This window comes from Poromitra crassiceps (genome assembly GCF_964638095.1).
Source record: "Poromitra crassiceps genome assembly, chromosome: 9".
Classification (NCBI taxonomy): domain Eukaryota; kingdom Metazoa; phylum Chordata; class Actinopteri; order Beryciformes; family Melamphaidae; genus Poromitra; species Poromitra crassiceps.
In genome coordinates, this window is record NC_139630.1 from 28125833 (window position 1) to 28197921 (window position 72089).

The 72089-nt window shown below is 44.9% G+C and overlaps 2 protein-coding genes across 5 annotated transcripts; one reads left to right on the forward strand and one right to left on the reverse strand.

Annotated features, from left to right (window-relative positions):
* The first annotated feature begins 16516 nt into the window (after positions 1 to 16516).
* On the forward strand, positions 16517 to 19801 carry LOC310782602 (trypsin-like). The gene is made up of 5 exons (XM_083643281.1): positions 16517 to 16659; positions 16841 to 17003; positions 17257 to 17537; positions 18573 to 18727; positions 19127 to 19801. The coding sequence occupies exons 1-5, from the start codon at positions 16617 to 16619 to the stop codon at positions 19271 to 19273; spliced, it is 789 nt and encodes a 262-aa protein (XP_083499407.1). The 5' UTR covers positions 16517 to 16616; the 3' UTR covers positions 19274 to 19801.
* A 4874-nt stretch (positions 19802 to 24675) lies between these two features.
* On the reverse strand, positions 24676 to 41202 carry trdn (triadin). 4 transcript variants are annotated; one of them, XM_083643284.1, is made up of 6 exons: positions 40851 to 41202; positions 32462 to 32663; positions 30836 to 30877; positions 26816 to 26863; positions 26088 to 26240; positions 24676 to 24901 (listed from the first exon to the last, which is right to left on the reverse strand). In XM_083643284.1, the coding sequence occupies exons 2-6, from the start codon at positions 32649 to 32651 to the stop codon at positions 24879 to 24881; spliced, it is 456 nt and encodes a 151-aa protein (XP_083499410.1). In that variant the 5' UTR covers positions 32652 to 32663; positions 40851 to 41202; the 3' UTR covers positions 24676 to 24878. The 4 variants fall into 4 exon arrangements, with proteins under 4 accessions (XP_083499410.1, XP_083499408.1, XP_083499409.1 ...); XM_083643282.1 differs by having other exon boundaries at positions 26058 to 26240; XM_083643283.1 differs by lacking the exon at positions 30836 to 30877 and adding an exon at positions 32213 to 32227 and having other exon boundaries at positions 26058 to 26240.
* Between the last annotated feature and the right edge of the window lie 30887 nt (positions 41203 to 72089).

Consider the following 72089-nt stretch of genomic DNA (forward strand, 5'->3'; position numbering starts at 1 on the left):
CCCTTTCAGAGTGACAGACAACGACAATGGGTTGTTTTTCTCCGCTGTGACTGCTGTCTTCTTTGCATTGCTGCTGGGGGCGAGATAGCTGCTGGTATAGCTCTGCCTAGTCTCATTCATGTACAGTGTTTGGAAAATAGCTTTGTGTGGATCTCATCGTGCAACATAGTGGTTTTCTGTTTAATAGGCCCATGGGGCAGCTCATCTGCTTTTGATATTACACTCAGGCTCAGAGCTCACACCTCTGACCCCACTTCTTGTATTGTGCTTAACTCTTTTATGTATATTGTTCGCATTATTATTCTTTATTAAAACTGTCTACTTAATATTTGTAACGTGTTCAGCACGTTGGTCAACCATGGTTGTGAATGTGCTAGATTAACTTTTTGGAGCTTCTTTGAGAAAGATAAGGCAAAAAATATACAATCAATCAATCAATCAATCAATCAATCAGTTTAATACATGTCCCAGAAGGGCACTTTGGTTCACATCAGACAGTAGTGGATAATTACAACATCATTACTAGTTTGAGATTAGTAATAAAGGCACACTTCAGAATTGAGATACATTATTACTAGTTTTAAAGTAATAAAGGCACAATTCAATATTATACAATACGTAAACATTTGTTGCATTATGTACAGATTCCAAAGGACCATCTGCTGCCCTCAGCCGGGTCGCCGCGTGCGCAGCGCCACCGTACTGTATATTAATACAAAATAAATAAAGCTCCATTTAGAGCGTGTCCACCTGAAATGTTTTATACACGTACCTCCATTACAAAAGGATCTATGCAATGGATCTATCCATTAGTTGTCACGTCTTTCAATGTAAATGTAAGTTCGTTTGTGGAATTTGTGCGGGGCCACAGTGTTGGGGGCAACACACGACGCAAGCTGCGTAGGCAGGGACCGGCTCTGATCATTCTCTGCTGGTGCAATGAGCTTTATTTTTAAATGCAATGGCAAACTTTGGCCAGGAGAGGGTAATCAGGTATCAGAAATCCAACTGTTTGATTCAAAGTTAATGCAGGGATCACAATACACAACTTTAAGGGCTGATTTGACCATCCCAGCTAATAATAATAATAACAATCATAATCATAATCACAATCATAATAATAATAATAAGTATTATTATTATTATTATTATTATTATTATTATAAACAATCAGCACACACAGTCTTGTCGGTTGGGAGACTTAAGGACTCAGACTCCTGTCAGCTGAACTCATTCAAGACCACTGAGAACATCCCAAACATCTGTTTGATTTTCAAGCCCTACATCTGGTCAAATCTGGCTCCAAGACTCCTGAGAGGAGCAGCAGCATACTTCAGAGAGTCCAGATCTGGCATGCCGATGAGAGCATGTACTGATGAATCCGCCTTCCTTTGAGACCACTGGCTACTGTCCAATGTAATGTATATCCCTCTATAGCCTCCTGCATCGTCTTATGTCGTTTTACTCTGTTGGTTTGGATGCTCAGACACAAGCAAGTTGGCTTTGGCAGGAGTGTCTGGTGATTGGTTTTTGATCAGAGATATCTCAGGAGTGTCTGGTGATGGGATTTTGATCAGAGATATCTCAAGATTACTAGCAGCATAATATCCACCCTTGTGTGATTGGCTATTAGTGAGGCCTCACTCACAGAGTTGGCATGCAGCCTCTCCTCCCTCTCCACAGAGGGTTTTCACAGTTCACTTGCCTGGTTGATTCCATCTCTGCTCAGGTGTGCCCCCCACTCGGGTATCAGTATAGCTAACGAATGGAGCTGTCCATGGTGCTGAACCTGTGTTGTCTCATTTTGGCCACCAATTAATTACCAATTTCTGCCCATTTAGTCGTCTCTAATTAACGAATTAAAAAAAAAATCTGTCTCCGTCAGGTCATATACAGGGGTGCTCTTTACGCTTCTTGAAAGAGTCAATGCGATCGCACGTAAAATGGCATAGGTGTTGGCCGAACCCAATTTCTGCTCACTCACTCACTCACTCACTCACTCATTCACTCACTCTCACACACACACACACACACACACACACACACAACAGAGGCTGTCCTATAAAGTTCTGGTAAAAACCATCCTGATCATGTGATCTCACATTCTTCACTCTACTTATGACAGAATGTGAGTTCATGTGATCAGGATGCTTTACCACTCATGTACATATTGTATATATTTACTTGATTTGATTTGATTTGATTTGATTGCACTTGCAACTTTGTGATTGTCTTTAGTTATCTTCCTAATTCTTATCTCTGTATATTGATGTGACCGCTACGCTGCATACAGACACTAAGACAAATTCCTCATATGTAACTTGCATACTGTGGCAATAAAAGTGATTCTGATTCTGATACTGTAATAAAGTTACTATCACAGGTATTTCAGATGTGCAGTTCAACAAGTACAGGCACTCAGCCTGCAGTATGTTGCTGGGAACGTCCCATCATGTGGTTGGACAATGATTTAAAAAAAAATCTGAATATACGCATGAATCAAAATACAGACTAGAATCACTATTAGGTTTGATCATTTATGAAGAATACATTTGGTCAGCTTGTGTTGTGTCCATTTGTATCTAAGCAGATGTTGCGTGTGGTATGGATTTGGTTCCAGACTTCCATCGTTCTGCAGACTGATTAATATAGATATAGGGAATAAAATGTGGAATGAGGAATGAGGGCCCGAAACTCATCAATCAACTATTGAAGAAAGCGGTATTCCTTCTGGGAGATGGAGTTAAGCTGCACTAAGTTGTGAGCATTTATCGCTTTAAAAAAATAATGAGGGTGGGGGGGGGGGGGGGGGGGGGGGGGTGAAAAAACATTGCAATTTTACTATAACAGACTAATAAAAGCAAAAACCATCAAAATTGTGTGCTATGCCAATTGCAATTTCCAAGTAAAGCTGTCAGAAAGTCAAGCATTTTGTGTAAAATGTTTCCACAACAGAAAAACAAAATCAGCCTCCCCTCCTGTATGTGTAAACTGCCCAGAGCAGATGTTGACCTTTGCTTGACCTCACCACAGGCATGGGGGGAGAGATTGTATGATCTCGCGAGGTTATCCATCTTGCAAGCAAGGTTAGCGATTGGTATGAAGACAAGGAAAGCAGAGACGCTGCTAAAACAGGAAATCAATGATGCAATTCATCCTCCTTCACAACAGGAGTATGATATTTTCATCTTAGCACACACAATTATCACCAGTGTTGGGCAAGTTACTTTCAAAATGTAATATACTACATATTACTAGTTACTTTCATTTGAAAGTTACTTTACAATATTACTGTCTGTGTACACACACACACACACACAGACAGACACACACACAAACTTACACACATATATGCATTTGCACATAGTCACAGACATTGCCCTCAGTTATTATGCATTCATAAATCAAAAGGTTGTGACGGGAATTAATCTAAAACGATGGTGAGTGTAAGTCACCGGATGCAAATATGACAGCTTTATTAGAAAACTAGATTGCTTGAATTTGTCTGAATTAATGTGACACTTTTTGATTAAATAGGAGCCCCCCCCCCCCCCCCCCCCCCCCCCCCCCCCCCCCCCCCTTCTCCCTTCGCTATGATGAGGAGTTGGGGGGGGGGGGGGGGGGTGAATAAGGGAACAACAGAGGGGACATAATACAGGCTACAAGTGATTTGAACTTCCTCTTTCTCCGTTTTGATTCAGGCTTTCCAGTCAAGCGCATGTATAAGGTAATACAATATTTAATATTTTTTAACCCTATTTCTCAATTGGATCAATGCACATTTCAGAGTAAAGTGGACCAAAAGAGTAAATTGTTTTCCAAATCACATTTTGCACATAAAGTAAAATCAGAATATGAGTAATTGATTTTCTGGAAACACGACACCTTAACTCAAATGTATGACACACCCTTAATGTCTCAAAAAGAGTTGCATACAGTAACAGTAGATGGAACATTTGTGAATACTGATTCAATTCTTACGTCAGCTTCATGAAGTGTAGAAAACTGGCAATTTATTAACTGGAAATTTCAAAATAAACGTTCAGCTGACAGAAAATAGGTGTAACGAAAATGTTTTTCACAACTTCTTGCTATAATATGGACTGCTGCTTGGTCAGTAAATCAGAAAGTGTAAAACAGTCTTATCTGCAGTACCTTTTCATCTCATTCCTTGGCTCAAACTCACAGTGCGCTCAACCTTTTCCACTGCTCTCTCTCTCTCTCTCTCTCTCTCTCTCCCTCTCTCTCTCGCTCTCTCTCGCTCTCTGACTTTATTTGCCTCATTATCTCTCTTGCTCTCTCACTCTCTCCCTCTCTGCTTTCTCTCACTCTCTATACTTCCCTCTCACCTTTTGCATTCTCTCTCTTTCTCTCACTGGTTTATAAATTGAGAGAAACACTCCATTTTCCCTTGAGTAGGCTTTAGTCGCCACCAGGAAAGAGAGGTAGAGTAGAATTTCAAGATGATCACTTGAATGGATTCAGTCTTTCTTGCCACTGCAGTTTTCTCTCATTAGCTCGCGCCCAAAAACCAAATGACACACAAGCCTCACACCATCTGTAAAATATCACCAAAATATGATTTCTTTTTTTAAAGCAGTGCACCCGCTCTAGAGTGACTTTGTGTGTTCCTGCCGAGATGTGTGTGGGGGAGATCTGTGTGTGTGGTGAGATCTGGCGAGATGTCTGTGGGGGAATATGTGTGTGTGTCGAGAACTGGCGAGATTTGGGGGAGACTGGCTCGAGGTGACATGGAAGGGGGTGTGGCCCCACCACCCCCAGCTCCCCAGTCTGCCCAGACAGGCAGCTGGCACAGGCATAGTAGAGAGAGAGAGAGAGAGGGAGAGAGAGTAATGTCTCGTCTCGAGGATGATAGCGTTTCCAAGTCGGTAATGCACACACGCACATGCACACACGCACGACAACACATTCACGCACACATGTGCCCCACAGCACGCACAGTTGAAGATGGGTCTGGAAATGAATGCCCAATTCATTTCCTCACTGGCGACACTTTGGCACGCTATGGAGAGAGCGGCTCGAAACACGCACAAGCCGGTAATGCACGCACGCACGCACACATAGCACGAATGGGCGCGCGCACAGGTCAGACATGCACAAAACTGCAGCGCTTACTCCAAACACCTGGGTGTGATTTATTTGTATTATTGTCCTATTGTTGCTGCTGTGATTGTGTTTGCTGTGATTTTGCACCTATTTAAAACTGCACCTTGTCTGTAATTAATTAATTGATTGGATTTATATAGCGCCTTTCTAGACACTCAAAGCGCCACATATCAGGGGAGGGAACTCAACTCATCCACCACCGATGTGTAGCACCCACCTGGGTGATGCACGGCAGCCAGTTTGCGCCAGAACGCTCACCACACATCAGCTAGTGGAGAGTTGAGGACTGAATGTGCCAATTACGAGGGATGATTAGGTGGCCATGATTGAAGGAAGGCCTGTGTGGGAATTTAGTCAGGGTACCGGGGTTACACCCCTACTCTTATGAAGAGTGCCGATGGGATCTTTAATGACCACAGAGAGTCAGGACCTCAGTTTAACGTCTCATCCGAAGGACGGTGCTCACTCACAGGACAGAGTCCCTGTCTCTGCCCTTGGCATTGGGGAGATTATTAATCAGATCAGATTATTCATCAGACCATTCGGACCAGAGCACCTCCTACTGGTCCTCCAACACCACTTCCAGCACCAGTCTCCCATCCAAGGAGTATCCTAGGCCAGACCTGCTTAGCTTCCCAAGGAAAGCCAGTAATGTAATGCAGGAGCCACTGGTGCTGACTGTAACGGAGCCTACAGCATAAGAATTTCACACGTGCGTACTTGTACTACGGAGTGACTACAAAAATCTTGAATCTTGAATCTTGAAAATCTTGAATCTTGACGCTCACGGTTGCGTCCTCTCTTACCTTCAAAACTCGCTATAACTTGACTATCCTCTACGAATTCCTGTGTGAATTAGTGCAGACAAAAACAAGAATTTTATGTATCAAAATGCCAATGAGTTTTACACACATCCACCCCGTTTAAATCCAAGAGGAAGGTTTTTGGTGCAGTACTGCTTCAGGAGACATTTGCTAGTATAAAGCGTTTGAAATTGCACACAGACACACACACACAGACCACTGACAACAATGATCTTGTCTTGATAGAAAATCAAAGTAGAGGGCATAATAGCATCTGGAGGAAGTAAACTTTTCTGCCATTTTGCAAGCTACTGCGGTGTGTGCCTCTGGCTGGCTGTATGGATGGGGTTAGTTTTTGGATAATTCATCTTACATTTTTGAAGAGAACAAAATTTGTTTTTTTTTATTGCTGAAATTGAAATAGTACATTTTGACACTACTGGGGGAAAGTAATACATTATGCATTAGTACAAAAAAATGGGTAAGCTATTTTTTTTTTGGGAAATATACTTCTTGAATAATTCATCGCCTGGATTCTGCTCAGCTCCCAAACAAAGTGTAAGTGGTGTTTGCCATTATTGACCATTATTGACTTTAGGTGTGTATCGGAGAGCATGACGTGACTTTGATCAATCAAAGGAACTGCCTTTGAACATCATGAACATCTTCCAAAAAATATTAATAAGTAAACTGCTGTCGGTATGCGCTTTTATTTTTGAATGAGTTACCAAGCTTACCAAGCTCAATTAGAATATTTCCCACGTTATCTCACTGATCTGACAGATGACTGTGATAGGATCCATTTTTCTTGAAATCAGTTCTTGAAATCAGCAGAATTATCTGCCGGCTAAGATAGTTTCAAATCAAATGTATTAAAATGACCGCAGTAAGTCTGAGAGAACACTTGTTTTGCTTGTGTTTTGCAGCGCCAACTCTGGACCATTCTGTCCTGAACCAATGACCTGGACCCAAAACCCACTTAGCAGACACACAGAGTCAAAGCACAGTTCAAGGGTGTTTACTGAGAATTCAAATAGAAGATACCGGGGCACAGAGGCCAGAATTTGCAACAGACTGAGAGCAGGTGCTGGAGTTGTAGCTTGGCTGTAGAGCCCCCCACCCCCACGGGTAGGGTGGGGGGCACCGGCTAGAGGAGCCAGGTTCGAGGCTGAGGTTCGGCAAGCGGGCTGGAGGTGTGGCAGCTGTCAGGCTCAGCACACAGAGCTAAGCCTGGGGAGCCCAGAGCATAAGAATTTCATTGTATTTATATGACAATAAAGTTGAACTTGAACTTCTTGAAGTTATAGCTGGCAGAACTTGACAGAGACTTGACTATAAATTAGCTCTTCGAATAATGCAATACGAAAGTACTGAGGCTTTCTGGACTGAGGCTTGAGGGGACTCAGAATCAGAATATAGCTTTATTGATCCCCGAGGGGAAATATTGAGTCATGCCACAGTTGCTCACACTCGGGTAGGGGAAAATATAAACATCAAAGCATTATGAGGCATATGGAAATGTAGACCATAACGACAGTAAAATAGAAGTTACATAGCCTATAAAGTGTCACAAATGTGTGCCTTCTCCTTCAATCCTTATCAAGTACCATTTCAATAATGAGAGACTATAGAAAGTTTAACGAGCTTTAATGATACAACAAATTAATTTTGGCGTATGACTCCATGATATGATAACGCTCTCCTGAGATGATGAGAGGGCGTCGTCAGTGAAGAATAGGATAGGAAATCCCCCATAGGGAATTCTTCAGGAGTCATGAGGATGGTGGTGGTCAGGGGAGGAGGTGGGGTGAAAACAACTACTTCAGCGATGATGATCAGCAACTGAGAATGACACATGGCACATGGATTCAGCTTTCAGCCATGTTAGGTAGCCCACAGCAGAGCCATGGATATAGAAGACATCTCCATTCACTCCAATGGACCAGTTTTTTTACTCTCAAGAGTTCCAGGAAGTAAGGTTCTGGATTAAGCAGCACTGTTCAGTTTCAGCAAAATGGACAGTTTGTGTTGTGCTTTGAAAGTTTATTATTTATTTTTTTTATTTATTTTTTAATCAAATTGTACATTATCAGCTTTAGCATGAGACCCCTTCCTGGCTGTTCATTGGCTAATAAGTCATGAATTTTGGTCCTCCGCTGATGCCACTCTCTCTCTAAATTGCTCTGGCCCACAGATAGACAGACACGCCTCCAGCTCCACCTCTAAATTAGAGACAGGTTTAGAGGGGGGGGGGGGTAGGTGGACAAGCAACACAGCATCCACAAACATGATCATGACACATTCAGGTTTTCTGCTTCACTGAAATATTGACTACTAGAATATGGTGATTAAATTCACTACTTAGAGCTGCAATTGTTATGATTTCGTTATAATTTCATTATGATTTCATTCTAATTTCATGCATTGCACGACACTGATTGCAAGATGACTCATGTGCTTTTGTTTTGTTCTGTTTCATTTTGTACCAATTATACAAATGTTGCCATTTGAGGCTGTGGACAAGAATGAAGATTGTCACAAATGACGGGGAGACAGAGAAGGCTAAGTGGGGATGATGTTCAAACTCAGTAAACTGTCTTTTGATCATACAAACGCAAAGCTGAACCAAGGCGAAGAATGCAGGAAAAGGTAGTGCATTAGTAATGAATATGGTATTTAATAAAATGCCGCTGGGGAAAACTATAAATATTAATATTTCTGAACTGCAGTAATATTAGTAAGAAGTCAGTCATCAAAGGGGAAAACATGTTTAATGAGGAGAGTGTCAAAGCAGTTTACAAAATGTGTGAAAAAGGCAATCACACGTTAGTTATTAGTCCAATCATTTGACAGTTGGTGGCAGGCGAACAGGTTGTAAAAAAAGTGTATTCGCAAAAACACCAGAAAAACAGAAAAGAAGATGAAGACATTCTCTACTCACACTTCTTTTGGGTTGCCACTTGGTTAAGATCTTAACCCCCCACAAATGCTGAGAAGATCAGAAAACAGCTGTTGAGGGTTTGGCTGGGTTGCCAGGCTCCAAGCTGCTGGCATATGGCTGGGCTGGGATCTGGTACGGGTTGCCAATTCGAAGGGATGGGTAGAATCAGTTTAATGTATGAAAAAAGGAATACATTTGTGTGTGTGTGTGTGTGTGTGTGTGTGTGTGTGTGTGTGTGTGTGTGTGTGTGTGTGTGTGTGTGTGTGCGTGTGCGTGTGCGTGTGCGTGTGCGTGTGCGTGTGCGTGTGCGTGTGCGCGTGTGTGTGTGTGTGTGTGTGTGTGTGTGTCATCTGATGTGTGAACTCTCCACTCCAAATACCACAGCTGTCAAGTAAAGTACAGCACATTCAGCACTGGCCCTGAAAATGTACACTCACTGGTCACTTTAATAGAAGCACCATGTTCCAGTACTTATAGGCTACTGGGTGGGTATCAGGTATAGCAAAGTGCCATCCGCCTCCAGGATGGACGTGTTGCATTCTGGGAGGCTTTTCTGCTCACCACAGTTTTAAAGAGTCCTGTAGAGGTTTACCTGAGTTACTGTCGCCTTTTCTGTCGGCTCCAACCAGTCTGGCCATTCTCCACTGACCTCTCTCAACAACAAGGCTTTCCATCCAACTACCGCTCCATACAAGTTATTTTTTTCTGCACTATTCTCTGTAAACTCCAGAGAATGCTGTGTGTCAAAATCCCAGGAGATCGGCAGTTTGAGAAATATTCAAAGCAGCCTGTCTGGCACCAACAGCCATGCTGCGGTCAAAATCACATGAGATCACATACCCCCCCCCCCCCCCCCCTCCCAAATCTGATGTTTGATGTGAACACGAACTGAAGCTGCTGACCAGTGTCTGCACGATCTTATGCATTGCACCGCTGCTGCCGCATGATTGGCTGACTGGATAATTGCATGAATAAGCAGGTGTAACAGGTGTTCCTAATAAATAAAGTATTCATCTATTTCTAGTGTTTCTATTTCTAATCTATTTACATAAAATACACCCAGTGTAAACTCTGACTGTCTACAAAGCCAGGCTCTGGTTACACATTCCATTCCATCTTAATATAAAATCAAAAAAGATTTCTAAATCCACAGTTACACAAACTTATAATCACTCAAACCATGATCTGTTTCATAGTGCCAAAAGACATGACCAAATACAGCCGAGGCCAGCACAGAGTGTGTTTACATGCACACAATGTTCTGGATGCGAGTGCATGTCCCATTGAGTTATTACTCTGGATAAGCCGTTTGTGTACATCTAACATATCGCATCACAAAATAGAATATTACAAAATGTTCCATGGAAGTCAAGCACTAATCACAAACACCATCATTCATTTGACAAGATGTGTACTGTATTCTGGACAGGCTACCCCCAGCAACCCTGTTTGGGTTTCACATAATCAAGATATGAGCTTGCAGGTTATTGTCAATGAAATATGGCATTTTTAGTGTCTAACCTGTAAACAGAATTCTTGAAATCCTACAGTACAATTGAGTTAAAGTGCATGTAAACACACTCTGTTTAGCAATGTATTAGCAGTTTAATAGCATGAATGAAGTTGAGACATTTCAATGACAGTACCTTTAATTACCCTAATTGCAATGTAACCAGACTGTGTGTAGTCCAAAGTTATGAGTGGTATAATGTTTGTACTCCATTAGTAATATTTTATCTTTCTTCAAGGTGTGACCACACCCCACATCTGATCAATCTGTCGAGGCAGATGGCACTTTTATCAGTTATGCGCAAGTCCTCATAAAGCCAATGCAGAAGCCGTCCAATTAGCTTTCACACCAACGGAAGCTGTTGGCATATGCAATATATCAAACATGACAATCACTGTCATACTACCTCCCATTTCAGGTGAGCTTATCCAATTAAGAAGCTTCCACACACCAGAATATAGGCTACTGTACTGGATCCATACAGTATGTGACATTGATGATTGTGGTCCGCTGGCTTTTCTCTGTTCCCTCCATCTCATGTTTACTTGATTTATGTGTATTACAACAATAAAAACACATCTCCTATACAAACTGAAATGTCTCACACCAAAACGGCAATTTGCCGCACGCACATATCACTTCGTCTCTATTTTTGACACGTACGTCCCTATGTCAGCTGGTTAGATTGGTTTGTGGAATGGAGACACTTTCTGGGGGCCCAAAGCCGGAGGGGGACATAACAGAATACAAGCACAGGAGAGTAGCACAGCAAACATTGTGTACATGCACAGAAGAAAAGCAAAATAAAGCAGTACTTAAAACATTTTCTCCAGATCCACATTTTTCCAAAGGATTTCAGGGTCAAAACTGCTTTTGTGAGCTACTGTGAAACACACAGAAGAAATAGTGTCTATTGGGTTTTGTGAGGTATTTTTAGTGTGCACACGGTGCAATACATGCATTTCGCAGATGTGTCTGTGTATCGATGGAGGGATGGAGGGAGGGAGGGAGGGAGAGATAGACTTACACAGCGAGTGAGAGGAAGAAAGTGAAAGACAGAGGAAGACGCGACCAGGAAAGACAGGCGGAGAAACCCCAGACATAGAGAGGAACACACCACGAAGGGAAGATAGGGTGGCAAAGGAAGAAGGAGAAGAGGGAGGGAGGTACACAAACACACACACACACACACACACACACACATGCATGTGTGCACACATGCGCGCAGACATACACACACACACACACACACACACACACACACAGAGGCTTAGGCAGAGTGAGAGACTGAAAACATACATTCAAAACAAAATTCAAAAGCAGGCACATACGGTATAGGTTGAGGCGATGTCTCGTCATAGACGCTGGCTTAGCTGGCTCAGCGTGCCTGGGGGCGTGGTCAGGGTGGGGTAAATCCCTCGTTCTATCCATTCAGCAAAGGTAGAATTTAGCTGCTAGCCCGGCCCAGGCAGACACGATCGGGGATTTAAACCACCGCAGTAAACGCACATCTGAACAGACAGTGATCTGCTCTAGAATCCCCAAACCTGTAGTTTAGAGCCGCAGCACCGACCTTTGGTGAGTCAGCCCATTCAGATATATCGGCGGTTTTACCCCACTCGCGCGCCAGCCATGTAACATTTTGTGGGCGTTCCCACACATGCCGACTGTCTCTATGCAAACCTCCATATTCCCTATTTGTCTTTCTGTGACACATGCACACACGCCCCTTCTACACAGCCTATGGAAGCCGCGATCGTTGCGGCGTCATTACACCTCGCTTCCTCTAAAAGTCACAAGGAAGGAATGGCGTGTCATTTTATTAGGCATTTCGTTTCCCGCCAGTGGGGGCAGTATCAGCCCCGAATCAACGTCTGTTTTGAAACCACCTCCAATAAGTTACCCAAAGCATAGGCTCGACATCATCAGTGACATCATTACTAGTCTCTTAGAACAGACGAGTTGGCTTCCGCAATTTTCAAATGCTTCCCCCATACCGTCTGTACTTCGTGGGGGAGAATCATGCACCAACCGGAATGGGAAGCAGAAAGGCGGGTCTTCCGCTCATTAGTCCAATCAGAATTTTTTTAAGGCGGGTCTTCCGCTCATTAGTCCAATCAGAATGTTTTTTTTTCGTGGACACACGTGCCGTGATTGGTCGGATTTTGTCGAACTTCCTTCCAGTCTTAAGGTTTTTTTTCCCAACTTCCTTGTGCATGTTCTGGGGGTGTAACGTACAGACTGTGTGTAGCTGCATTCGCCGGATGTAGATGAGACAGTCTGTTTTAAGAGACTACATCATTACTGACCAAAATCATCACAAATCCCACGATGTGGGAACAAAAACGTAACCAAAATCGGGGACAGACAGAAAGACGCCACTTTGGCAATTTTATGTATGATGATGATATGATGATGATGAGGATGATGATTACACTACTCATTACTGGCGATAAGTAATATACAGTATTATGTAATATATCACTTTAGCAATACATTACTGCCCAAACACGGATCAGGAGTACATGTATAGGCTACCTGGGACCTGGAATGCTGATGCAGAGAAATAGCGCTTCTCTGTCATTTTTCCTGCATGCATAACGCGGTCTGCATAGTTCAGCTTGGGTCAAGTCTGCAGCCTATCTCCCCACACGCAACCTGCTGCACAATTTGCTCAGAATATCTAATCAATTTCATAGAGATGCTATCTAATAGTTTCCTGTTTTGTTGACTGAAAAGGTCACGTGAGTCACGTCCTGTAAGAAAAGCAGGGGAGCAGATATCAGTACTTTCTCCTGCTTCAGGGACGGAGAGACCCTAACCCTAACCCCCAACAATCTCATTTGTCCTGCTAAATTTGATTCAGCAAAAAGGACAAAAGAAACAACACATATACAGATCGACATATGTTACAAAAAAGATAGTCAACAAAGTATAATTAAATACAATATTGAATTGTGAACGATGAAAGACGCAGATATGTAAAGGTTGATCAGATGATGCAAGGCTGTTTGTGCAACAGTCAGAGGATAAGATAAAGAGAGGGTTACAAACACAGATGTGTAAGAGTAGATAAGGGGCCCCGGACGGACGTCAAAACCTACCCTATATGCTATCCTATTATGTTTGACTTTTCCATGACTGATCAGTACTGTAGGGCGAAACATGGAGGGATAGTTGTTAAGCCCCCCCAGTTTCTTGCTAGCTAATCCTGCTATAACCTTTTGTTGGACAGACAGACACTGGCTACCCAACTCCGGGGTCCTTCAGGGAGTTGATGAAGTGTTACATTTCACCATCACTTCAATTACAAGAATGTACAATTAGAAAATGAAACGACTTGGCAATAGTGTCACTGTTCTCTCTACCTACCATGATAGTGACAGCCTCGGGTCTGCGCCGATACGCTAGTTGTCTAAAATGGCATATGAAGTGGGGTCTTATAGTCCGATGCACAGGCAGAGGTGTGCACACTGAGTGTTAAAGGAACATCTCACCCTAAAATCCAAAATACATGTATTCTCTCTCACTTGTAGTGCTATTTCTCCATCTATATCGTTTTGTGTTAGTTGCCTGAGTTTTGGAGATATCGGCCGCAGAGATGTCTGCCTTCTCTCCAATACAATGGAACTGGATGGCACTCGGCTTGTGGTGCTCAAAGTGCCAAAGAAATACATTTGATGAACTCAACAGCAATGTCTCTTTTTAGAAATCATGACCCCGTTACTCAAGATAATCCACAGACCTTGTTATTTTTCATTCTCAAATACACTGCTACCGCATGCGCTAGGACGTGTCATCAGTGATGTTATCTGGGGTCGTAAGGTGTTTCGGGTCTGTCAACATCATACACCCTCCATACACAATCCTTCGTCTCACCAGACCCCCCTCATGACAAAGGCAATCCAGAGGCTGAAGGGATGCCTCAAGGACGCCTCAAGAGGGCCTGTGCGCTGCACGTCATTTACCTGCGTCGAGCACCTCGCTCTAGCCTGGAGGACCCCAGGCCGCGCCGATCTTGCGCAGATTTTCAGAAGGCTAATCCGTAGCGTTTGTGGATTTCTCCCTCACGAGAGAGCCAAGATGGGGTGCTAATCCCATCCCGTACCGGGTTGCCGTCTCTCCGGCCGTCAACTGTCTCTCCAGCTCGTCACCAAACTATACTTGGTTGTCACCTAGTCTTTCCTAAGTGTCACTGGCCAGAGGCAAGCCAGGATTCTACATTCTCAAATACACTGCTACCGCATGCGCTAGGACGTGTCATCAGTGATGTTATCTGGGGTCGTAAGGTGTTTCGGGTCTGTCAACATCATACACCCTCGCCCAGTAGACCCAGCCGAGGCCAATTAAGACCCCGACTCACGTCCCAGAAGCCGCTACGGATCAGCCTTACTACTCTATCTGCAACGTTGCCCGCGGGAGGGGTAAAAGAGAACCCAATCCGCTGCAATAGAGCTAGTGCTACGCCGCAGTATTGGCCCTTCGGTGCATGGAGGATCTAGGCTCTGTGGGTTTCTCCCGGCCGTGCTCCTCCTTCGTCTCACCAGACCCCCCTCATGACAAAGGCAATCCAGAGGCTGAAGGGATGCCTCAAGGACGCCTCAAGAGGGCCTGTGCGCTGCACGTCATTTACCTGCGTCGAGCACCTCGCTCTAGCCTGGAGGACCCCAGGCCGCGCCGATCTTGCGCAGATTTTCAGAAGGCTAATCCGTAGCGTTTGTGGATTTCTCCCTCACGAGAGAGCCAAGATGGGGTGCTAATCCCATCCCGTACCGGGTTGCCGTCTCTCCGGCCGTCAACTGTCTCTCCAGCTCGTCACCAAACTATACTTGGTTGTCACCTAGTCTTTCCTAAGTGTCACTGGCCAGAGGCAAGCCAGGATTCTACATTCTCAAATACACTGCTACCGCATGCGCTAGGACGTGTCATCAGTGATGTTATCTGGGGTCGTAAGGTGTTTCGGGTCTGTCAACATCATACACCCTCGCCCAGTAGACCCAGCCGAGGCCAATTAAGACCCCGACTCACGTCCCAGAAGCCGCTACGGATCAGCCTTACTACTCTATCTGCAACGTTGCCCGCGGGAGGGGTAAAAGAGAACCCAATCCGCTGCAATAGAGCTAGTGCTACGCCGCAGTATTGGCCCTTCGGTGCATGGAGGATCTAGGCTCTGTGGGTTTCTCCCGGCCGTGCTCCTCCTTCGTCTCACCAGACCCCCCTCATATGAGCAGTTTCATGGAGGACTATTTTCTTTTGACCGAACTACACCCGCTAGCTGCTAGCTACGCAGCCTCCTCGCCCTCTCTGCTCCTTGATGACATACTTCAGGGATGCTGGATCACCTGTCCTGGAGCTGGCAACATACAGCTGTCCATGGCTGAAGACGGGGGTCTGAAGTCAGACTCCCACTTCTTTCAGTGTCTGCCCCTGGGACTTGATGTTACTCTTATGACATCACTAAAGACATGGTCAGTGGGACTGTTATGACATCACTGATGATGTCACCACTGCTTTTATGACATCACTGATGATGATGTCACAATGCCTCTGACATCACTGATAATGTCACAATTTATGACATCGCTGATGACAACATCACGGGGAGATACCTGTTATCAAATTATACACCTTAGTTATTCTTTCTTAATGGTTTTGTGGCTAACTCCATGGTAGCTTATGTTTTGTGAAGCACATTGTGTTACATAGATAAAGTTTTGCTTGCTTGCAACAGTTTTTCCGATTAAATAGATGGGTATAAGGGACATGCAACAATATAATCAAATGTATATTAGCATGTCAATAAACTATGTATGTCCGGCCCTTCATGTGATTCTCATTTCCCAATGTTGTGGCCCTTGGTGAAGGTTGACTGACAACTGCCTTAGGTCTTCAAGTTTGATATGATCCCAGCATCTTCAATCTATAGCTTTAAAAATACGCCCCTTACAGCCTTTGAAAGACAGTAATGTCAGCCGCTGCTGTACTCAACCAGACAGCCCTGTAGGCTCCGCCCACTGGCCATCAGCAAAAGGAAACCAGCGGCCAATGGGAGCGCAGCCAGCAGAGAAGGCTGGGTCATCACAGTCTTATTAAAGCCAGTGACAGGCTCCAAGGTGTCATTCTTTGATGTGTACATCTGAAGACCTTGAGACAGAACAGATCAGAGCACGAAATACATTGACAATAGAGGCTGAGGACACACTATACTATAGTCCTAACCAGACAGACAGAAGGCATGAAGCATCTCCTCCTTCTTCTGGCACTCTTTGGATGGGCAGGTATGCTACACAAATTTATATCGGCATTAATTAAGTCTGATGATGCAAGAGTTGAAACAGGGCATCTAATGGTGTCCACAGGTCTCACATGTAGCTATGTCTAACTGGATGTCAACGATACAGGAATGACGTGTCAACTTCTGTGTCTGTTATGTGTTCACTTTTCATTACAATAATACAGTTGCCCTGGAGGACGAGGACAAGATTGTTGGAGGTCATGAGTGCCCAAAGCACTCAAAGCCCTGGCAAGCAGTTCTCTTCAAGGGGCCATTAATGACCCTTTACTGTGGAGGGACTCTTCTGTCCAGTGAGTGGGTGCTGTCTGCTGCACACTGCGAACAAGAGTAAGGATATTTTGTCACTAACCACTGCTAACAGATTGTTTGAAACAGTTTAACTGGTGTTTAAAACTGTTTTTTTTTTGTTTTTTTTACTGCATTCGAAAACATATATATTTGACTGTAATTCATGACTGGTTGCGAGTTCCTTGAAACTATAGTCATTTAGGGTGGGAAGTGCGAAGGAAACTTCTCCGATCACTTCTCAGTTCTCAGATGAACATCGTGGTCTCTATAATGCGTTGTTTAATTCTTCCAGGTCATTTCTAGTCGGGCTGGGAATGCACAGCCTACGGCATCTTGAGGGCCCCGAACAGCTCATTGAGTCCAGCCAGGTTATCCCCCACCCAGACTACAACCCAGACTATGCCGAAAACAACACCGAGTGCCCATTGGACAACGACATCATGCTGATCAAGCTGAGCCGGCCGGCCATTCTGAGCGACGATGTGAGCCCTGCCACGCTCCCCACAAACTGCGCCGCTGAGGGGGTGTCGTGCAGTGTCTCTGGATGGGGGAACACGTACCCAGGGCTTGACGGTAAAGTCCTTTTGTATTGTTTCAAAAAGCCAACAGTTGTACTTGTCCTACAACAGGGGTGGGCAATTATTTTTCATGGGGGGCCACATGAGAAACCCAGATTGTTGCCGGGGGCCGAACAAATATTGTCATGCCGTAACCCATGGATGGGTAACTTTGATGATAGAGAGGGCCACAAAAAATGTCCTCGCTACCAGGTTTTGCTGAGGGCCGAACGGCGCCAGCGTGAAAAATTTGGTGCATTTGAAGCCACGTTTAGAGGAATAACTCATTTTAAATGAACAGTTGTGATGTCATTATTCAGTCTTAACCACCAATATTTCATCCTTTTCTCACTCACTCCTATGTCACCACCTGCTCTCAGGGCTTGAAATTAACTTTTTTGACCACCTGCCAATATGGCTGCTAGATTTTAAAGTTACCAGCCAATTAGAATTTCCACTAGCCAAAATGTTTTTCTTGAAATAAATCAGAATATGAGTGGGTTAATTTAAGCATAAGTATCAGTAAGTGGCCCGGGATGATCAAAGCCTGTGTTGCGGGTCACACGAACAAAAATGCAGTCTTGAAGCTAAATAAATCCAAAACCAATGAGTTAATTATTTAAATTTCTAATTCAATGTAGCCTTTTAGTCATAAAGATTATTGAAAGATATTCCATATTCCAGACTGAAATGCAGAAGTGGAGTATTGGCCAGAATGACATGAACATTTGGACACTTATTCAGCGGGTATCTTGCATGTTGCGTTCAGGTGCACTGTGTAAAAAAAAAAAAAAAAAAAAAAATTGCAATTCCATCGCGGGCCACACAGGTGGCGCCCGCGCGGGCCGTAGTTTGCCCATGTATGTCCTACAAGGTATATTAGAGAGGCAAAGTCATGCCCCTCTACGGGTTAGGCTACGAATGAAGGGCTTTTTCTCCTGTGATCTAACCATCACAGTGTGAACTGCTGACTATTAGCATGCTGTACTTAATGGCATCAAATGGATCAAAACAATTCCTTTATGTGTGCTTATTGTCTGTATTCCGGCAGGTCGAGTAGGTCCCTTCCCTGATGAGTTGCAGTGCGTGCGTGTCCCCATCCTGAGTGACGAGGAATGCATCGAGGCCTATAATGACGATCGTCCCAGGTTCAGTACGAACATGGTCTGTGCTGGCTTCATAGAGGGAGGAAAAGACTCCTGTCAGGTGACTTCAAGCTCACAGCCACAACACACGCACGCACGCGCGCACGCACGCACGCGCAAACACACACACACACACACACACACACACACACACACACACACACACACACACACACACACACACACACACACACAGCTACTTCTTCAAAGATGTGTGTGTATATATATATATATATATATATATATATATATATATATATATATATATATATATATATATATATATATATATATTAACCTGTTTATACAGGGGGAGTCTCCCTGAGAGCAATGCTCTCTTTTTCAGGAGCGCCCTGTTCACATTCATACCTGGAAGCTGACACAACCAGAGTCTGATCTGCTGGCCTACCCACCAAATAACCTCTCTCTCTCCCTCTCTCTCTCTCTCTCTCTCCTTCAGGGTGACTCTGGTGGTCCCATGGTCTGTGACAATAAGATCCAGGGTGTGGTGTCTTGGGGGTTTGGCTGTGCTCAGGAAGGCAAGCCGGGGGTCTACACAAAAGTGTGCAATTACATCGACTGGATCAAGAACATCACATGTGGCTGACGAGCAGCGCTGACTTAGGAAGTTATATTAGCATACATCAAATCTGCGTTTAACTGTGTGATTTGCTGTGTGCAGTGTGACTCTCTCACTGCGTCATTAAAGCATTAGCACTCATTCATTTGAAAATCCACTTTCCTTCAGTGCCATAATTCACAGCTCCCTGTATTCACCTTATTCAGAAGAGACCGTCTGGCTTGAGAGACTAACAGGAAGTGTAAATACAATCGGAGGTTCCGATTGTGTTTACACTTCCTGTGACTCATAAACCTATTCTGACTCATAATGTGAGTCAAACTATGGTTTGACCAGGTGAGTCAGACTAGTTTGAGCAGGTAAAACAGCCGGGGTTTTGAACAGGAAGTCGCGATACAATGGGTCAAGTGGCCGGGGCTGCATAAGGTGAATAAAGAAGGTGAAAACTGAAAGTCTATATCCTGTGTGAAAAGAATAGCTCTTATCTTTCTTTATGTAAAGTTGAATTGCCTCTGTGTATGAAATCTATACAAATAAACGTTGCTTTGCCTTGCCTTTAGCTCCCTCTCCTGATTTAATAGTGATTGCTTAGAATCTATCTATATATAAAGGGGCTTACAGTGTGTCCCTGCATCACTCCTATATACAGTACGTATGCGCATCAAAGACGCAGACTTATTGTTCCTATTAAAGTAGGGGGTGACTGAGCAAAATAAAGAGCCAAAATGAATGAAAGAATGAGCGTCTGCACATCAGAAAAACACATTTGATTGATATTTTATTATAAAAAAAATAATATTTCTTCTATATTAAAGGTGACATAAAGAAGGCCCTATACTGAATCATTTTAAGAAATGTCTGTTCTGGGTGACTAGCATAACATAAACTAAGCTGAAAATAAGGTAAGGTAATAAGATCCAGGTTGTAAAAAAAAATAATAATAATAATAATCCTTTAACCTTGTGGTGTTCCATTTTGTTCGGTGCCGTTTTACAGCATAACCAGCATTTTAATGCAAAATTATAATTTGACAGCCAGAAATCCATCAACCGTATCAATAATTTGGGAATCCATTTTAATCTTCTCACAACTGAATTTGTGGTTTAGGCGCTGCCTGTTTAAAAGCATAGCCCCGGAGCACAGCGGTGAATTTAATCTCTTCAAGAAATGAGCTAACGAGATGTAGGCTATATTGTTCCATTATGACAATTGCTTTTACAAACAAATGCAATTGCACTTTGCCACATAACTTGCTGTGCGTGTGTGTTTTGCTGGTGAAACGAGAAGGATATTAAATTTGCCGGTGAGCTTTGTCAACCTGAAAATGCCTTTCTGTCACTGCGGCACTGAAAGGTAATCTGTTTCTCCATGCTGCTGTAGAGATCAAAGGGATCACACTGCCTTGCCGAACACACACACAACACAACACACACACACACACACACACACACACCACAACAACAACAACAACAACCCACACAGACCCATGCAAAGACATAGGCGCACATGTGAACTGATCTATGCACCCGCACATAATTAGCAAAATATGTACTTTATATGTACACTAACAGACACACATACACAGTATGCACTCCCATAGACTTACAGGAGCACAAGCTGTGACTTACACACACACACACATACACACACACACACACACACACACACACACACACACACACACACACACACACACACACACACACACAGTGGATCTCAGTGCTGCTGTGTGTTTTCTGTAAGAAGCTTGGCTCCTGCTGTGAAGCTGACTGTGGGGGAATGGAGTCACATGGAAACAGCTCTAACATGGTGCTGTTCCTCCTGTGCCGAGTGAGTGTTGTGGCTACCATGTTGTTTCAAAACGTGTGCAGTTTGCCAGTCTGAAATATTCTGAATTCCGGACAACGCTGGCTTTTTAAAGATGTAAGGATTCCACAGTATATGCCAAGGCATTTGAGTGTTTTGAAGGTCATCGCTAACCCCAAAATGTTGCTACAGAAAGACACAATAAGAGAAGTATACAGGAGGAATTGAAGTCCTATACTGGCTGGACTGCAACAGCGTGACTGAGTGATGCAGTTACACCGATTGGTCGGCCGTACGTGGCACGCGGTGGCACACCCATACACGGTGTGACTGGCGCGCTGTAAGCGCTGCTAGTATGACAGTTTCACAGCACGAAAAATACAGGTGAGGTAACAGCCGGATAAACACACCACCTGTCTCCTGTCTCCTCTATTTTCAATGGGCTTAGGGGGCGTGTCCACCAATCAACCTGTTGAGCACTTGAAGCGCTGGTGGTACTGAGCACTTTTTTGGCTGCATCAGGTGAGCGCTGGGGCGGGGGGGACCTCTGAGAATGGTGTTGTTGCTATGCTAAACATTAGCCTAGCTGACGCTAGCTATTAAACAGGATGCCGGCTCTTGGTCCCGCCCCCTGCTTCATCCTCGTTGGGTGCGCTCGCGGTGCGCTTCAGAAAAGTTAAAATTCTTTCAACTCGAGAACAGGTTCAGCGCTCTCAGCTGAAAACGCTACTAGGCTATTCTATTCGGGGACACCTCGGCATTCCGAAATGTCGGCACTCCGAAATACCGGCATTCCGACAAAATTCTAACCCTAACCTCGCCATTGCGAAAGAACCCTCCCCCAGACCCTAACCCTAAACCTAACCTCTCCCACCCCCCACGCCGAAGCCTAACCTAACCTCTCGGCGAAACATTTTTTGGAGATAAAAAAGGGCCGCCTCTCCGAAAGCATAGAAGTCAATGATCGGAATGCCGACACTTCGGAATGGCGAGGTGTCCCCATTCTATTCAGTGGAATGAATGACAGAACAGCGCCAGTGCTTTTGTTACAGGTCTTTGGTGGACTTAGTGTTCGTAGCCTGAGCACATCACATGGTCCGGGGCATAACAGTGTAGGTTTTGACGTGTAATTGTTTCTTCTTTTCTGTTCCAAGATCGTTGTTTAAGATAGACCACGTTTATTGTTCATCTGTGGCTGCTGCAGGTTTGCAGTCTACACACCTCTCTCCTTTCATGCTTTATAGTCGTCCTGTCTGGACAGCTGCAACTCCCTCCTGGCCGGACTCCCAAAGCACTCTCTCCTAGCCTCACACCACCAGGTCCTCCAGGCCATGCTCCGGCCCCCGCACACCAGCCAGCATACTGTATGCATTCTGCCATTACAGCTCTCTCCCTTCCCCCGCTGTGAGTCTGTTATCGCTCAATCCATCCTGGACTCTTCTCTCTCCTGGCTCCCCATTGGTGGAATGACTTTGCCACTTCACTCGGGGACAGCTGAGTCACTCCCCATTTTCCATCATGAGCTGAAAACTCATCTGTTCGATAAATACAATCACGTCCCGCCTGACTCACATCTCTCTCTTCTATATATTATCTGCCCTCCTCTGATGCTTTCTGACTCTCTCCTTAGAGAACGTACGTATGCAGTGGCATAGTGGAAGCGACGTGTATATAGTTAACTAGTAAGGCAGTTGTGGCAACACTAAAATACGAAGGGTAATAAATAGGTAGTAAAGGTATTAAATATTAAATAGAATGAGATGGAATGTATATTAAAAAAACGTGTCCAGGTGTGCAGGGAGGTGTGCAAATGTCAATAATCCAGGTTTATTTATTGAGGAGTCTGGTGGCCTGTGGAAATGAACTGTCCTGCAAGCGGCTTGTGCGTGCTTTCGGGACCTTGTATCTTCTCCCTGAGGGCAACAGGGAGAACTGGGCTGTTGTGCGGGTGGTTCGTGTCCTTGATGATCTTCCGGGACCTCCTGAGGCACCGCTGATTGTACAGTTCCTGCAGTTTTGGCAGCTCACATTCTGTCACATTTGCAGGTGAAACAACAGGTCAGGCATGGCTAATATTCCAATAACAGGCATCGTTAATGACTGCATACAATCCCCTCCTGTCCATACTACCTCTCATACTCACGATGCAGTGCTAGCTGCATGGTTGCATGCTGAAGTGCTATAAGATCATAATATGAGGTGTCCCTGTATCTTGTATAGCTGCTGCTCTCATGCTCAGGCTTACAGCCCATTCTTCTTATCTTCACACACCTCAACATTTTCTTTCAATTGTGGGTTCTACCGTCCTCCTTATCTCCAGAAGAATGATGAACTCGCAGTTTGGTGCCTCTCTCTGCCTGCCACCAGCATACTTCAAAATGGTGTAGCAAGTAAACTTGGTGTGTGTCCTTTGCCCTGGAATCTGGACATCCGAGTGAAAATCTTCGAGTTTGTCACTTTAAGGTTTTTCTCATCCCGACCTGTCTGAATAAAGAAACCACAGACGGCTGTTGAGCCGCTCATTCATTTTCACCCACAAGTGTGAGACTCATTTCCCCCCTTCAACGCTCAGGCTCTCTGTCGGTGTCGTCCAGAGACTCCAGGGACACGCTGCAGGCAGGTCCTCCGTGTCGTGTCTGCTAGCTCCCTCCTCCTCCTCCTCCTCCTCCTCCTCCTCACACAGGTGTTCTCCCAGTCCCACCTGAGACCAGTGGATCATTACTGTCATCTCGTATAACTCAGGTGATGCCGACTGCGGGGGCTTCTTTTAGTCATTGGTCACCTCCAACTCACACCACCTGCAGTGGAGATTAATAGATGGATAGATAGATAGAGAAAGAGAGAGATGGAGAGAGAGAGAGAGAGAGGGAAGAGAAGTGGAACATGACCTGTTCCCCTTCAAGTGAGTAATGTATTATTTGATTCAGTAGCCCACATTGGCACTGTGTGTAAGCTCTCCATCCCATGAAAGGCACATGAGTGGACGGGGGTGCTTGAATATAATTTGGGTCAAATCATGCATGAGGGAGAGAAAGAGAGAGAGATGGAGGGAGAGAGAGAGAGCGAGCGAGCGAGAGAATGAGTTTGTGTGTTTTTTTATGATTGGTGGGTCAAGTGGAGTATAGAAATTCTGTTCAATACAACACAACCCTAGAATCTAGGTCCTAGATAACTGTTATTGTACCATGAGGTATGTGAGAAATGACACATAGTTTTGTCTGAAAACTGCATTTTGAATAGTACCTTTCCTAAGTTCTATATACTGTACTGTATTGTAGTATGCAGCTTGTGAGAAATATAAAGACGCTACAATTCAGACAGTTTCGACATGCTGCTTTCAAACCATGTTGAAGCCCAAACACTGACATGTGTTGTTGTCACATTGTGTTGCATTACAAGACTGACTGTAAAACTACTGGGGCCATTTCTACTCTATTCATATTTTAGTATGCTGCTGCTGCATCATCGTTAGCATCCCCCCCCCCCTCCCCCATAATTTACTCAATCAAATTCAGACATTACAAAATGATCCTGCCATTAAACCCTTTATTTCACTCAGATTGTAGTTATGTCTCTGTTACACACAGAAAAGACACAGAGGCGACGGATTCATATAGGCACTTTTTATTTGTCAAAATCCAGGAACAGACGGACAGAAAGAAACAGCAGTGAGATTGACATCCTCCCCCTTCTCTCTCTCTGTCTCCTCTCCTCTTCCACTTTAGTCAGACACCTTCCTCTCCTCTCCTCCTCTTCCTCGCTCCACCTCTCTCTTCCTCCATATATAGCATTACGTTCCAATTCTCTCTCTCTCCTCTCCTCCTTTTCAGAGCTCCTCAGAGTGGAAGGCTGAAAGACACAAGAGAAAATGATTCTTTTCATACCAGAGAAATACTGTCGATCCTTTTGTTTTTACAGCTCCCATCTTGTGCCATTTTGTGACAGCAATTTGGAGTTTCTCCCAAAAAAAAAACTTATTGTTCTAATTTCCTAGAATTCCCACAATGACATGCCTCTTTATTTGTGGGGGAAAAAGGAACTGCTTGGCTCACATTTCCACTCCGAGCACGTCTTAATTATTAGACTACCTGTTTTGTTGATGCTCAGTTGAATACGGTTAGAGCAATGCTTTTTGCTCACTCTTCTGTCTAGCTGCTGTTGTTTTGGCCATTCACTCTGTATTGTATACTGGCTGCTTGTTATATTCATGATACATGAACTTTGACTTGTACTGTACATCTTACTGCCACACTTATTGTATTCTTATTTTACACAACAATCAGCATCTGCTAAGGGCCTTGGAAGTACGGTAAAGTTCACGTTTTGATCCTAGTTAATTGACAACATTTCCAATGGATGATTGATTCTGACTGAGAAAAGGGAGTGATTTTTTTCTTTCTTTCATTTAATTCAACCGCTAACAAGAGGACTGCATTTCAGAATTTGTGCTAACAAGAGGGGTCTCAATAAACAACTTGACTGTATTGGAACTCCCTCTGCTGCTGATTTTAATCTCTTTATTTTGATGTTTTTGCTTGGATTTTGATTACTTGATTTGATCATCATCATTATCATCAGCACCATCATCTTCATCATCACACAGTCAATGTTAATGGTGAATAGGGTTTGCCATGGAATGAAGGTTCAGTGTCAGCACAACATATCATCATCATCATCCACACCATCTTCATCATAACAGTTATTCAGTGAATATGATTTTGTTCTTACAATTCTTCATCATTAGTGTTATTTTCCTCCTCACTGTCCGCGTTATTATGATGATCATTGGCAAAACACATGAGTCTAATTTTCAGCACAAACATGAGTAGAGTTTGGCACAACACACATCTTGATTTACTTGTATCATTGCTAATACAATGTTGTCCCAAACTCAAGAGATCTTTTGAAAATGACGTCACCTTCATCATGGCCACCCTCATTATCACTCTCTTAATTGGTGTGAGGTGAGGTCATGTTTAATTAGCGTGAGCTCATGTTTTCTTACATGTGAAGGTTTCAGTTAGCTGGTGAATACCTTCCTCCTCATCATCAGGAGCTACCAAACCGGCCGCAAACGTCCACAACATCTCCAACCAATCGGCGCTCTCCTGGGCTGTTACTGCACTGGGGGCTGCAGCAGGGCTTGATTTGATTGGGCGAATACCACCTGGGGAAGTTTTGGAATAGACTGGATGAGAAGCAGAGAGGGAGAGGTGAGTTCCTGTCTCTGTCACTCACTGAATCTGTTTTTTTCTCGTGGTGCGATTGCAGATATGTGTGTAATCATCAGTACAGCATACTGTGCATGGTATACAGTATTTTATATTAGAGTGGAGTTGAATATAATAAATTGAATAGAATACATTAAAGTGGAAAAAATAAAATTGAATAGAAAGAAATAAAGTAGAATAGAATATAACAGAATAGAAAAATAGAATCAAGAACAATAAGGTAGTACAGTACAGTCAATCAGAATAGAATAGAATAGAATAGAATAGAAGGTTATATATTTACGGCTTATAATATTTGCAAGGCTAGATTATTATGTACTATTTTGAGTCCCACTAATAAGGGAATGCAAATAAGCAATAAGTAAAAACAAACACTGTTACCATTCTGGCACAGCGCTGTAAGTCTCAGTTTGGTTACAGGGTGCTTAGCTTAGCATGGATCCAGAGAAAGCAAACCTATTAGTTTGCATAGGAGGGTGTACTAGAGGATACATCAGATATAATATTTGAGTATTTAGGAGGTTTTTCTTGCCTCTAGACCTCATGGCCCTCTTAGCGATGGAAGAGGGAGGGGGGATACCTGACGGGGAGAAGAGAGACACATGAACAACCGCAATAACAGACACAGCAGCATTATACAGGATGGAGAGAGAGAGAGAAGCCACAAGAGGAGAGACACAAGGACAAACAGAGAAGAAGAAGAGAGAGAGAGGCAGCCAAATGGAAAAGAGAGACATCCAGGGAGAGAAAAGGCTGAGAGAGACAAAAGCCATAGAGCAATGACAAGTAGTTGTACCTTTTCAATCATTCAGTCACAACATGTATTAGAATGTGGAACCACTTTGCATGACTATAATGCGATTAACAAGTTTGAAAAATCACCCCCCACACACACACACACACACACACACACACACACACACACACACACAGCAGACAGTTTTCATCCCCACCGAGCGTGTTAGGACTTATCTCTGCTCGACACGATGCAGCAGACATGCCGGATGAAGAGGACACAGCAACAAACAGCTGGATGTAGAGATAGCACAGCAGCTCCCGCGCTCTCGAGCGACATTCCACCGTTTCGGGGTATGAAACCGGCCCATTTAAATCCTCATAGTATTATCGAAAATGTCAGCGCACCGACATTATTGCCTGTTCCCAGTCATCATTCGAGATGTCACCAACTTTTTTTGTTTTTGCCTCCGGTCGTGTGAAAATGGCACTCGGCTGTTTAGGTTGACGCCTGAATGTAGGTGGTGAACACAACACACACACCGCAGGGGACAGCAGGTGATGTCAGGGTTCAATGGCCCACAAACTCATAGCAGGTAAACATGGTGGGAAAATGACAAGTTTGTAGCAGTGAATGATACACAGGAGGCGTTTTGATGCTGTGCAGCTAGGGGCAAATATGCCACAAAGCACGGGTGGAAGTAATCACATGGACTTTTTTATGACGCTACATTTTAAATCACATAAATTTACAGAGCACACATTTTGTGGCTCTGGATAAGCAACAGGAAGTGGACAAAGTGCGTCTGCCTGTTTGTGGCCCAGTGTGACGCGGCCTTTTATAATCGCTCCTCCTCATAAACAACTCATTCATGCGCTGACATTTTATTTGATTGTTTATTTGATTGGTTTGATTAATGCACTGATATTTATTTGATTGGCCACTCCAGGCAGTGTCACCCACCCACACCAGGACTAGAATAAATCCTCCTCTCTCTCTCTCTCTCTCTCTCTCTCTCTCTCTCTCTCTCTCTCTCTCTCTCTCTCTCTCTCTAGCTGTCAATCTTCTTCTCTCTTTCTTTCAATCGATTCTGTCTCAGTCCAACTTTCATGTGTTCCTAGATCTGTTACTTTTTGTAGTCCTGGTGGCACATCAGAACGATAAACAGCAAATTGTGCAGCTGAGATAAAAATAAAATAAATAAATAAAAACCTAAGGGGCTCTGCAAAACATCTAAAAAAAATAGCTGGCAAAGAGTTGGATAGGACTAAATGATAAACCTCATCAAACAACAATGCTTTCTTTCTTTCTTTGTGTCCCTATACACAAATGTTTAAAAACGGATGCATTCCAAGCCTATATTACCACAAATAAGAATTTGTTCCAGTAATAATAATACTTGTTAATATGCCCAACTCTCCGATAACCAGAGACCCAAAAACTCTGACTACTCACTCACTGCTGAACCAGAAAATGTACTCTTTTGGCCCCAAAACACCCTGGATTCTCTGCCGGTGGATTTTCCACTTTTCTAAATCTAAATTGAGCAGTTTTCCTGTGTCGAAATACAATAAAAATATCCCTATTTGTGCTTCTGGCCCTGTCCCTCTCGGGGAAAGAAAGAACAAGGGGTGATAGGTGGCTGATTAAGCTCTCACTGCAGACAGTACCTATGATTTTCTTATCTCTCTCTTATTTTCCTGTCTTCCTCTCACTTGCCTCTGTCTCTCCTCCACTCGCTGTCTAGCTCTCTCTCTCACACACACTTTCTCTCCCTGAATCTCTGTCCCTTCCCTGTCTTTCTATCGGTCTGTCTGTCTGTCTGTCTGTCTGTCTGTCTTTCTCTCCCTTCCCCCCACCTCTCTCTCTCTCACCCCCCTTTTCTCTCTCTCTCTCTCTCTCTCTCAGGATGGTTCACATCAGGGAGAATTGCATCCCGTCTGTATTGTCCCAAAATGTCTCCTTCTGTCATTTACACACACTGGCCTTTATTGAAATGTCATGGTGGGAATAAAGCCTTTGTGATTAAAAATGCAGAACAGCATTTGGTCATTGTCAGCCTGCAAACATTCGCCTCAGCAAACACAGGATTAGTCTAAGGCAGTTGCTTTTCACTGCAGATTTATAATAGCCCAGGAATACCCTGAGCCCTACAGGCACAGATCTGCTATTATATTGATAACCATCTAATGTGAAACAGGGGCCCTATAGATATCAACCTCATTCACACATCCATCCTAGTTTCTATCTTTCAGTTTTCTTCATCACACTCCTCCTGTAGGCTATGTATGTAGTGAGGCTCAGATTTCCTCCAAGGTGCACACAAAGTACATTTCACTGAGCTTCAGTCAGCTTGTGACCCCGTTGACCTTGCATTCATTTTTGCCCAACTTTTCAGAGCTACTATGAGGAACAGCATGGATTGTGCTGAGAAAGAACTCCACCAATCAACATCATCATTGGTAAGTACTAGCAAATAGGGCTAGACTTAAAACAAACAAACAAAAAAGTAAACGATCCCTTTAACATTATTATGTCTCCTGTCAATATAGTCAAATTGGCCATCAAATGATAAACTATGTAGCCTCTAATGCCAACAGGAGCAAAGAGAGACTGCTATTATGAGTTATCTCTACCCCACAAGCACCTAGTTTATTATGGATCGTTCAGTCACTAAGGGCTATTACAGGGCCCATAGAAAATCAACACCACTGGGTAACTACCCAGAGACACACTGGAAGCAGGCCCGTAGCTACCATTGAGGAGACCGAGGTCATGACCTCGGTACCCCCCCCCCCCCCCCCCCCCCCGGCCCCCAGATATATTCATCTGTCATTGATGTTTTAATGTGACAGTTGATCAGAAATGCAACAATTTGCTTCCTCTCTGTGTGCTATAGAACAAAGAGAGATAACTCACCACAACATTCAGATTTTCCATTGAGGCTAGATTGGGACTAGACTTTGGGGACAGTTCTATTGAAGTGAATGGGTAAGTAACTCCCCTGTAAGTGATGTTTGTGTAGGTGGGCCATTGTATTTAATTGAGCAGTATTCTGCCATGTGACCTGTATGCAGAATATAAATTATATTATATGGGGAGACATTTATTTTTTGTATCATTTTAAAGCAACAGCACAGTAAAGAGGATATTAATCTAACATGATGTCTGTAGTAGATCTAGCCTTTATAGCCTTTATAGATCTAGCCTCTTCATTGTGCTCTCAAAGTGCACCAGATTGAAGCATTTTACTTTAATAAAATGGACAACATTTTCTATCCGGGGGGGGGGGGGGGTACAGCCCCCCATGGGCCCCCCCGCGATGCGCTAAAATGACCTTGGTATTTCTCAAACCCTGGCTACGGGCCTGACTGGAAGTTCCACATTTGGCCAACACTCATATTGTGTTGTCAAGTGTTGTTGGGGATGAGATTGCAGCTGGGAGAGGCTTGATAAATATAGTCTCTGTTTTGGGACTGAGGCTAGTACACAGGCGTGGGCCAGACCTGCCCAACATAAGCCTAGCCTACACTCGAGGCCTACTGTAGTGTATGAACATGGCTTCCAATATCAGATTCAGAATCACTTGAGAAATGATTAACAAGCTAGGTGCCTTACTGGCGGAGGAGAGCTGCTTTATAGGTCAAATACAGCGCCCCGTGTTTTTAGATACTGGATATTGGATAGAGATTATTCTCATTTTCGCACACGTCTGTCTGGCACAGGCAAAGCAGCAGCAGCAGCAGCAGCAGGCAGCACAAGCAGGCAGTGCAGAAAAAAAGGTTAGTTAGGTGTTTTGGTTGTTGTTGTTTTTACCAGGAGATAAACACACGGGGTCGTCACAGTATGACGTGTACCCTTTGGGATGGGATGGCGTCGGCATGACAACGAGGAGATGGACGGCGTGAGGGTGAAGGGGTGGAGGATGGGTGGTGGAGGAGGGGTGGGAGTGAGAGAGGGAGGGAGGGAGGAAAGAGTTAAGAGATGATGTGTGTGTGTGGATGTGTGAAGTTCACCTATCCTCTCACTGGAGGATAGGCCAGATTTTAAAAGGTGATTTATGGCAGCGGTGGTGGTTGTGAACAGGAGTAGAGACAAGGAAGTAGAATTGATAGAAAGGTCATTACCATTCAACTTGAAATACTGGAGTACAGCAGCTTTGTGGCAAATAATCTCTTTTGAGCAATTTCCAGCTGTGTGGCCGCAAGATTGCAGTTTCACCTTTGTGCATCAGGTATATATTTAGTTTGCTACAGTGCACGCTAATGCTTTAGGCTTACGTTTATGAATGCTGATGTATGCTTGTTTATGGAATAATCAAAGATAGATTAGCAGCATACATACAAAAGAATTAGCATTATGGATAGCGTGCTAAATGCTTCAAATCGTGACGTGAAACTACAACCATCTTGTCACACAGCAGTTAAGCTGTTTCAACGTTTGATGATGTTGCCGTTGAAATGAACAATATTTTTGATACATGAGATTGAGAAAGCAGATGTAGATTTCGTGAAACAATGCTAATTTCCACAGCAACATGAGCATCCTCTATGGTTTAAAATGCGCTAAACCAGTTTACGGTGATACACCAGGAGGAGGCGCTCTTTCTATCCATTCATATTGAGTGGAAAGTATTGTGTCTATGGATGTGGCCTTGAAGTTAAAGTGAACAGGAGTGGTGACAGACCTCATCAGTGCATATGTACACAGCTGCAGAGCACTGGTACATTATGGTAAGACTCCAACTGGAGGACTGATGTTAGAGGCTACGTGAAGATGTAACTGTTTGAGGAAATGCATGGTCACTCTTAAAAAGCCAGTTTCATTTTCAATACATCCGTCTGTCTAGTAAGGGACGACACGCTAAATGTTAAAGCAAGAAAATGTGGACACCACATAATGTTGCTATTAACATGTGTTGAAAGGCAACATGGACAGTGTACCCTAACTTCACACATGGATGTGCTGAAAATGACGACCTTTGTAAGAGAGCACGTCCACTTTTGAAGCCCGCTTCAAAAATGTCTGGCAGGGTGTTGAGAAAATGCTTAGATGATGGATGTCTGAATTAAAATGTGAAAAATGATTTTGAAGTGATCATAAGGTATTATGAGCAGGGGCGTAGTGGAGGGTAAACACAAGTAAATGCAGTTCACCCACCTCTTTGAAACGAGAGATGAGAAGTTTACTCACCCGATTTCAGATCACCTATATAAATCAACGAGGGGAAAACACGGTGGGTAAACTACTCACCTTGGATAGTTTACCCACCTCTGTATTGACCACTACACCCCTGATTAACAAGGCATCACAAACAGATTATGATCATCATTATGAGTGAATTCTAAAAATACTTAACTTGCTTTATTTAATATAACATGACTTACATTTCAAAAAATAATATGACAGTAAAAATGTTGATTCTGTGATTGTGCTCGTTACCTGCTAGAGATGTATAGTCGAGCAGATCAAAGAGAACGATGGCCACCCCCGACCACGTGATGACCAGCGCCACGACCAGTAGCCAGGCCATCGGCGAACTAAAGGTCAGTATGATGTCATCCAATATACTCCTCTGAGTGGACCGCGGAGATGGGGGGACCGCCTCCCCGCTGCTGGCCTGACTACTCATTGGTAGAGAGAGCTGTCGGAGGGAGGAAAAGAGCAGGTAGGAGGAGGCGGAGGATAGAGAGAGAGAAGCGTAAAGAGAGAGGAGAAAGAAAGAAAGCAAGGCAGAAGGAAAGAGTGAGAGAAAGAGAAATAGATTTGATGAGGAAGATGTTGTACTTTCAAAACAAATTGTATGGGAAACAAAATTGCAGGGCTAGATAAAGGTTTCATCATGCCAATTTTAAAAACTGAATTTCTTGAAGCCAATACAATTATCACAAGATACTTTAACTTGAAGCAAGTTTGGTTTTAGTGTTGATCAAATGACTTGTAAGCTTGCTTTCTCTCTCTCTCTCTCTCTCTCTCTCTCTCTCTCTCTCTCTCTCTCTCTCTCTCTCTTTTGCACTGCGCTTGCAGTTTTTGGAATACAGTATGTGTGATAAGATGGTACATGGTAGATATCAGCTTTGTTTTTTTGGAAACATGCCCTAATAATTTGGACTTCAACATTGATTATAGGACCATGATGTTCAAACATCAAACTATAGAATGTTTTCTGCTGGAACAAAAAGTTGCTGACCTCACCATTAAATCTGTACAAAAATGTACCGGAGAAATGATTTGTGCCATGCTATTTGTTCCTGCTTTAGACAAGTGTGATCAACAAGAAAAGTCTGGGGTTCCATTTTTCTGTTTTTTTTTTCAATACATTTTACAGGGTACAGGTCAAGTTTCCCAGGTCAAGTGGTAGGCTTCAGTACCATGTGGGACAAACAAACAAACAAACAAACAAACAAACAAACAAACCGTCTAGGGACTGTGGGGGCGAGAATTCTGCCTGCCTGAGTTTCACTTTGCCTTAAGGCCTTTGGCACCACATATAACTACAGTGTTACATTGCACAGCGCTCCAAGTGTGTGGCGCACGATACTGACAACTGCACTCCCACCATTTCACCATCAATGGGTCACGTTCAGCCGAGGCACTTCTGAACGTGCGTTAGGGAATCCTGCTGCACACTTTATAGTTGTTTTTGTGTGTTTGGCATCATAATGTGATTACCGTGTGCCACAGTTGGAAAGAGAGGAGAGGAGAAGAGGGGAATGGGGGAGGGGGTTGGGAGAGAGAGGGCAGGGTAGGAGAGACAGTGAGAGGGGAGGAGAAGAGAAGAGAGAGGAGAGAAAGAATAGGAGAGACAAAGGGTAAGGAGAGGACAGGAGAGGAGAGAAAATAGGAGAGACAGAGGGTGAGGAGAGGACAGGAGAGAAAGAATAGGAGAGACAGAGGGTGAGGAGAGGACAGGAGAGGAGAGAAAATAGGAGAGACAGAGGGTGAGGAGAGGACAGGAGAGGAGAAGATAGAGGAGAGAAAGAATAGGAGAGACAGTGGGTGAGGAGAGGACAGGAGAGAAAGAATAGGAGAGACAGTGGGTGAGGAGAGGACAGGAGAGAAAGAATAGGAGAGACAGAGGGTGAGGAGAGGACAGGAGAGGAGAGAAAGAATAGGAGAGACAGAGGGTAAGGAGAGGACAGGAGAGGAGAGAAAATAGGAGAGACAGAGGGTGAGGAGAGGACAGGAGAGGAGAGAAAGAATAGGAGAGACAGAGGGTGAGGAGAGGACAGGAGAGGAGAGGAGAGAAAGAATAGGAGAGACAGAGGGTAAGGAGAGGACAGGAGAGGAGAGAAAATAGGAGAGACAGAGGGTGAGGAGAGGACAGGAGAGAAAGAATAGGAGAGACAGAGGGTGAGGAGAGGACAGGAGAGAAATAACAGGAGAGACAGAGGGTGAGGAGAGGACAGGAGAGACAGAGGGTGAGGAGAGGACAGGAGAGGAGAAGATAGAGGAGAGAAAGAATAGGAGAGACAGTGGGTGAGGAGAGGACAGGAGAGAAAGAATAGGAGAGACAGAGGGTGAGGAGAGGACAGGAGAGACAGAACAGGAGAGACAGAGGGTGAGGAGAGGACAGGAGAGAAAGAACAGGAGAGACAGAGGGTGAGGAGAGGACAGGAGAGAAAGAATAGGAGAGACAGAGGGTGAGGAGAAGATAGAGGAGAGAAAGAATAGGAGAGACAGTGGGAGAGGAGAGGACAGGAGAGACAGAGGGTGAGGAGAGGACAGGAGAGGAGAAGATAGAGGAGAGAAAGAATAGGAGAGACAGTGGGTGAGGAGAGGACAGGAGAGAAAGAATAGGAGAGACAGAGGGTGAGGAGAGGACAGGAGAGACAGAACAGGAGAGACAGTGGGTGAGGAGAGGACAGGAGAGAAAGAACAGGAGAGACAGAGGGTGAGGAGAGGACAGGAGAGAAAGAATAGGAGAGACAGAGGGTGAGGAGAGGACAGGAGAGAAAGAATAGGAGAGACAGTGGGAGAGGAGAGGACAGGAGAGACAGTGGGTGAGGAGAGGACAGGAGAGAAAGAACAGGAGAGACAGAGGGTGAGGAGAGGACAGGAGAGGAGAGAAAGAGAAGATGAAATTCAATGAGAGAGAAAAGGAAAGAGAGTTTACACAAGGAGATGAGAGGAGATTCAATTGTGGCTCACTTGAAAAAGACAAATGACTTCTCTCAATATCTAAAGAAAGTTTTCATTACTCGACTCAAAGGGATTTGTGCTTTCTTTGTAACTTGCTGTGTGACATAACATAATTATGTGCCACTGTTAGGTTGCTTTTGTGCATTAGCTATGTGGCATGCTGTGACAGATGATTGAAAAGAAATCCCTTATTTCTCTGCCTGTTCTCACAGCTTAGCTCTAAATTAAAAGTGATAGTTATGCTGTTGCAGAGACTTTATTTGAAAAATAGGACAGGATTTTTAAGTAGTATGCCCTTCTGAAGGTTATTAACGATGTCCTATTGTATGCAGATGTATAGATGAGTGCTCTATGCTGTTTCTTAGTGCAGCATTTGACACCGCTGATCATGACATTCTATCGGCTATATTTTTAGTGAGAAGTTGGGTTGTGGTCCCATTAATTGAATTGCATGTAGTTGTGCCCGGTTTGGAGACTTTTTTGGAGAAGGCCCCTAGTGGATGTTAGAGGAATTGCCGCCTGCCACCCACTTCTGTATTGGCTTCGAAATTCATCCATGGTTTTGGCCGCTTGAGTGTACCTCGAGGCTCAAATAGGCCAAATGTTATTTCCAATATATGTGCTACTTGGCAACCGTATCCGCTGACATCACATTGCCTGCTACTTCTAACAGAATCTGAATCTGAATCTGAATCTAAATCACTTTTATTGCCACATTATATAAAGATTACTGAGGAATGTGTCTTAGGCCATGTTCAGACTAGGAGGCCAAATCCGATTTGTGAACTTTAGTGACCTATTAATGCCTTTATCCAGATTGGTTTTATGAGTCTGGACGCTCCAAGTCTGATTTGTGTCACTTGTCCCAAACCACATATGGAGGTAGTTTGCAATCTGCTTCAAATGTGCTTTTGACTGATGTGTCTTCAGTGCATACTTGGCTCCATCTAAAAGGAAACTTCAAATGTGGAAACTGCAGTCAGTGTAACAACACCACTAATGTCAAGTCCTTCAATCATCCACATACTGGCAAGAAATATCCCATCAAACAATTCATCAATTGTAACACAACATCAGTGATCTACATGCTCACATGTCCCTGTGGACTCTCTTACATTGGTCAAACTAAGAGAACACTCAAACAAAGATTATCTGAACATAAAACAGCCATCCGCACAGGTAACATGGACTATGCCATAGCAAAGCATTACCAAGAAGCTAACCATGGCTCTCCAGCCACATTGAAATTTGTGGGACTTGAACATGTCACTCCTCCAACTAGAGGGGGCAACCTACCAAAACTTCTCTCACAGAGAGAAATGTACTGGATCTCCACACTCAACACAATGACACCTGCTGGACTGAATGATGACTTTTCTCTCAAATGTTTCCTCTAAACCCTCTGAAAAGACAAGTATACCTCAAAGTGCATATGTATAACTATTTTAATTGTATGCAAATGTGCAATTTCACCATGTAAATGAAACATGTTTATGTGACCTGATCCCTTTAAAGCCTGGATTATGCTTGACGCTTTGGCCGGCCGCACGGAAATGAGAGACACGGAATCCGACGAGGAAACGTGTGGAGCTTGTATACTCTGTGTGGGTTTCTGCAGGCGGAATTGAGCGCGAGTCTTGAAAACTCCACTTTGTCCGCCCGTCCGCGTCCGCGTAGTTACAAATTTCGGCGTGCGCACGGCCGCTCGAAAACCGTCCGCACGGAGCCTTGCGGAGGGGCGTGTCTGCTGATTTGACGTCACTTTTCCGCGCGGACACTCGCGTTCCTCGCTGATGCGGAAAGTTTAATGAGACCTTAAGTGTACCATGTGACCTTCCTAATTGTTCACTCTACTATATATGGCATGACCTCCATTTTGTTCCATTTCCTCCATGCCCTGAAGAAGGCCGAGAGGCTGAAACATTGGCATTTTTTGTGACATGGCCAAATAAATTGGTGAAATTGAGAGCTCCTTTGTCCTGAAGTTTTGTGAGTGCTACCTTGTGCCATTGGTACTTTATGCTTCAAACTTGATGTTGGTTTAGCACCACCAAAAACCACTGGGAAGGCGCATCCTTTGAAGAACCAGATTAATGACTTTATCAGCAAATCGGATTTGCCTGTAATGTGAACGTGGCCTAAGTGTAAGTAGGCTATGCAGCGTAGCGGTCATATCAATATTCAGAAGACAAAAAGAAGCTATATAAAAGACAAAATCCCCAAAATTGCAAGTGCAGCCCAATATATACAACAAGAATAGGAGGACTGTGAAATAGGCATTACATAGGAATTTACAGTCCAAGCAGTACTAATGTAGTTAACGAGAGTACTGTAATATAACAGAGTAAAAAGTTCTGGTAGGAGAAGCAGCTAATACTTTAATGTAACGAGTGTAGCCCAGCTGCTGCTACGGCAAAGCTGACATAATGATGATAGTGAACAATCTGTGAGTAAAAAATCAATTAAATAATTACAACCCTGTTTGGCTGACAGCTGGTGAGGAGTGGATGTCTTTGAACTTTCCGCAGTTAAACTTGGACCAGACTCAGTGACACTCCTCTTCTTGTTATTGGCCCTGAATGCATTTCAAACTCAGCAGTCTGTTGACTCTTCAACAGCCATGGCTGCTGTATCTAAGCAGTGAGGCATCGCTTTTGCTCCAAGTTTAAACCTTGAGCAAATTCTTGACAAAAAGCCAGTTCGCTCTCTGAAAGAGGAAAATCAGTGCAAAATGTTCCAGCAAGGTTTTTGACCAGAACAAAAAGAGAGAGAGCCACATTACACTTGTTTGCAGTGCTTGCCTGTCAGTTTCAGAATTGATTTCAATTATTTTAATCAATCAATCAATCAATCAATCAATCAATCAATCAATCAATCAATCAATCAATCAACAAATCAATCAATCAATCAATCAATCAATCAATCCATCAATCTCTATCTATCTATCTATCTATCTATCTATCTATCTATCTATCTATCTATCTTTCTTACTTTTGATTCTGTAGCTGTTCTCAGGGCTGACCTTTCTGTGTGGCAATTTCTGGCAAACTACACAATCGATCCAACATGACTCCGCCCACATGCCCTTATGTGTGTGTGTGTGTGTGTGTGTGTGTGTGTGTGTGTGTGTGTGTGTGTGAAGAAACCAGAACCAGAACCATCTCAACAAGTGGCCTGTGTGTCATTTAAGCAGTGGAGCTGTGAGTGCCTGTGTGCTTGCGTGTGTGTGCATGTACACGTTTGTGTCTGTGTGCGTGTCATCGGTGTGCATGTGTGTGTATAGAGAGCCAAAGTGGAACGTCAGTTCCTGCTTCAGCACTGTACCAGAGATTTTCATCTGCCATTTATTTTCCCATAGACATTTTGTTAAATGCTTATAAAAATAGTTTTACTCGTTCAAACCAAACGGTTCAGATATATTTAGAAACAGGAGAGGCCACATAACATTTCACTCGGACCAAAATGTAAAAGAAATTGCGGATTTAAATGTTTTTTCAATGTTTTTTTTTTAAAGTTTTGGTCTGAGTGAAATGTTCTATGGTCTCTCCCGATTCTAAATATAGCTGAACTGTTTGGTTTGACCAAGTAAAACTATTTTTATAAGCATTTTACGAAATGTCTATGGGAAAATAAATGGCAGAAGAAAATCTCTGGTACAGTGCTGAAGCAAGAAGTGAGGTTCACTTTGCCCCTCTATTTGTCATAAAAAGCTGACCATTGATCCAGCGAAGCAAGCCCTGACAACAGCTGGTCCAACCAACCAACCAACCAACCCAACCGCTGGTCAGGCCAACACAGTAATCCGCAGCAGGTAAAACAGTCACAGTTACAATGACAGAAGGTTGGATCAGACATTAAAAATGCTCTACAGCTGTTAACATAAGTAGGAACAACAACAGGATTCACAGTTGCTCTCCACTCCAATATTCCCATCCAAACCATGTCATTTTAGTCCTCATATAGCCCACGTCTGATCGCCTCTGTCACTGTGTGAGTCACAACCACTGCCTGAAGCCATTGTCCCTGTGTGTGTGTGTGTGTGTGTGTGTGTGTGTGTGTGTGTGTGTGTGTGTGTGTGTGTTGGTGCGTGCATGCGTGTGTGTGTCCTACATTCCAAAACAGATGACCTAGCCCACCTGTTGTCACAGACAAGCGCTATGGGGGTACAGACACATGGACACCAACTGTTGCTGTGCTGCCGCCTCCACAGTGAAGGAGCACAGAATTAGAATGATGGGTGCAGACTACTGAATGGAACGGAGGAGGACTGTGACTCTCTTGAGAACATATATCCCCCTTGTCAGGGGTGCATCAACTTTCTGCCAAATATGTACAGGTATACTGTATATGCTAATGCTTAAGCATATTGTTGTATATTTGATGGATATGCGATCAGGCGGGCATCAAAATGTTTAAATACGTCCAAAGTATGCACATGACATGTGCACCTATGTGCAGTGAATATGCCACTGTCTCTGACTTGTCTTATCACTCTACTGCCTTATTGCTTGTTGTGTCTCTTGTTGTTTTTGCACTCATATACCCTGTTATATTTGTACTATGTTGTAAACGGAGTTCACAGCACAAGAATTTCACACGTGATACTTGTAGTACGGAGTGACAATAAAAATCTTGAATCTTAAATCTTGAATCTTGAATCAATTTAAAAGCACACAGGTGAAAATAATACTTTTGCCAACTACTAGGCATAAATGGGGAAAACAATGATTTACCTGCCAATCATTTCCCCTGGCCAATTACCTGACGGCATTTTAACTAACGAGCATTATTATTACCGTACTATTTTTATTAGAAGACCTGCTTAAATGTTATACTCTCTTCTGTGTCCAGTTCTATGCTGTATAAGATAAAGTGCATATAGGTATTTGTGATCATAATGAAATGTTTTGTATGTAATGTTTTTGCCATGTATAATGTAATTTTTCTATGTATTTATTTGTTTAATTGGCAGGGAAGTGAAGTCAAATCCTCCCACATACAGTACACAAAAATAAAAGATGCTATATACCACTTTTCTTAAAATGAGTTTGGCATCTGTGACCAGGATTCTTGTGTCTATACATAGCTATATACATGAATATATATACATAGATATATACAACTGTTGAACAGCCAGCATCTGGGAGTGGGCGTGGCTGCAACAGGACCCGGTGAACCAGCCAAAACATGGATGTCATCTATAAACAAAGGTTCATATTCACCTTATGTAGCCCGGCGCCCACTTGATCCATTGTGTCACGACTTCCTGTTCAAAACGCCCGCTCAAACTAGTCTGACTCAACCTGGTCAAACCTAGTCTGACTCACATTATGAGTCAGACTAGGTTTATGAGTCACAGGAAGTGTAAACACAATCAGAACTTCCGATTGTGTTTACACTTCCTGTTAGTCTCTCAAGCCAGACGGTCTCTTGGCGAATAAACGCTAATTCAAGTTTCATAACGGGGGTTATAAATAGGTTTGAGTTATCAAAAGCGGGGGAGGGGAAATAATGAAATTATTATTAGGAGTTTATAGCTCATATGGGAGCTCACATGTACAAAATGATCATTATCGTTAATATGTTCAATGAAAATCCCTTAACTACCACAGTTGTTGTCGCAGCCAAACATTCAGATCACACATCAGATGACTAAAGTTCTATAGAGTGAAATGGATTTTTACTGTACCTTGGAGTTTGAGTTTGCTGGATTTTCAGTTATAACCTTTAGTCTGTCAAAGGCTTATGAAAAGCAACGTTACCATAGAAACAAGAATGTATCTCCCGTGTTAAATCCCTTTTGGCCTTGGCTGATTGTGAGAAAACACTTGTGGAGGCAATAGTCAAATCCAGCAGCCGAAAGCACACGTCAGTTGTGTTAAGCTGGAGCGCAGCGAGTCTAAAAATAAAATCCACCCTTTTTGCCCGCAGAAGAAAATGAAAGGAACTCCAATGGACAAAATTGTGTGGTTTCTATTCTCCCTGTAGAGTTCAAACTTCTTCTTTATAAGTTTGTTTGTTGCTCTGGTCAAAGTTTCAGAGGGTTCATAGTTCCCATGAAGTTGAATGCGGGAGAATGAGAGAGAGACAGAGAGAGAGAGAGAGAGAGAGAGAGAGAGAGGGAGAGAGAGAGAGAGGGAGAGAGTCACTCTGTCCCCTCTGAGCGTCCAAAATAGAGAGGGAGAGGGAGGGACATTAGAGGAGGAGGGAGGGGATGATGAAGGCATGGAGGAAAGGGGGATGAGGGATGGAGAGAACAAGAAAGTAGAGGTGTAGAAGTCTCCCTCCCTGTGGGTAGAAGTCTCTCTCCCTGTGCGTCGGGCAGCGCAGACCTTTAGACTAACAGAACTTGTCCTTGTTAGAGTTATCAATCATGCTATAATGATGGAGACAGCCGCTGATAAGCCTGCTGCTCCATCTGTGGCCTCGCCTACGCTGTCCTGCTGGAACTGTCCCGAAATTGGTATTAAGAGGTGGGGACTATTGTGAACTTTCTAAAGGAAATTACCCTTTTGTCCAACAGCTTCAGAGCGCTGCTCCCTTGTTGAGGACAGTCAGGTGGGTCACACTGCCACTTTTGTTGCTAAAATAGGTCAATACTAGAAATTGCTCCTCATATTTAAGAAAGAAAATCATCATATATTGACGTTGTATAGGCAGCAATTCCACCTTGTCTCTGTTTTGTTGAACAGCAAAATGATCAACGAAGGATTGAGGCCACTCCGTTTTCACCAGTCCATCCTTGCGAGGGAAACAACAACATCGGTCGATTCTCAAGGTCGTGTGACTAAATGCATGCGAGCAGTGCATATGCGCAGGAACCAGGAAGTAGCGGCCGGTGACCTCTGGCGGTCTTTAACATAGCATAGCTTGCTGACACCTAAGTGGCCGTTCACACCATACGCCAAAGTCACGCTGAAGCCACGCTGAAGCCACGCAGTTTCATTTCGGCGTCCTTGTTAACAGGTGAGACCGTTCACACCAGACGCACGCCACTCTGAAGCCGCGCTGAAGCCGCGCTGAAGCGATCGTTCAGGATGCAGTCCTATTTTCCAGGCGTGACGCGTGAAGCTTGAAGCTGCCAGGCATGAATTCAATGGGAGTTGTGGGTGGGTTCAAGGCACGCCGAGCAAGACGCTGGGGGAAAAGAGACTGCTCCTGGTGTGACCGGTTAAGCGTCAGTTCAGCTTGAGCCTGCCTCTGCCTATGGTGTGAACAAAGGCTAACGTCCTTGTCTTTCAAATTCTTCGTCGCGACCTGTTCTGTTTTTAACCATAACCCAAACCCTAACCAAGTTGTTTTAGTTAGTTTAGTCTGTCAAATCACACACATCCAGATTCAAGAACAGGTTCATACCCACAGCCATTCGCACTCTAAATTCACTTTAAATTCCCAACTGCAATAACCTTTTCCTCCCTCCAGCTGAAACACATGAACTTCCTTTTTTTTTTAGACAATAGCACTTGCACTTTTGGCTATACCTGCACTTTAACAATGCTTTATTTTTTCTGTTTACAGCATTCACACTTTTATAATACATTATTCAGCATTTGCACTTTGGCCTTGGTATCATACGTTACAATTCCTGTGGCTTGTTATTGTTATTGTGAACGTGTTCATGGTACAGATTTGATTGATATCGTTTTTACTTGTTTTATGTTGCACCATGTGGAGTTGCACTATGAATTTCATTGTATGTTCGCCTACAATGACAATAAAGTTATCTTATGTTAAGTTGCCGAAACCAAAAATTGTTTGAGTTGTCTAAAAAACATAACCGATGTTGAAACATAACCGACGTGACGTTTTCAAATCAACTGATGCGAGGTGTTTCAACTGCCCACACCCTTTTGCTCATAATGTATCATATAATGCATGTAATTTTGTCATTGGAAATCGACTTATTCTCTCGTTTCAGTATGAAGACGTGGTGATTTTAACAAGACTTGGTGAAAAGATGAGAGGCAGACTGAAACAAATGGGGGGACGGGGGGGGGGAGGTAAACATCATCTATATCTGCCAGCCGTTCTTTCAGGGGAAAGGTATTGTTCTTCCTGCCTCGCCAGAGGTCAAAGTAAACAGGAAATAAGTTACAAGTTATAAGTGCTAACACCCGGTGTGACTTTTAAACCCCTGTCAGAGCCTGTTTTCGAGGCCCAGTTTAAACGGGGTGTGTGTGTATCTATGCGAGTGAGCTGTGGGACGGAGTAACCTGACCCCCAGCTTTGCCCTGGGAGCCTGCGCAGCAGAGGCTATAATTAGCGATACAGACAGCAGCTGGTGTGTTAGTGTTGGACTGCTTTATATGTAGGCCGCACAGAGCGGGGGGGTGAGGGGTGGGGGACACGAACACACACACACACACACACACACACACGAACACACACACACACACACACACACACACACACACACACACACACACGCACACACACACATATATGTGCCCTTACAAACAAAAGGGTAGCCGCACAAGCACGCAAGCACACACACACACACACACACACACACACTCTCAAAAGCTTGGAAGCACATAACTGGAAAACACGCAGACACACAAACAGATCAACACACACGCACACATACACACACACACACTCGCACGCACACACACTCGCACGCACACACGCACGCACGCACGCACACACACACACACACACACACACACACACACACACACACACAGTCCTATCTTCTGTGAGTCCATCTACAGATTCGAAATACCCTATTGCAGCTAAAGCACTGTTGCGGTGGTCACAGTAATGGTTGGATGTTTCCCTGTTTGCAGCAGTAAGCCGGTAAGAGTCCAATGTCAAATGGAAGCAGAGAATCCACAGAGTCCAGTGGGATCAGTCTGATCACTCTACCACCAAAAGTCACTGAACTAGCAGCCGAAGAATAACAGTGACTGCCACAACAGGTGGCAGCATATAGGTACTAGGGATGCACACGATTCATCGAAACTCGATTAATTGCTTGTTAAGGATTTACTCGAGCAAAGAAAAATTACTTGATCAAAACAAAACATAAAAGCAACGTGCATTAGATGGTGTTTTCAAATCATTTTTCAATGATCCTCCAGAGGGCGCAATGATATCACTGTAACAGACTGTGTTCAGCGTGTATGCGAGGCTCTGTGTTTGTCCCCTCCAGAGTTGCCGTACAATAGGAAGTGGGAGGGAGGTACGGTGGTGCAGTGGTAAGCACTATCGCCTCACAGCTCGAAGGTCGTGGGTTCGATTCCCACCTGGGACGATGTGAACGCTGAAGGAATGCGTGCCCGTCCGCATGTCCTCGAGTGCCCACCGCCCGGGTGGGGTCGTCAAAAGGGCCTTTCTGTGTGGAGTTTGCATGTTCTCCCCGTGCCTCCCGGGGATTTCCTTCATAATAGGAACCCCCTTCACAAAAACATGCAATATCCTGGTTGCTAATGTGGTTCCTCCTCTGGTCGTTAAGGGCGCTTGTTCAGAGGGAGGGGAACTGGTTGGAATAGCGTGAACCTCCCACGTGCTTTGTCTTACCGGTGAAGCTTCCTCTGTCAGGTGAAAAGAAGCGCCTGGCTGACTGCCCATGTCTCGGAGGAAGCATGGAGCCAGTCTCGGCTCTCCCCAGATCGGCAGAGGGTGGAGTAGCAACCAGGATTGAGAAATCAAGTGAGCACTAATGGGGGATAAAATGGGATAAAAAATCGGGGGGAAAAAACAAAAAAACAAAAAACAATAGGAAGCGGGGGACTTTGTCGTTGACCACAGAGCCGGTGTGTGCTTAGTGCTAACACTAGGCGCTAACTGAGAATAAATGTGGAAACGTGTTATAACGTTACAGCCTGACTCTCGTTTATTGTTTTAACAAAGTGTAAGTAATAGGCGGACCCGGACACTCGGCTACATCACTATAGCCCTTTTCAGACAAGTCATAAGATGCTGTTCAAGTAGATCAGTGTTCATTGGGATAAATTGGCTCGCCTGGAGTCTCACCTGGACTGCCAGCAGAAAAAAGAAACAATCTGCGTGGGTAAGTGAGCCCCTGCGGCCGTGACGGGGATTCTGGGCAAATGTTGACATGTCTAAAAAGTTATGCCTCCATGTTGTTATGTGTTTCATAGCGTAGGCTATGCTATGCAATGCTGTGAGAAATATACAATAAGTTGCTGCTGCATAAATAAACGTTTCATTGAGGAAAAAACTCATTTGGTATGCTTTGGAAAATTTTGTATTTTTAATTACAATTAATCGATTGATTGATTGTTAACGTTACCAATGGTCGAGTTTGGAATTTGCGGAAAATGTGCATCCCTAATAGGTACTTTGAAAAAGGTAGCATAAAAGAAACAGTAATCATCCCAGCTCTCTGTCTCTATCCCAGGGTGCAAAGAAAGCATTCAAACCCCACTCCTCCTATCACACCAAGGCACTGAGCTGCTATTGGGATGATAGTATTTATCCAGTCAATTAGACTGTGCTGAAAACCAGGCTCAGCAGGACAGACAAGCTAACAGACACAGAGACACATGGAGAGACAGGCAGATTGCTTGATTCACTGACAGGTTGTCCAACAGTCTGGACTTGCTGAACGACCTGCCAGCCGACAGACTGACAGACTGTTTGACAGACTGTTTGAAAATAGAAAAAACAAAGACAAAAAAAAAACATGCCACTTGTGTTAGTCAATCAAACAGCAGCTTTAGTTGACGGTATTTTTTATTTATTTACCTGTCCATATAACACGCACGCACGCACGCACGCACGCACGCACGCACGCACGCACGCACGCACGCACGCACGCACGCACGCACGCACACACACACACACACACACACACACACACACACACACACACACACACACACACACAGACACACACGGGGGAGGTTCTCATGAAACCGGCCAATCAAAGTAGTTCTGATGAAACTAAGAGCAACCAGCATGAACAACCCGTCGTGCCTGCACTACAGCAGAATGTGTGTGTGCATGCGCACGTCTGTGTGCGTGTGTGTGTGTGTGTGTGTGTGTGCGTGTGTGTGTGTGCGTGCGCGTGTGTGTGTGCACACGCGCGCGCGCGCGTGTGTGTGTGTGTGTGTGTGTTTGACAGAGATGTACATGGATAGATCCTGAATAATTCCTCCTCCCATCAGTAACTCAAAATATTGAAGCGATCAGAGGCAGAAACATCCATTATTTGCCCTGGTAAGAGTGAGATTTGAATGACTGGAATACATAGCATTACACACTCCATTACACAACACTACACTAACATATACAGTCAAAAGTGTATGGAATTGGGACATACTAAAGCCAGTGTTTCATTCATTCATTCATCTTTACCATTTTTTCACATTTTAGGATAATATTAAAGACCTCAAAAAGCTTAGCAGGAAGCTTAGAAAAAGCAGGAGCCACTCCACAGGAAGCTGCAGAGGTTCAGCACCACGGACAGTGACAGCAGCCACACAGCAAAACAGGGCAGGGCCTACAAAGGGCCTTTTTCACAGCGGTCACACCGGAAAACAGGGCAGGGCCTGACAATTGCACACTACTTGTGGGCCCATGCAGGGACACAGCTGGAGTTTGTCTGCAATCACCCAGGTGGCCTACAAAAGCAACAGGGAAGGAGGTCCAAGGTGAGCTGCTGCACAGCCGGCAGCGCTTTGTTCTATCTTCCCACACTGTGATGCCCAGGACCACCAGGAGGACCTGGGATCTGACTGCTATCATCTACACACCTTCACTGTGCTTTGGTCACCTTACTTGCCCCCGCTCGCTCCTCCACTTCTCCACCAACCTCATGAAGCTCTTCCTTATAAAGTATACTGCATGGATGATGTATTTTTGTAGGCTTACCCAGAAGTCCCTGCACTTCCTGGTTCGTAGGTGTCGAAATGGAAACAAAACATGGAGGCACATGCGATTCCAGAAATGTTATGTGCAAATAAGTATGCAAAAGTGACAAAGTGTCAATATGTTTGGTGAATGTAGATGCATAGCCTGTGTAATTGGCTCGTTGTGACTCACATTCCAGGAACATGGCTATTTGCGATGTTGCGGCCGCGCCTCATGGCTCTTTCCTAGCCAGCATCACCTCTCTCTCCCCGGCCGAGATCGACTGTCCGGCCGGGGTGACCCGCAACGCCAGTTCCCTGCTCTGGGGTTGGGTGCAGCAAGATAATCTTGTAATGCCGTTTCAGCTGGACTTTTAAGCTGTCTATCACCATAGAAGTGAGACAATGAAACCAACCGCATTCTCCCGCATCCACATTTGCATGGAACAACGGCCGTTATAGGCTCTGTCTTGTTTGTTTTAACATACTGCCTTTTTTACGAGAATTGCTGTAGGATATACGTTCTTGGAATAAAGATTTAATTAAGGGAAACACGCTTTCTTCAGTGTTTTCTGCCGTAGGCAATCAATCGATGGTTGATCATACATTTTCCCGCCGATCGATTACGGAAATGTGTTCAAATGCCCATCCCTAGCTTGGAGTCCAGACAGAACCGCAGAAGGAAATCTTCACGGATCGGAATGGCTTTAACCAGGCTAGCTAGCAGCCGCGGGGCAGGTAAGAGGCAGGTAAGGGGATTCATAGCAACAACAGCAATGGTGGAAAGCAGTAACGCAAGAAACTACAAGTACAACATATTGCAGAGACAAGGCCCGATAAAAAAAACACAGGTGGACATCAGCGTTGCTTTTCCCACACTGCCAGCAATGTGAAGGAGATGAGAAGAAGCGACGCAGCGCTGGCTTCTATACCGCTAGACAGGTAGGATGTTAGCCGCTCTGCTTTCTACATGACGAGCTAAGCCAGCGGTGCCAGACTGTCCCACAGAGTTTGAGAGACCGCTCGTCAAGATGAGTGACAAGCGTTTGGGGTGTGGATTTTTCCCAGCTGAGGCGGACGAGGTCAGGAGGCGGCCTCAAGGCAAAGCGTTTCCTGACAAATTCACTTTGGGCCCTCGGGGGGGTCAGGCCCCACGGGGCCCCGCACACGTCCTGTTAGTAAAGCTGCCATGCAGTGCTGATGGGCCTGTTACCAGCAGAGGGCAGTGAGCGCAGAGGGGGTGTGATTAACAACACAACTGAAGAAGTTGTGTGTGTGTCTCTCTCTCTCTGTCCCTATAGCATTCTCTGCCTCACTCTGTCTATATCTCTATCTCACACCTACACACACTCTTTTCCTTGTCCGCTCTCACTATCTTTCTCTCCTTCACTCCTCGCTGTCACCCTCTTCTCTGACCCCCTTTCTCTTATCTTTACTTTCTCTCTATCTCATCTCTCTCTCTCTCTCACCCTCGCCGCTCCTCCCTCTCTCTTGTCTCGCCTCCCCCCTCTCTCTCTCTCCTCCCTCTCTCTCTCTCTCTCTCTCTCTCCTCCTCCTGTCTCCATGTATCTCTCAATCGCCCTCTGTCAGTCTTCATCGCTCTTCTTGCCCGCCCTCCTTTCTTCCCTTTCTAGCCTCTCTTGATCGCTCTCCCTCCCTCATCGTCTTCATTTATCTCCCTCCCAAAACACACACGCACGCACGCACACACACGCACGCACACACACACACACACACACACACACACACACACACACACACACACACACACACACACGCACTCTTCTTATTAAATTAGTAATAATGTCACCATGCTCCCTCCCAGGCCAGTGTTATTGACTTCATTATGCAAATGTAAACCAGCCCACAGCTATACTACTGATGGGATAACACACACACACACACACACACACACACACACGCACGCACGCACGCACGCACGCACGCACGCACACACACACACACACACGCACGCACGCACGCACGCACGCACGCGCACACACACACACACACACACACACACACACACACACCAAGCGTGCTGACCAGGAAAAATGATTTGTTGTTTAATTTAATTAGGTCAGCCACTTCAGTGGAGCTGATGTGTGTGAGCCTATTGCTTGTCTTGAAGTGATAATTAGCTAGAATAGAATAAAGTAAAACAGAATAGAATAGAATAGAATGTCAAGAGAATATAGAATATTTATACTGTTTCACAGTCAAAACAACACACACAAACTAGTTCTTCCATTCTTTGCCATGTTCTCCTGCACTGTGCCGCAAAATGTGATGACTCTGTGATGTTTTTTTTTTTTGGATGAAGCAGACAGTAAACTATGTATAAACTATATAGAAATATATATAAGATAATTGAAACTGTTGTTTGCTCTATAATGTGAAATATGGAATACAACAACCACACATCAATTTTAGATTAGATTCTCATATCCAAATCTAAACATCTACTTTAAATTTGTGTTGGCCTTTGATGTTATCCACATCAGCTTTTACGGACACATTTGGTGTAAGAATCAACAACTGGCACGTTACAGCAAAAGGAGACGTCAGGAGTGCAGCTGGCCAGTTCAGGTGCACCTGACCAGCACCTGGATGGCCCACCTAAGCCTCTCATCTTGACACTAATCTAGCATGTGTGTGTGTGTGTGTGTGTGTGTGTGTGTGTGTGTGTGTGTGTGTGTGTGTGTGTGTGTGTGTGTGTGTGTGTGTGTGTGTGTGTGTGTGTGGGTCTTTCTGTCATACTGGCACTCTCCCAGAGTAGCCAAACCACCCTGCATGTTGATACAAGCTCACAGACCTGGAAACCTGATGGTAATTATAGAGGACACACACACACACATACACACGCACGCACGCGCACACACGCACACACACACACACACACACACACACACACACACACACACACACACACACACACACACACACACACACACACACACACACACACACACACACACACACACACACACACAGTATTATTGGCAGGGGCAGGCCAGACAGATGGAGGCGAGGCAGAGAGGAGGGAGCTAGTGAAAATTAAAGTCACACCGTCAGGAATAACAATTTGAGCTCAGGGAGTAACACTTAGACAGTTATAAAGTGACTGACTGACTGACTGACTGACTGACTGACTGACTGAATATTAAGTAGAATAGAATAGAATAGAATAGAATAGAATAGAATATTAAAGCAGCTAGGGGGAACCTTGATTTTGTGTTGATTGTAGCGGCGCCTGTGGACAAAAGCGGTACTGTCCGCTCCTCCTCCCGCTGTGAGCCGCGGCAGGCCAGGCAGGGCATCTCTGAGTCAGAGATCCTCCCCCACGGTCTGATTTACTGCATAAGGCTGACGTCACCGGCACAAATACAAAATACAACCAGTTTCACACGGACGTGACACGTGACGCACGCTATGCGAGACCCTGACCCTCGCATCTGAATTATTGTATAAATAGCTGGTCGTTGACAGGAGTAACTATTCTCAAACCAGCCGAATTACTTTATAAAAAAGCCCTGAAAATACTAGATAAAAAACCCTTTTCTCATCACCACTGTCATGTCATACGTAAATATGACATGCTAAGTTTTGAGAACTTTAGAAATTTCACCTCTGCCTGTTTAATATACAAAGTTCTACATGGACTGGCGCCGCCTCTTCTAGCTGACTTCATCAAATATCATTCGACCGCCAACTCGACCCGTGTCACTCGGGCCATTACGAACAAGGTCTGTGAGGTCCCCTTCAGAAAAACTTGCTTTAGCCAGAGGACCTTATCCTACATGGGAAGCACCCTCTGGAATAATCTACCTCTCTTTATTAGAGAATGCCCTAGTCTCGCCACCTTTAAAGGCCAATTGAAATTGTGGCTCAGATCAAACCAACAATGTGATCATTTTTAACATATTGTCTGTCATGTTTTACTGCATGCTCTGTGTGTTTTACTCACCTTACAGTATGTTTTACTAACCTTTTATACTATTCATTTTTTGTACTATTAATTTTTTCTTTTTTTCTTTTCAAGATTACATCAACCTGCCATGGGACTACAGGTGGAAACTAGCCCTTGGGCTAAAACCTGGCATATTTACTGTACGGCTGTACTGTCCATTAATGTGCAATGTCCCATCTTCTAAATAAATGAATCTGAATCTGACGAGGCATTTAGAAACACTACAGGTATATCGATAACTATGAGGGAATGGCAACGCTTCAGGTTGTGGTCTACAGGAAGCCAACTCACCCCGGGCCAGTACCTTATGTTTGATCCTCACCATCCATAGACTCTAGAGCACAAACTGGGAGTGATCCGCACCCTACTACACCACCACCGCCGGGCGGAGAGACTGTACCCACAAACCCTGAGGCCAGAGACAAGGAACAAAATCATGTAAAACAAGCATTGAATCATTGTGGATGTCCAGAGTGGGCCTTTATGAGGCAGAGAGCTTCACAGTTGATGTTACAGTTATTTCCCCTCGCTCAACTGACTGACTGAGATGGACTAACTGACTGAGTGACTGACTGTCTCAGTACAGTCAAATGATGTAAAAGCAGGCAGCCAGACAGAGGGGTGTTTCTGGTAACCCCCTGGTCAGACGGCATTTGAAATGTGGAGCCGTGCAGCAGACATTCATGCATTTTTAACCAATCAATGGCCTTTATTCATCTCTTCTCTTATCTGTTCATCTCTCTCTCTCTCTCTCTCTCTCTCTCTGCCATTCATTCTCTTTGCTCTGTTATTGCTCACCCTGTTCTACTGCTTCTTTCACTCATCTCGCTCTGTTCTCCTTCCTCAGTCCAATCTTCTCATTCTATCTTGCCCATCTCATTCTGTAGTCCTCTCTCTCTCTCTCTCTCTCTCTCTCTCTCTTCTCCCTTGCTCTCTGTGTCTCTCTCTCTTCAAGCTCTCCCTCTCCTTCATTACATCATTAAACGCTGGGCTTGTAAATGCTCTGTCCCGTTTGAGTAGAAGTTTGGAAATGCTCTGGCCCAGTCTGCTCCATCTTACAGTAATTCATTAGAATAAGCACATCATAGCCCGCGTGTGCACTTTGCAGCACAGACACACACACACACAACGTCTAGTTCCTCCATGACACATCCACTATAAAAAACAGAAACCTGCCCTTACAGAATACAAAGCGCGCGCGCACGCACGCACACACTCACACACACACACACACACACACACACGAGCGCGCACACACACACACACACACACACACACACACACACACACACGAGCACACACTGAACTCTGATCAAGGATAAATTAGCCTGTGATTCATGGAACTTAATAGTAAATCCATTTTGAGGGGATTTAGTAGTTCCATAGCAACCGCACAGGAACTCATGGGTGAAGGTTTCTTCATTTCAAAAGATGTTCTTGTGTTATTTCTGCCTTGTGCAGAGAGATAGCAGTCGCTAACCCAACCCATGAAGAATGTATCAGGAATGAATGTTTCATCATTAGAATAATACACTTTTTGTCGCTGCAGAAGTGACTTGTAGTGTATCGAAAATAAATTGACCCAAGGCCTGGATTCAATACTACGACTTAGTGCAAATACATTATGCATTTAGACTAGTAGGCTCTGTGCAGAGAGAGAGGCGAAGACATTCATCTCTATAAAGCATTGACTTGTATTGAGCTCAGGACTGCGAGCTACTACCGTTGGTTACAAAATCCAGAGCTATTACTGTAGCACTCATAGCTCTGCCTCCAGGCACGCACGCACGCACACAGAGAGAAAGAGAGAGATGTTGTACATAACTGCAGAAGAAGAACACACTCACGTGAACACACACACACACACACACACACACGTTTGCCTATATATACACACACACACACACACACACACACACGCACGCACGCACGCACACAGAGAGAAAGAGAGAGAGAGAGAGAGAGAGAGAGAGATGTACATAACTGCAGAAGAAGAACACACTCACGTGAACACACACACACACACACACACACACACACACGCACGCACACACACAGAGAGAAAGAGAGAGAGAGAGAGAGAGAGATGTTGTACATAACTGCAGAAGAAGAACACACTCACGTGAACACACACACACACACGTTTGCCTAAATATACACACAGAGTACACACTTGAGGCCGGCCTATTAAGGAGGATCAACGGTTCCTTAGACAGGGAGCACGGATAAAACCCAAATTAGTGTGTGATTCATGGCACAAACGTCGACTTCCACACAGCGGGGATGGAGAGAAAAGCAGTAAAAGCCCTCGCAGGCTGTCTTTGTTTTCTGCATGGTGGCCCACTGATAAAGCAGCAGAGCCGTGCTTTATCGAAACACTCGCTCTGGACCCAGAGTTTGGTTGTGAGAAGATTAAATGGTCCCTAAAGGGACGCTTCTAATTTTGTTTGATGCTGCCGGCTGTGTTGTCTTTCAATGGTACTTTGATGTCCTTCATGTTCTAAATGGAACAAAAATGCTAAAGGCTAGTAGATTAGTGGGATAAATTATTTCAATCAGGACTTCTGTTCTTTGTGTTAACGATTATTTATTACGTGCGCTAGAGAACAATGCTTATGAAGTGTACAAATTCTTTGGCTATTAGACTCCGTCATGACTGTGATTATAAGGCGGGTATTGAAGCCTATATTAGAATAGGATATCATACCCATGGAATTTGAAAACCCTCATTAGTGTTTTACTCGCACCTGTGTTTATTCTGCCTTTTCCACACAAAATGGCCCCCCATTTTTACACACTGAAACCGGTTAGCTACGGTGGTAGACTGAAAATGATGTACAAATAACAGTCTTTAAATTGGCAGCTAATCAGATTGCAATGTTACAATGGAGTAATTGAATAGAGTCTTACTGATTACAGTTTTAACCATGAGCCACATTGAGCCACATTTTATAAGTGTTTTTCCCAGCCCTGAATACATGATACAGGTGTGCCTTTTCTCATGGGTTATTTACATTTAATAGTGATTTACAATAACAGTGAATTACTGTCGTGAAATCCTGGAAGAAATTACCCTGCTCCTAACTAGAGTATATTACCAATCAGTCTGGCAGGCTGTTCATTTGTGACATTTTCCTGATTGGAACGCCCACTTGAATCAACCAATCACAGGGATCAGTCAACTGTGTCACTACAATCAGTTGTTCTCAAATTATTTAACAAGCAATTAGTCATAAAGGCCATGATGGTTTTGAGCAGGATAATATTGGGTGAAGCGATAGCACAGATCCATCTCTGCTGGCATACTGTCTGTTGGGAGACTGTAATTGTCTGTGCTGTACAAAAGGACTATTCAGTCCATTAGGTATTGGAGCAATCAGAACATGTTCTCAAGAATATAATAGTCTGTTTCAAACAGGACATTCATTACAGTGTCTTTGAGTTGTCACCCTTACTGTTGTATGAAAACATTGTGAGTGTGGATGTCATGTTTTGACGTGGCCCTTTACGGCTTAAGCATGTTTCACACACTAGAGCCCATGTTTAAAGAAATGCATGGGTGTTAATATAGAAAATGTAAATCGCATTAGCCTCTTTATTCAGACAATTAATAGTTTAATGTACTCACATATATACATTTTCATTTCAGTTATTAATACTGCACACGTAGGCACGCACACACACACGCACGCACGCACACACACGTAGGCACGCACACACGCGCGCACACACACACACACACACACACACACACACACACACACACACACACACACACACACACTCCGTTCAATTAAGGACAGCCTCTGACCCACATTCTCCCAGTTCATGTCTCTCTCAGCATGGTGCAGTCTGCACAGGGTCATAGATAGCACCACATGACTCCAGGCTCCTGCTTTGACCTTACTGCCTCCTTTCTTGTCCATTTGGAGGTTAATTTCCATCAGGTGTCGTACGTACGGACAAACAAGAATGTTCACCTGACAAGTATTGTTGTTGTCGTAGATTTGAAGGCCGCGTAGCTTGGTGTGACTCCGGCCCAGTACAACACACACTGGGCGTTGTTGTCATTGGTTCTGGGTGTTGTTGTTGTTGTTGTTGGTGGGGTACGGTGGGGTACGGTGGTGCAGTGGTAAGCGCTGTCGCCTCACAGCTCGGAGGTCCTGGGTTCGATTCCCACCTGGGACGCTGTGGGCGCTGGAGTTGTGACCCCCCCATATCTTCAATGCCTACTGCCCAGGTGGGCTATCTCGTCGAAAGGGCCTTTCTGTGTGGAGTTTGCATGTTCTCCCCGTACCCCCCAGGGGGTTCCTCCGTACATAACCCCCCACTAAAAACATGCAGCAGATCGTCATCCGACCAGTGACGACAACGTCTGAAGTTGGTCCAATGATGGTCCAATGAAGGTCCCCGGGCGCTGGAAATAAATAGCGACCACTGCTCCTGGCCTGCCCCCTGGAGGAAAGGACAAGCCTGGATGGGTCAAATGCAGAGGACATATTTCACCGGCCACCGTCAGCATGAGTGTGTGTAGTGGCCGCATGCATGTGTTGTAGTGTTCGTGTGACAATAAAGACGGGCTGCCGTCTGAAATCGTGTGGTGGTGGTTCTGTGTGTTGTTGTTGGTTCTGTGCGTTGTTGTTGGTTCTGTGCATTATTCTTGTTGGTTCAGGGAATTGTTGTTGGTTCTGAATGTTGTTGTTGGTTCTGTTCATTGTTGTTGTTGGTTCTGGGCGTTGTTGTTCTGGGCGTTGTTGTTGTTGGTTCTGGGCATTGTTGTTGTTGGTTCTGGACGTTCCCGACGTCACAAACGTGATGAAATCATGACTGACAGACACCGCCGACCGGCCAACCCGTCCGCCTAGGCAATTTTATGATAGGAGGATATACTGTAGTGTGAGTAGCTCTGAATAGAAACAGTGAATAGAATCTTTAGGCAGCACAGAATCGTATTCAACCCCAAACGTTTGTGGTTACGTGTATTCTTACGTGGTGAGTTGTGTTGAACGTGGAACCTATTTCACATCTCCACTGCTTCCAATCACACTTCAATATTAGCCGTAGTTGGCCAAATTATATTGTCTTGTCTGACAACATTTGACTTTTGGACATTCTGTTGGGAAGCATTAGAAACACCAAGGGGCTTGTTGCTTTCAGTGTCACACAACCTCTCAGATAGAGAGGACTGTGGATGTTATTTGGGATACTTGTGCAAACTTCATTTCTGTCTACATTTACGTGGGAGTTTAGATGAATGAGCCTCCTTGTACACCTTGGAGAGAGAAGACATGATCCAAAATGGACCTCATCCTCCCCTCTGCCACCACCTCCAGAGGGGTCAAGCTCAGCCCAATAACAGAGCATCTTTTTTATTTTTTATTTTACGTTTATTAAACCTACCTGCAACCCCCACCCTGACATCACCTCCCCACCAAAAACCGGTCCACTGGCCACAACCGATTCATAAAGGTTGCAGAATAATCAGTTGCACACAAGCTGCCCCAGGAAGAGCAATATATCATCTAGCATCCTCCTCACACACTGGAGCTCTCCACCAGACATTCTCCTCACACACTGGAGCTCTCCACCAGACATCCTCCTAACACACTGGAGCTCTCCACCAGACATCCTTCTCACACACTGGAGCTCTCCACCGGACATCCTCCTCACACACTGGAGCTCTCCAGCAGACATCCTCCTAACACACTGGAGCTCTCCACCAGACATCCACCTCACACACTGGAGCTCTCCACCAGACATCCTCCTCACACACTGGAGCTCTCCACCAGACATCCTCCTCACACACTGGAGCTCTCCACCAGACATCCTCCTCACACACTGGAGCTCTCCACCAGACATCCTCATCACACACTGGAGCTCTCCACCAGACATCCTCCTAACACACTGGAGCTCTCCACTGGACATCCTCCTAACACACTGGAGCTCTCCACCAGACATCCTCCTCACACACTGGAGCTCTCCACCAGGCAACCTCCTCACACACTGGAGCTCTCCAGCAGACATCCTCCTAACACACTGGAGCTCTCCACCAGACATCCACCTCACACACTGGAGCTCTCCACCAGACATCCTCCTCACACACTGGAGCTCTCCACCAGACATCCTCCTCACACACTGGAGCTCTCCACCAGACATCCTCCTCACACACTGGAGCTCTCCACCAGACATCCTCATCACACACTGGAGCTCTCCACCAGACATCCTCCTAACACACTGGAGCTCTCCACCAGACATCCTCCTAACACACTGGAGCTCTCCACCAGACATCCTCCTAACACACTGGAGCTCTCCACCAGACATCCTTCTCACACACTGGAGCTCTCCACCGGACATCCTCCTCACACACTGGAGCTCTCCAGCAGACATCCTCCTAACACACTGGAGCTCTCCACCAGACATCCACCTCACACACTGGAGCTCTCCACCAGACATCCTCCTCACACACTGGAGCTCTCCACCAGACATCCTCCTCACACACTGGAGCTCTCCACCAGACATCCTCCTCACACACTGGAGCTCTCCACCAGACATCCTCCTCACACACTGGAGCTCTCCACCAGACATCCTCCTCACACACTGGAGCTCTCCACCGGACATCCTCCTCACACACTGGAGCTCTCCAGCAGACATCCTCCTAACACACTGGAGCTCTCCACCAGACATCCACCTCACACACTGGAGCTCTCCACCAGACATCCTCCTCACACACTGGAGCTCTCCACCAGACATCCTCCTCACACACTGGAGCTCTCCACCAGACATCCTCCTCACACACTGGAGCTCTCCACCAGACATCCTCATCACACACTGGAGCTCTCCACCAGACATCCTCATCACACACTGGAGCTCTCCACCAGACATCCTCCTAACACACTGGAGCTCTCCACCAGACATCCTCCTAACACACTGGAGCTCTCCACCAGACATCCTCATCACACACTGGAGCTCTCCACCAGACATCCTCCTAACACACTGGAGCTCTCCACCAGACATCCTCCTAACACACTGGAGCTCTCCACCAGACATCCTCCTAACACACTGGAGCTCTCCACCAGACATCCTCCTAACACACTGGAGCTCTCCACCAGACATCCTCCTAACACACTGGAGCTCTCCACCAGACATCCTCATCACACACTGGAGCTCTCCACCAGACATCCTCCTCACACACTGGAGCTCTCCACCAGACATCCTCCTCACACACTGGAGCTCTCCACCAGACATCCTCCTCACACACTGGAGCTCTCCACCAGACATCCTCCTAACACACTGGAGCTCTCCACCAGACATCCTCCTAACACACTGGAGCTCTCCACCAGACATCCTCATCACACACTGGAGCTCTCCACCAGACATCCTCCTCACACACTGGAGCTCTCCACCAGACATCCTCCTCACACACTGGAGCTCTCCACCAGACATCCACCTCACACACTGGAGCTCTCCACCAGACATTATCCTAACACACTGGAGCTCTCCACCAGACATCCTCCTCACACACTGGAGCTCTCCACCAGACATCCTCCTCACACACTGGAGCTCTCCACCAGGCATCCTCCTCACACACTGGAGCTCTCCACCAGACATCCTCCTCACACACTGGAGCTCTCCACCAGACATCCTCCTCACACACTGGAGCTCTCCACCAGACATCCTCCTCACACACTGGAGCTCTCCACCAGACATCCTCCTCACACACTGGAGCTCTCCACCAGACATACTCCTCACACACTGGAGCTCTCCACCAGACATCCTCCTAACACACTGGAGCTCTCCACCAGACATCCTCCTCACACACTGGAGCTCTCCACCAGACATCCTCCTAACACACTGGAGCTCTCCACCAGACATCCTCCTCACACACTGGAGCTCTCCACCAGACATCCTCCTCACACACTGGAGCTCTCCACCAGACATCCTCCTCACACACTGGAGCTCTCCACCAGACATCCACCTCACACACTGGAGCTCTCCACCAGACATTCTCCTCACACACTGGAGCTCTCCACCAGACAGAGCTCTCCACCAGACATCCTCCTCACACACTGGAGCTCTCCACCGGACATCCCACAAGTGTAGAGCCATCGAGCAACTGCAAAAAAAATAATAAAGTGAGAGCCGCTGCCACAAACACAATAGCCTCTTATTATCCACTGCTGTATCATGTATTATGCAACTGCTTATTGATGTGTCAGCATCAATTAACCCGTCAAATCCCTTGTGCAGCCATTGCACGCTGTGAATTAAAACACCTCTGATTATGAATCTGCATTAGCTCATAAGCTCATGTCCTTGGCTTATTATATGAAATGGGTTTAATTCTCAAACACCAATCAATCATCACTCAATCACACTATCTATCACACTATCTATCACACTATCTATCACACTATCTATCACACTATCTATCACACTATCTATCACACTATCTATCCCTCTCTGTCTCTTTGTCAAATTCAAATAAGCTTTATTGGCTCGATAAGAGATTTCTTCCATTGCCAGAGCCGCCGCGTTGAAATGATACATCTCAATTTGCAATTTAAAAAAAGTAGAGCATTCGATTCTTTGTCTCTCCCCATTGCTGGTTCTATTTCTGCCTCTGGCTCTCTCAGCTTCTCTCTCAGCTTCTCTCTCTCTCTCTCTCTCTCTCAGCGTCTCTCTCTCTCTCTCCGTCTCAAATTGTGTCTATCTCTAAATTGTGTCTCTCGTAAAGTTACGAGGTGTAAACAGCGGATATGAGCCTTCAGCGGTTCAGCCGCTGTAACTGAGATTCCCCCACACTCATATTGACTAGTTTCCACTATCTGGCTCTGCAGGTAGATTATTCACAGATATAGGACAAGGTGTCAACGCTGTTGCATGTCAGGGTGGCAGAAAGTCTGTATGTTTTCTTTGTGCGTGTGTGTGTGAGCGTGCGTGTGTGTGTGTGTGTGTGTGCGTGCGTGCGTGCGTGTGTGTGTGTGTGAGCGTGCGTGTGTGTGTGTGTGTGTGTGCGTGCGTGCGTGCGTGTGTGTGTGTGTGTGTGAGCGTGCGTGTGTGTGTGTGTGTGCGTGCGTGCGTGTGTGTGTGTGTGTGTGAGCGTGTGTGTGTGTGTGTGTGTGTGTGTGTGTGTGAGCGTGTGTGTGTGTGTGTGTGTGTGTGTGTGTGTGTGTGTGTGTGTGTGTGTGTGTGTGTGTGTGTGTGTGTGAGCGTGTGTGTGTGTGTGTGTGTGTGTGTGTGTGTGTGTGTGTGTGTGTGAGCGTGTGTGTGTGTGTGTGTGTGTGTGTGTGTGTGTGTGTGTGTGTGGTTGAGGTACAGACAGGCAGCAGGAGACATCTGGTCCAGACAGATAAAGTAATAAACACTCACTATCCATTGCATCTGTACAGTATCTCTCTCTCTCTCTTTCTGTCACTCTCTCTCTCTCTCTCTCTCTCTCTGTGTCAATCTCTCCCTTTTTCTGTCTGTCTCTGTTTGACCTCTCTCTCTCATTCTCTCCCTTTTCTTCTGAATGTCTCTCCCCACACACCACTACGTCTCTCTCTCTCTCTCTCTCTCTCTCTCTCTCTCTCTCTCCCCCCCCCCGTCTCATTTCATTTCAGCTGTGTCTGTCTTCCATTTTCCCCCAATTGAATTCAAAATTAGCTTCATTGCCATGTATTGAGTCGTACCTATTTCTGGCCGTTTCGGCGAGGCGACAGCACAGCCCACTGAAAGATGGATGGACGGGCGGATCGATGAGAACACGAGAGGGGAGACGATGCGGGACTAAAGGAAAATAAGAAGGACAGAATATCAGAGCGACTATTAGAAAGGGGGGATGACAGAGGAGGAGGAGGAGGAGGAGGAGGAGGAGGAGGAGAGGGGGAGGGAAAGGAAGGAAAAGAAAAGTGAAGTTGAGAGGCAACACTAAGGTGGATGGGGGCGGGGCTATGGACGGGTGAATAAGTAGGTGAGATGCATGGATGAACAGATGAACGGATGGATGGATGCCATCATGACACATATAGCCCCTGGGGAATCAGGCTTTATACGTGCCACTGTCACTCAAGATTAGCAACATAATTACACTTGTGCCGCTGTGTGAGTGTGTATTTGCAGATGCTAGTCCACCTGTGTTTATTTGTATTTGTGTGTGTGCGTGTATGTGAGAGAGATTGTGTGTGTTTTCCTGGGTGTGTTTGTCTACACTGTGTGTGTGTGTGTGTGTGTGTGTGTGTGTGTGTGTGTGTGTGTGTGTGTGTGTGTGTGTGGGAGGGGTAGACGGTGACAGAGATTGATGGTAAGGGGAAAGCAGGCCATTATGTTGTAGCTGACCAGTGATAGCCTCTTACACCGCCGTGTCTGTTTCAACTGCTGGCCATATAAGCATGACACCCCCTCCCACTCTCTGATTCCCCCCCCCCACCCCCCTGTCAATTTAGGAGAAACTTTTTGAAATGACAGGGTTTAGATGGTGTTGTTGTCGTATTGTTTGTCTATAATCTACACAGTGCTGATGCTGTTCCTTCACTGAGCTCCAGAGTCTGTGGTGGGCATCAACGAGCTATTGAACTAGCCTAAATGAAGTGTCATTCCAAAAGGAGCTAATCACCAAGTGTTAACCCCAGGCTCTCTCTCTCGTAATGATTGATTAGCCTCCGAGTCGCCAAAGCCATATTCTATTTTTAATAGGCTACACTAGAGTACAATTTTAAATAATCGTTATCTTTTTAAATATTTACGATTAATCCCAGGTTACTAGGAGGCCCTTCATCCTTCAATTAAATAGATGAAAAATGAGCAAACAATTTTTTATCTGCCACAATTCAGCCCGACTCCCCACAGAGAGGGAGAGAGGGGGAGAGCTAATCTCATTTATAATAATGGTTAGAGGCCAGGGTCCTGAGCAGCTGCACACCGACCAACTATGAACTCACTCTCTCTCTCTCTCTCTCTCTCTCTCTCTCTCTCTCTCTCTCTCTCTCTCTCTCTCTCTCTCTCTCTCTTCTCTCTCCTCTCTCTCCCAGAGCCCCGCCGCTCCCCTGCCGAGCGGAACATCAGCTGCATCAAGTCAGCCAGAGGAAGCTAGAACAAGACCGGAAAGAAGGCGTCTTTGCTTTCTAAATAAAAGTAATAAATGTCACTTTGAGAGAGCGAGAGAGAGAGAGCGAGAGAGAGAGAGAGAGAGAGAGAGAGAGAGAGAGAGAGGAGCGAGCGAGAATTAACTACTAGTAAACTAAAGTTTTGAATGATTAGATACAATTTACAAAGTGAAACCAAAGCTGTAAAGTAGAGTGGTGGCTAGGATAGGCTACTAGCCTACATAAAATTGTGGACCTATCCTCATATATTTTACAAAATGTTTACAACTCGGGTTGTTTAAATTGGTGTTTGTCTTTAAACATACTTGGAGGGATTGCTTTATTTGTTTGTTTGTTGTATTTGCTCTAGAATTGCACGATGTACAGATTACAAAAAAAGTGCAACAATTGTACAGTGCACGTGTAGCGCACCTGCCACACACATCAATACAAGGAGGTGCACAGCCGGCCAGGATCCACCAGGAGGCACAGCCGAATCAGGATCCACTCTCAGGAATGGGTTTTTGACCAATATAACGTTAAAGAACATTTTACTTACGGTCAAGAAGGTCGACATTATGGTACAGTGCAAGCGTTTGCCATCAGCAATCAGCCAGCTTTCCGCATCACTCCACTCCATCTACTGAAACAGAGGTAAGTCTAGCTAGCTAGCTCGTTAGCTGGCTTTCGGCTAGTAGAACATCATGCTAGCTGCTGGCTAGGGTGATATGTAGCTAACCAAATTAAGCATGGGACGACTAACAAAACAATGGCAATTTTACAAACAAAAAAGTCAAGCAAGAAGATGAAGTAGGCCTAGCTAACGTTACATGTGTTTGGTTTATGTGATGCATAGCCTACTATGAATTTATGCCATAAAGATGTAACGCTATGTCAATCAGTCCTGCAAATCAAACAATGTGTACCGTACATTGAGCCGAGGTGTGTTCGAAAAGAGAAGAAAAGTTTTTAATCGAAGCTTTTATTTAGAAAAGTACAACCGGAAGTAGAATGTTGCTGTAGGGTAGTAGACTTGACAGACGCCTGGCGAGAGACGCTCCTCTCCTCTCCTCTCCTCCCGGCTGTCTCTCGGTCCGTTGGTCCATCCCGGTTCCTTTTGTCTCCCCTCCTCACTCCGTGTCTGAAGACAGCGAGAAACACACACTTGCACGTTACATTGGCGGCTCAGTCGTATTTAACGTAGCCTAACAACGTTTGGCGTTTTCTTTGAACCGACCAGAAATGTCACTCTGTTTATGGACATGCCTTATTTCGCTCTCTTGTAACCAGTGAAAGAACGGGCTTACCGGGCGGACAGACAACACGGCGGCTGTGTTATGAAACTGGGGCTGTGTGATGGGAGTGTGTATGCGGGAGCCAGGACTTACTACCGAGGCGCCGAAATCCTCCTCCAGTGGCTATATTGACAGATAAAATATCATAGCCAACAATTTCACTCTCACGCTTTTCTGAGTGGAGAGACATCTGGAGAATCCCAACGGCGATATCCTGACCAATTAAGACACCGGATTATACACGCTGTATTACCTATTCTGGAGAATAAACCTATTGTGTTTTCTTTAGGGTGTGAGTTAACCCGAAAGGATGTTGCTGCTACACGCCCGTTACTTCCCCTGAGAAGAGAAGAGAGGTGGGGTGGGAGAGAGCAGCTCGTCTAGAGGCGAGGGGCCCCGCCACTTCTCCACCCAGACACAAATTAGCCTGTTTCATATCATCAAATCCAAGTAGGGGTTTAATCAGATTATTCAATTGGATGGTCTAATCTGGGGGAACAACCAGATCATCTCACCCTGCTCTTTCTGCTTTTTGAAGCCTTGCAGGTGTAGTTGTTTTTGTTTGTGTCAGTGGTTATAAATAGGGCCGTATTAACATATTTATGTTGTTGATAATGATACGACTAGTCGATGTGATGGTTGACCAGACTTTTTAGTTGATTTAGTGACGGCTGGACAAGCAAACCTGGATGTACTCCCTTTTTTTTTTTGCAGTTAATGCAGGGATATTTTAGTTTGAATTAGCCAAGGCAAATCGAGGGTTGTTTTCAAACTTTTCCTTCTGGGAAACCCACATTATCCCAAAATCTAAAAACCCCCAATTAATTGTGCGTGTTAATTGTGTGTGTTATGTTTGACTAATCAAGCCAAATGCACCAACAACGCCTAATGTATCACTCTACCACACTGCCAGCCTCCAGTGTTTAATTTAGCCCTACCGTGAATGGCAGGGGCCTGGAAGGGCTTTTGCCAGCATAGCCGCACGCTTTGGATACACACTACAAAAGGAATCATTTGCAGAGCAGATTGAATCGTCCCCACGGCCCTGCTTCCATCTCTGCGCGCCCTGACCCCTGACCCCTGGGCTTTGGAGATCCAGGTGGCTTCATCTTCAGGCTGTTTATTTGTCAGCAGCACCCCCCCCCCCGCCCCATTTGAATGAAGTAGTAGCCTATTATTCCCCCGAGCGCCGGGGAGCACAGGGGCTGCGCTCTGTTCTCTGAGGCCGAGCGGCAAGCGCCTCTGCCTGGGCTGCCAGCCAGCCAGCACAGCCCTCGGGGAGTTTTTTTTTTTGTTGCATTTTGGAGATCCAGGTGGAGAACTCGGGAGTTTTCCGAGAGTTTCCTCCACGTGGACCCGCTGGAGAAGAAGCAGAGGACCATGGGGTGCTGTAGCGGCAGGTGCACCTTGGCCTTCATCTGCGGCATGCAGCTGGTAAGATTCACATTATTGATCCCGTGTAAGTGGATGGCTGAACAGATGGGGGAGTATGGATGATGGATGAGCAATATGGAGATTGGAGAGTCGGATGCAGTGAAAGGAAATGTTTTTTTTTTTTTTTTTTACACCAAGTCTAAATCTTGTGAAGAGTTCAACAAAAGTCATCCTTACTTGGATGACTACAAGCTTTTTTAAATTCTAAACTGCTAGGTGAGTGTGGAGCACGCGATGGATGAATGGATGGTAGGAAGGAAGAAGAAAAAGGATGGATGCTGATAGGAAGGAAGACAGAAGATGGAGGGATGCTGATAGGAAGGAAGACAGAAGATGGAGGGATGGTGGGTAGGAAGACAGAAGATGGAGGGATGGTGGGTAGGAAGACAGAAGATGGAGGGATGGTGGGTAGGAAGACAGAAGATGGATGGATGAGGGAAAGGGCACACTTGAGGAATGAATAGGAGCGAGAAAGGTCATGATGCAACTGTAGATGTTGTCTGTGGGCCGGAGTGGTGATGGACGAGCGGCTCCATGGAGGAATGAGTGAGTGGATGTTGAACTGTGACTCCACACTGAGTTTGGGCGGATGGATGGATGGATGGAAGGGACAGATGAATGGAGCGAGTAGGAGAAAAGGAGGAGTGGGAGAAAGGGAGGAGTGGGAGAAAGGGAGGAGTGGGAGAAAGGGAGGAGTGAGTAAAACTGATTGTGTGGTGATGGGGAATGGACGGATGGAGGGAGGGAAGGAGAGAGATGGATCTGATCTAGTCAGGTAATCACTAACATCACAGAGACACACCCACAACTGCTGCCATCTCTCTCCCTCTCTCTCCCTCCCTCTCCCTCCCTCTCTCTCCCTCTCTCTCCCTCCCTCCCTCTCTCTCTCACTCCCTCCCTCCCCTCACCAGCTGTGTCAATGGAAACTGGTGCCAGGCAAGACAACAGAAAGGGATGGCTGCATGTGTGTGTGTGTGTGTGTGTGTGCGCGTGCGTGCGTGCGTGCGTGTGTGCGTGTGCGTGTGCGTGTGTGTACTGTACGTTTGAGTGAACATGTTTTCATCAGTTTCAGCCTAGTACTGTAAGTCATTTACATCACAGGAAAGAAATCCACCTTAAAACACTTTCTGTTAAAAAGCAGCTACTGTATTAGCGACGCAGCTTGCGTTCATGGGTGCATTTTTGTTGTTTGGTGGTATTTGGCTTTTTTCTTATTCCAGGGAATAAGTGGCCAAACTATGGCGTGACATCAAATACAGTAGATCAGCGCAGCTACAACAGAGTTTACCGTCATATAACCTTTCCAACGTCATAGTGTGAAAAACAGCGCTGTTTGTGTGAGTGTGTTCTTCTTCGTCATCTTCTTCTTCTTTTGTTTTGATTAGCGGTAGGCAACCGGCTTGCAGGTGCTGAGTGTGTGTTAGAGATGGACATGGAAATTGAATGAAAATAAAATCATCAAAATCTTGTTGGCAATTTTTGCCCCTCGATCGATCATGGTTTTTTAGGGGCATTCTGATATTTCTTGCGGGCATTTCTGTCACTGACATTAGCCTCAATTATCCAGAATGCAATGCAGCCACGAGACTTTGCTTTGAGCAAAGGGGAACGCAACTTTCCGGATGTAGTCTAGTCTCACTCTCTGTCTCACTCTCTGTCCTGAGTGAGTCTAGTCTCACTCTCTGTCCTGAGTGAGTCTAGTCTCACTCTCTGTCTCACTCTCTGTCCTGAGTGAGTCTCGTCTCACTCTCTGTCTCACTCTCTGTCCTGAGTGAGTCTAGTCTCACTCTCTGTCTCACTCTCTGTCCTGAGTGAGTCTAGTCTCACTCTCTGTCCTGAGTGAGTCTCGTCTCACTCTCTGTCTCACTCTCTGTCCTGAGTGAGTCTAGTCTCACTCTCTGTCTCACTCTCTGTCCTGAGTGAGTCTAGTCTCACTCTCTGTCCTGAGTGAGTCTAGTCTCACTCTCTGTCTCACTCTCTGTCCTGAGTGAGTCTAGTCTCACTCTCTGTCCTGAGTGAGACTAGTCTCACTCTCTGTCTCACTCTCTGTCCTGAGTGAGTCTAGTCTCACTCTCTGTCTCACTCTCTGTCCTGAGTGACTCTCTGTCCTGAGTGAGTCTAGTCTCACTCTCTGTCCTGCGACTCTCTTGTTCTTGACTGGAAATAGTTGTGCTCTTGCCGTTCAATCACTAAAGCGATCGCTGTCACTGTGATGTAGAGTGGGCCATTGTTTCAACCATGGCTGTAGTGTACCGTGTGTGTGTGTGTGTGTGTGTGTGTGTGTGTGTGTGTGTATGTGTGTGTGTGTGTGTGTGTGTGTGTGTGTGTGAATGCAAGTGTTTGTGTTTTACTGTAGCGGTCTCAACCTATGGAGTCATTTATGGTAAACGTGTGTTTAAACTGAAGACCTATTGTCATGCATGTTGAATAGGACACTGTTCCAAACACCACGATGACGTGTTCATTTCAAAGAGAACATGTGAAAGTCAACATACCCTTGTGTGCGTGTGTGTGTGTGTGTGTGCGTGTGTGTGTGTGTGTGTGTGTGTGTGTGTGTGTGTGTCTGTGTGCGTGTGTGTGCGTGTGTAAAAAAGCCTATTGTACCGTGTAATGGGACAGTGCTATGAGTGTGTGTTCGTTCAAAAGGAGAACGATCGTCATGTAACTAAACATGTGTCGACAATAGAATTGTAATGAGCTTGTGTCACTTGATTGGTATATTATGAAACGCCATTGTGCTGTGAAAGGGGATGCCACCACTATATGTATGCGAGTGTGCACACGAGAGAGAGAGATAGATAGATACTGTAGAGAGAGAGAGAGAGAGAGAGAGAGAGAGAGAGAGAATGTGCACGCTTTTGAATGAGATGCTGTCACAGTGATAGTCGTTGTGTGTAACGCAGTGGAACTAATAGCGTGCCATAGTCAACAACACGTTGTGCTCTGTTAACTGTTGTAATAGCTAAGCCAGCTGAAAGCACCGCTGGCTGGGCGCAGAGTGTGACACCGCTGTATGCCGCCGCGCGCTGAGGCTATACGCACAGTTAGCTTTGTTATAGGTGCAGCCATTTAGTCCGAGCATCTCCTGATGGTGCAAACCCATGTCCTCGTAAAAAAAGAGAGACACTTCTAAACATGGGCGGGAGGAAGGGCCAATGATATTTTCTTTCTAGGGGTCGTCAGAATTCTGTCAGTCGAATCGGATTTGGCCGTTCAATTACGAATATTAGTTTTTCTTTTTTTTATCCAATCAGAAATCCATTGGCATGAGCTTGTTTGATTTGTTTGTTTAATTGGGACTTGGGTTTATGGTATCAATGGGCTGATATTTATAACAAAATAGACTGTATATATCACAACCTATTGGGAGAAACCAAGCAATTCTATGTCAAATCAGACATTCAGCAGCACCCCCATATAGCCGGAATGGAATGATCCTTGTTTCATAACCACATTTCGAACTGTGAGATCGGCAGTCGAATCAGGCTCCTTCGAACGAATCGTCAAATTGTCGACTATTTTGGGGTCTCCCATCCCCTCTGTTGAAACAGCCACTGCTAGTGCAACGACACCCCAATGCCAGAGTTAACATCATTACTACTCTGTCAGCTTCCATTTTGTAGCTGACCTCACACAGACTAGAAAACACTCGTGTTCAGGGGGTCTATGTAGCGGAACTGATGTCTGATGTTCCCCATAACATATCTTTCCTGCTCCATTAGCTATAGGCTATACAGCGAAGCGAAGCTAGCTGATGGCACTGCTGGCTGAGCACAGAGATACATTAGGTGACCATCCAGGCTGCGGTGTAGGTCAAGTACACCCTGCCACACAGCTGATGTCATGGTGTAACACCAGTGTTCAGTCACGCCAGGTCCATTTGTGATGCAGATTTGTGTACCTTTTAGCGTGCATCTTCAATTCGATTGGATTTTCAATTTCCAGTCATTCATTAGAGCAGGGATGTCAGAGATACGGCCCGCGGGTTTCATCCAGCCCGCGAGATGTTTTGGAATATTATTATTATTATTATTATTATTATTATTATTATTATTTTATTATTATTATTATTATTATTAAATTCGCACCCCATTATCATGAACTACGTGTGGCTAATAAGCAAGCTAAGAGTTAATTCATAAGTTAATTAACCTGCACTACAAGGAAGTATGTCAGTAGGTCATCAGGTGTAAACAAAGCCGCCATAGTTATTAGTTATAACCTGCATTCTTTCAAATGTAGTTAATGGACAACAGATATTCATTGTGTGTATGAATAGGAAAGATGCTTTCTATGGCACATATGATGTGCTATTTGTTGCACTTATTTCTTACTTTTTTGTATTCACATTTTTTGTTGTGTCAACCTGTGTGGTACATAGGAGTGCAACTTATTTCTTACTTGAAAATCTTGTCATTATGTTGCATTTTGCACTTTGTTGCAGTTCTCTGCTTTATGCACTTTGTTATCGATGGGTATCTGTGATGCAGGCGTTCTTGAATGATTCTTGAATATCCATGTGTTGAGTCGAATTGATTTTAGTAAAAAAAAAAATCCGGCCCCCAAGAGGTCTCAGTTGAACAAATCCGGCCCTCTACCTAATATGAGTCTGACACCCCTGCATTAGAGGCTCTAATATTATTGTACTGTGTTTCACCCTCGGAATGATAAGCAGGTAAAAAAAAGAAGCAAATTAAAATTTGACAAGAGACGACTACTTCAGCTGAAACACTGTCTCTTTAATTGTCTGCGATAGAGCCATACTTAGCTTTTAATCACTGCTTGTCACAATGTCTCTATTGTTGAAGCACTAGGTAATTAAAGTGCGTTGCTGCTGTCAGGTGAAATCTTCCAAATGTAAACATGCAACTTGATTTAACTATAGTAACTTAACTTTTAACTTCATTCCTGAGTTTCTGAGATTTCCTAAGCCCGGGTATCGTAGAATGTTCTCAACCTATTCTCACCCTGAGGCGTGTGACAAACACACACAAAAAGAGAATCCAACGAGAGTCTATCTTTTTTCACTGAAATATCAACACGGCAAGCAAAATACTGAAGGTGCAAAAGACAACATAGAAAACCCAAGTGAATACGAATAAGCAATTTGTTGGCACAGCCTGAAGAAGACCCTTAGCAGTTGGAACACATTGCTCAACTCAATACCTTGAGCGTTCAATATCGTCTTTTGTGCCTTTAGCATTTTGCTTATTTTGAAGATGTGACAACCTTTGTGGTTTTGTTTGTGCTGACACGTCCGTAAAAGAAGGACGCTCTCTTCTCTTTCTTGTTTGTCACAGAGGCCTTGGAGCCTCCGCTCTACTCTGCTGTTTGGCCACCCAGCCCATAGAGGAACGGGCAATCCTTCAACCGACGAAAACACACATGAGAATCACCCAAATAAGAGAGTTATGAGGGTTTTCACACGACAACAGCGATATTAGGGCAGAAGAAAGTGAAAAGACAGACACTGTGAACGGTAGAGAGCTGTTACCACAGCACTGTGAACGGTAGAGAACTGTTACCACAGCACTGTGAACGGTAGAGAGCTGTTACCACAGCACTGTGAACAGTAGAGAGCTGTTACCACAGCACTGTGAACAGTAGAGAGCTGTTACCACAGCACTGTGAACAGTAGAGAGCTGTTACCACAGCACTGTGAACAGTAGAGAGCTGTTACCACAGCACTGTGAACAGTAGAGAGCTGTTACCACAGCACTGTGAACAGTAGAGAGCTGTTACCACAGCACTGTGAACGGTAGAGAGCTGTTACCACAGCACTGTGAACGGTAGAGAGCTGTTACCACAGCACTGTGAACGGTAGAGAGCTGTTACCACAGCACTGTGAACAGAACAGTGCAGAAGAGAACGGGTATTGACGAGATAACGAGAGTTGAAGGGAACAAAACAGAACACAAAAACACGTAATAGCAGAGCAGCAGACGGTGGGTATATACGACAATTCTACATACACGCATACGCGCACGCACGCACGCACGCACGCACGCACACACACACACACACACACACACGCACACCTCTGGTGACTCACTTTCTGTGGTAATGTGGTGGTTCTTGTTGCTATATCAGTCCACACACCCACCAGCTGCTGTCGCAAGTGATAATGAATAATCAACCAATGGCGTGATAGGCAGCAGGATGGCAACTAATGGCCTCGCTCCATTGGCCGGATCATTTGGCTTGGTGCAGATGGTAGTGGTGGGTGGTTCATGTTGTCAGTAAGTTAATTATGCTGTTGGTTTGAATCTTAATTGAACAGAGTAATAATACTACTCTTTATTTGTATATGTATATACACAACATGCAGCTTAAAGTGCTACATCAGATAAATGACAGATAACATCAGAAAATTCATATAAAAGATACATTAAAATAATCAAATCAAGTCAAATAGAAAAATAAAAGAACACAACAAACACAACAAAGTAGAGCAGAATAAAGGTGTATAGAATAGAATATCTATACTTATATAAAAGGGAGCATGTGGGCAATGTTTCTCTGTTTGTTTCAATTTTTGTCCCACTGATGACGGCATTGTGACATCACTGATGATGTCATCAGTGATGTCATAATTTAAGTCCCGGAAGTGATGTCATCAGAAATGCGGCTTGAGCATTTATGCATTGTGACATCACTGATGATGTTATAGGCATGTGACATCATCAGTGATGTCATAAGAGCAATGGTGATGTCATCAGTGATGCGAAGTTGTGACATCATCAGTGATGTCATAAGAGCAGGTGAGGCCGCACAGCGGCCGAGCTGCAGGGCCGATGAGGCCGCTAGCGAGCCCGTGCAGCAGCCGATCCTAGGAATCGTATTTGATAATAGCCTTGTGAGCCAGACTTGTGAGCCGAGACTGTCTGCCAAAGTTGGCTGTAGAATTACTGATGAGTAAAATCATCATTCATGATAGAATATAATAATATGACTGCGTATTAGGGCCAGTATAGTCAATTTTGGTTTTTCTGCAGCCAGGGAGAGGGGCTAATATTCAGAGGAAAAAAACGGAATAGTCAGAAATTGGCAAGGGGAAAAAAGAACATGTAGAAATTAGTGAGAAAAGACTTTGAACATAAATGCCACAAGTTCACTTATCTCGACAGTGAAACGAATGAAGTTGATAGGTTTTGATTAGGGATGTTCATCAATTATCGAAAATCGATAATCGATCGTTAAGGATTGGAATCGATCCTGTGGCATTTGGATCGATTTTTTAATTATTAAAAAAAAAAAAAAAAAAAAAAAATTTTTTTTTTTTTTGACTAGGTTTGGGTGGAATTCGTTCCTCCTCGCCCCACTCCATTGCACAGCCGACTAACGTGA

Coding starts and splice junctions, on each gene's coding strand:
- LOC310782602 (XM_083643281.1), top strand. CDS start 16,617: ATGAAGCATCTCCTCCTTCTTCTGGCACTCTTTGGATGGGCAG. Junction 17,538..18,572: donor CACGTACCCAGGGCTTGACG/GTAAAGTCCTTT, acceptor GTATTCCGGCAG/GTCGAGTAGGTCCCTTCCCT. Junction 18,728..19,126: donor GAGGAAAAGACTCCTGTCAG/GTGACTTCAAGC, acceptor TCTCTCCTTCAG/GGTGACTCTGGTGGTCCCAT.
- trdn (XM_083643282.1), bottom strand. CDS start 32,651: ATGAGTAGTCAGGCCAGCAGCGGGGAGGCGGTCCCCCCATCTCCGCGG. Junction 26,864..30,835: donor CCCCGTGTGTTTATCTCCTG/GTAAAAACAACA, acceptor TCTCCCCGTCAG/GTATCCCCCCTCCCTCTTCC. Junction 26,241..26,815: donor GAGGGCCATGAGGTCTAGAG/GCAAGAAAAACC, acceptor CTTCTCATCCAG/TCTATTCCAAAACTTCCCCA.